Source organism: Myxine glutinosa, chromosome 2 (genome assembly GCF_964187855.1).
Source record: "Myxine glutinosa chromosome 2, kmMyxGlut1.1, whole genome shotgun sequence".
NCBI classification, from domain to species: Eukaryota; Metazoa; Chordata; class Myxini; order Myxiniformes; family Myxinidae; genus Myxine; species Myxine glutinosa.
The window spans coordinates 79,321,980-79,394,068 of NC_136262.1; the positions used below are offsets into that span (position 1 = coordinate 79,321,980).

Genomic DNA, 72,089 nt, shown 5'->3' on the forward strand with positions numbered 1-72,089 from the left:
TTCAAGTATATCGGTCAGTCGACTTTGTTATGCTGAAAACTGAAAATTTCCATCATTTGTTATGACGTCAGTCTGTCTTGTCGGTCTGTGTCGTTTGTTATTGGTTCACGAGTTATCAAACAGAGTGACCACTTTATTCGTCATGGGTGTGTGTCTGTGTGTCTGTGTGTCTGTCCGCAGCATAACTACCCGATGATGTCATCCGATCTTGATGAAACTTGGGTGGGAGGTTGATATCATGATCTAGTTGTGTCCTGCCTAGAGTGGGCGTATTGCGACCATTGTGGGCGGAGCCACGCCCAAAAAAGATGTCTTTTTAGGGGTTAATCGAGTTAAAGCTACATCTTCTCCTAGGGGTTTGGTGGAATCTGACAGGGGTTTCGGTATTTGGTTAGGCCAATGTCATGTGTCTAGCCACATGGAGCTCGATTTTTCATTTTCGCCCCAAGGTCAAGGTCACAAGGTCACAAAATTTAGAAAAGTCGATTTTTGATGGTTTTATTACATTGTTCGCTCCCTGATAGGGTGAAATGTCGTACATGATCTGATATTATCACATACATCATGAAATACAAGTTTTCCAACAAATTTGAGAATCTTCGACCTTTGACCTTTGAAAGTCACAAAGGTCAAATTTTCAAAGTTGTCGGAATTGAACCGAATTTTCGGTATTGTGTAGCTAAATAACCTCAAAACTGATTATACATTATTTTCTATCTCATTTCAAGGTCAGTAACCTTCGTTTTGACATTTCCAGGCCAGCACCACACACAATTACGTACAGCTGGCTCTTAAAGGCATGTGCACGCAGCGCATTGGAGCCCTTTGTAAATAGGCATGTACACCGCATGTCGGGGGCTGACACCTGCCACGTGGGCCCCTGACCCCCCAGTCCGGGCCTGTTTCGGTTATAGTCCGTCCTTTGTCATGGAATATCGCTCGCTCGTGAACCATCGTCGTCTCTTGACTTGTGACGTTTTCTTTTGTGAAATTTTCAACTTATGTTTCTTATGAAATTTTCAATTTTCGTCATGTCGGTCTGTCTCGTTTGTTTGTCTGTGAGTGCGATAACTCGTGAACCCTTTCAACTATCTTTGTCAGACTTTACCAGAGGATTCCAAAATAAACAATTCAGGCTGGCAATGCTATTTTACTATTATAGGTCAAAGGTCAAGGTGACAGTGATGTTTTTTTGTCCTACCTATCAGGCAGTAGCCTGATGCCTTCTTGGTATTCTGTCTGCTTGTCAATCACCTCCTACAGGTCACAATTCTAAACCGATCGTCATGAAACTTTACTAAGTTGTAGAGGAAGTCACAACTGAGAAACCTATTGATTTTGAGGTCAAAGGTAATCTTGAGGTCAAATTTCTAAAATCATCATTTTCCATCCGACTTGAAAGTTGAACAGGATTTGCATATTGAGTCACTGAATTGGGAAACCAACTATATTTGCGGTCAAAAGGTCAAAGGTCAACTCAAGGTCAAACAAACTTCTAAAATCAACTTACATCTGAAAAATTGTCACATTTCATCCGATTAACTTGAAAATTAAACAGCAATTGCATATTTCATAGTGCATAACTAAATTGGGAAACCAACTATTTTTGAGGTCAAAAGGTCAAAGGTCAACTCAAAGCCAAACATCTAAAATAATCAATTTTCATCTGAAAAATAATCAATTTTCATCCAATACAGCTGAGCTTTGATTAATATTGTCAATTTAAATCTTAATGAAATGGACAATTTGATGTATCCATGGCACCTTTTTAGGGGATGGGGTGGATTTTGCAAGTATCGTGCTCTATATGATGTCTTTCTTGTTTGTTTGCCTGTCTGTGAGCAGGATATCTCAAAAAGTTGTGAATGGATTCAGACGAAATTTGGTGCTGATGCTGGGTATGTGATGTGGATGAAGTGATTCGATTTTGGTGAAGATCTCGATTCGGATCTTGATGCAATAATTTTTAAGTGATTCTTTACCATTGAGAGATAGGGCAAAAAACGGTACATAGAACGATACCTCAAAAAGTTTGGGACGGAGTCGGCCAAAACTTGGTGGACAGGTTGGGTGTGTGACTAGGAAAATTGATTCAATTTTAGTGTAGATTTGAATCCGGATCAGATAATTTTTTGAAGTGATTCATCACCACTGAGTGATAGGGGCAAAACCGATATACAGTATATCTCAAAAAGTTATGGACGAGTTCGGCCAAAATTTGGTGGACAAGTTGGGTGTGTGACAAAGGCAAACAAGTTCAATTTTGGTGAAGATCTGAATCCAGATCCGGATGTGAGAGTTTTAAATTGTTTTAAGTGCTTCTTCACCATTAAGTGCAAGGGCCAAAATCGACATATAACACGATATTTCAAAAAGTTGTGGACGACTGCTGACAAATTTGGTGGACGAGTTGGGTAAGTGCCGAGAACATTTTTTAGATTTTGGTTCAGGTCCGGATCCAGATCTGGCCTATCAGTGGGATACAAAACGTAAACTGTTCAGCCTGGCAGAGGTATAGCCTCTACTGAGTGTCATTATAGTTTACTCTGTTTGCCTGCCTGGCAGTCAAACAAAATTGAAAACTGTTCCAAACATAAATCTTAGTGTCTTTAAGGATGTCATTAAGTATACATACAATGTGCACGAATAACTCATGTAACGTGTTCGAGTGGTGTAATCGATACTGCGATAAAACTGTGGTAAATTCCAGAATTAATTTATTTATATGACTTTTACAATCCTTATTTTATTCAAATTAAATTTTTTACTTGAACAATGTAGAACACAAATCGCCTTTTTATCACTTCCAAGAACCTCCAGGTGTGCAGTACTTGGACATGTTAAGTAAGGTGGTGCATAAGGTTGGTGTATGCGACTGCTTCAATTGTACTAAACTTAAAAATACTTAAAAATTTACTTTAAAAATATATACTTAAAAATTGCAAGAGAAAACATGTTCTATGAACTCTCTAGTTATTATTATTCAGTCTTGAGCTATTCAATAATTCAAGCTTGAGTTATGAGGTGTTGACTCCATCCTTCACTGCTAGTTAGAGGTTATTAGAGACCCGCAGCCATTTAAGAAAGTTAAAGTCATAAAATGTCGATCGCTATTGTAGTCGCTATTGTAACAAAAAAAAGAATGTCGATTAGGGATGAAGAGAAGGCAACATTGTGTCGTTTTGAGGAATCTCTATGTCAGAAAAAATGAATACACAGGAAGACATTAAAGGGATTTTTAGTACTTTAAAATTTTAGGATTTTGTTTTGTTTTTTGTAATTTTAATTTTTAATTTTGGTACTTAATCGGACAAAACATTACAAGACGATCGCTGTCTTCTAAAACCAACCTGGCATTGTAGGACTACAACTGTGTTCTGACGAACGTTGCGATTACAAGTACCTATAAAGGTGTTGTCTTATTATTAAGGTTGTGTGTCATTATCATGGTTGAGTTATCAAAGATATTTTTGTTTGAAAGTGTCCTGGACAAGGATATTTGGTTCTGTAAGACAAGTGACATTAACAACTGATAACTTTCCTGAAACAGATTTTCACCACAAGGTGATGCAACAACACGGTACTGTGGTTAACACATATATCACAGTTAGCAGTTAATACAGAGATCACAGTTAGCGGTTAACACAGAGATCACAGATACAATTAACACAGAGATCACAGTTAGTGAGTCTGCGAGTGGAAACAAATAAAGTTTAAGACAACTTGATTTCAGAGGTTCCTCCAAAATTTCCCTCTATTGTAACACACACAGATTCCATTTATTGTTGTAACACACACATATTTCCCCTATTGTTACGCAGAAAGATTCCCTCCATTGAAACACACAAAGATTCTCTCCATTGCAACACACACAGATTCCCTCTATTATAACACACAAAGATTCCCTCTGTTATAACACACAAAGATTCCCTCCATTGTAATACACAAATATTCCCTCTCGTGTAACACATATAGATTCCCTCTATTGTCACACAAAGATTCCCTCTATTGGAACACCCAAATATTCCCTCCATTGTATCACACAAAGATTCCCTCTATTGTAACACACAAAGATTCCCTCTATTATAACACACAAAGATTCCCTCTGTTATAACACACAGAGATTCCCTCCATTGTAATACACAAAGAATCCCTCTGTTATAACACGCAAATATTCCCTCTATTGTCACACAAAGATTCCCTCTCGTGTAACACACAAAGATTCCCTCTATTGTAACACACAAAGATTCCCTCTATTATAACACACAAAGATTCCCTCTGTTATAACACACAGAGATTCCCTCCATTGTAATACACAAAGAATCCCTCTGTTATAACACGCAAATATTCCCTCTATTGTCACACAAAGATTCCCTCTCGTGTAACACACAAAGATTCCCTCTATTGTCACACGAAGATTCCCTCTATTGTCACACAAAGATTCCCTCTATTGGAACACCCAAAGATTCCCTCCATTGTAACACACAAAGATTCCCTCTATTATAACACACAAAGATTCCCTCTGTTATAACACACAGAGATTCCCTCCATTGTAATACACAAAGAATCCCTCTGTTATAACACACAAAGATTCCCTCTATTGGAACACCCAAATATTCCCTCTATTGTCACACAAAGATTCCCTCTATTGGAACACCCAAATATTCCCTCTATTGTCACACAAAGATTCCCTCTTGTGTAACACACAAAGATTCCCTCTATTGTCACACAAATATTCCCTCTCGTGTAACACACATAGATTCCCTCTATTTTAACACACATAGATTCCCTCTATTTTAACACACAAAGATTCCCTCTATTATAACACACAAAGATTCCCTCTATTGGAACACCCAAAGATTCCCTCCATTGTAACACACAAAGATTCCCTCCATTGTAACACACAAAGAATCCCTCTGTTATAACACACAAAGATTCCCTCTATTGGAACACCCAAATATTCCCTCTATTGTCACACAAAGATTCCCTCCATTGTCACACAAATATTCCCTCTCGTGTAACACACAAAGATTCCCTCTATTGTCACACAAAGATTCCCTCTCGTGTAACACACAAATATTCCCTCTATTGTCACACAAATATTCCCTCTCGTGTAACATGCATAGATTCCCTCTATTTTAACACACATAGATTCCCTCTATTTTAACACACAAAGATTCCCTCTATTATAACACACAAAGATTCCCTCTATTGGAACACACAAAGATTCCCTCCATTGTAACACACAAAGATTCCCTCCATTGTAACACACAAAGATTCCCTCTATTGTAACACACAACGATTCCCTCTATTATAACACACAAAGATTCCTCCCTATTGTAACACACAAAGATTTCCTCTATTGTAACACACAAAGATTCCCTATATTTTAACACACAAAAATTCCCTCCATTGTGGCATGCAAAGATCGCCCCCTATTGTAACACACAAAGATTCCCCCCTATTGTAACACACAAAGATTCCCCCCTATTGTAACACATAAAGATTCCTCTCTATTGTAACACACAAAGATTTCCTCTATTGTAACACACAAAGATTCCCTCTATTTTAACACACAAAGATTCCCTCCATTGTAACACACAAAGATTCCCCCCTATTGTAACACACAAAGATTCCCCCCTATTGTAACACACAAAGATTTCCTCTATTGTAACACACAAAGATTCCCCCCTATTGTAACACACAAAGATTCCCCCCTATTGTAACACACAAAGATTCCCCCCTATTGTAACACACAAAGATTCCCCCCTATTGTAACACACAAAGATTCCCCCCTATTGTGACACACGAAGATTCCCCCCTATTGTAACACACAAAGATTCCCTTTATTGTAACACACAAAGATTCCCTCTATTTTAACACACAAAAATTCCCTCCATTGTGGCATGCAAAGATTCCCCCCTATTGTAACACACAAAGATTCCCCCCTATTGTAACACACAAAGATTCCCCCCCTATTGTAACACACAAAGATTTCCTCTATTGTAACACACAAAGATTCCCTCTATTTTAACACACAAAGATTCCCTCCATTGTAACACACAAAGATTCCCCCCTATTGTAACACACAAAGATTCCCCCCTATTGTAACACACAAAGATTTCCTCTATTGTAACACAATTCAGGAATCCTCAATTGCTACAAGGTTTCCTGTCGCTTTACAATACCAGCCATCGTGTATCGTCATGATCGCCATTTTGTCGCCACTCCTGATTCATGCCGCAACGGCCCACAGCCAAAGAGTGTTTGTAGATCGATAATCTCAGGATTAACTCGACAGGATTTTAGTGGCATTTCGTTTCCCACCTGCAGAACTAGCCCAACCTTGGCTGTTTATGCACCCAAAGCCTTATAGACCAGGAGTCCAGAAGGTTTATTCAAGTGAAATGCGCCGAAGCAACTGACCACGTGGGTTGGGTTGAAAGGATTCTACCTCCACATCACAAAAATGCATTGCTTCCGGGTCAGGGCCGGTGCCTTCCCGCCCAAATCGCCCAAAATAGGGACGCCATTACCGAAAATCCTATTTTCATCAATATCTGCAAAACTATACATGGCAGTATCACAAATCTGGTGTCTACACCCATGTTTTCATGGTCAATCATCATGAAAATGTATTTCTCCTCAGCCAGGGTTGTGTCTTTCCTGCCCAAAAGCACCCAAAGTGCCCAAAGTAAGGAAACCATTGCTGAAAATCCTATTTTCCTCAATATCTGGAAAACTATACATGGGAGTATCACAAATCTGGTGTCTACACCCATGTTTTCATGGTCAATCAATATAAAAATGCATTTCTCCTTAGCCAGGGTTGTGTCTTTCCCACCCAAAAGCACCCAAAGTGCCCAAAGTAAGGAAACCATTGCTGAAAATCCTATTTTCATCAATATCTGCAAAACTATACATGGCAGTATCACAAATCTGGTGTCTACACCCATGTTTTCATGGTCAATCATTATAAAAATGCATTTCTCCTTAGCCAGGGTTGTGTCTTTCCCGCCCAAAAGCACCAAAAGTGCCCAAAGTAAGGAAACCATTGCTGAAAATCCTATTTTCCTCAATATCTGGAAAACTATACATGGCAGTATCACAAATCTGGTGTCTACACCCATGTTTTCATGGTCAATCATCATGAAAATGCATTTCTCCTCAGCCAGGGTTGTGTCTTTCCTGCCCAAAAGCACCCAAAGTGCCCAAAGTAAGGAAACCATTGCTGAAAATCCTATTTTCCTCAATATCTGGAAAACTATACATGGGAGTATTACAATTATATCACAAATCTGGTGTCTACACCCATGTTTTCATGGTCAATCAATATAAAAATGCATTTCTCCTTAGCCAGGGTTGTGTCTTTCCCACCCAAAAGCACCCAAAGTGCCCAAAGTAAGGAAACCATTGCTGAAAATCGTATTTCCCTCAATATCTGGACAACTATACATGGGAGTATTACAAATCTGCTGTCTACACCCATGTTTTCATGGTCAATCATTACAAAAATGCATTTCTCCTTAGCCAGGGTTGTGTCTTTCCTGCCCAAAAGCACCCAAAGTGCCCAAAGTAAGGAAACCATTGCTGAAAATCGTATTTTCCTCAATATCTGGACAACTATACATGGGAGTATCACAAATGATGTGTCTACACCCATGTTTTCATGGTCAATCATTACAAAAATGCATTTCTCCTTAGCCAGGGTTGTGTCTTTCCCGCCCAAAAGCACCCAAAGTAAGGAAACAATTGCTGAAATCCTACTTTCCTCAATATCTGGAAAACTATACATGAGAATATCACAAATGATGTGTCTACACCCATGTTTTCATGGTCAATTATTACATTGCCAACAATTGCAGTGCTTTAATAATGACTAAATTCCCCATGTATTATCTAAACAATGGTGTATTATATTGTACCGTACATGGTGTTATGTAACATGTCTTGATTTTATTGCAAAATTTGCTATACTAGTTCATTTGCTATACTTTACTATACTATTGCATCATTCTGCTTGGGCTCTCTGGAAGGTCGGAAGGGATCAGCATCATCATGGACTATGGATCTGGCAACAACCGAAGGTACATCGGCGTCTCTAAAGTAGCTGCCATTCTTGAGAAGAAACAGCCTGGTATAACTGAAGCAATCATCGGCCTTCATGCCCTGACTGGTTGTGATTTCACATCATGTTTCTTCAGAAAGGGCAAAGTTAAGCCCCTCCAGTGGCTGGAATCAGATCCAGCTCATATGATGGCATTGCGATCTCTGAGTTCTGAGGAAGTAGATGTTCCAGGTGTTACCGCCTTTGTCTGCTCGCTGTATGAGTTCAAAACCTCCGACATTAATGAAGCCAGATACAAGGCATTCATGCGCATGAGTGGTGGTAATGAGAAGGAGCCCCTTGCCAGAATCAAGAAGATAAACTGTGCTTCTCTTCCCCCGTGCAGCAAGACACTTGGTAATCATATCAAAAGAGCCCGATATGTGGCAAGAATCTGGAAGAGGGCTGACCAGACTGATCCAACAGGTGGGGCAAGTCCCACAGACTGTGGATGGAAGTTGACTCAAAACTGCTTTGAACCAGATTAGTACCCAGGAAGTGCACTACCAGAGTCCCTCACAGGCCTACCTACGGATGACGGAGACAGAGTTGGAACAGCTTCCATAGATGACGAGGAATCAGACATCGATAGTACTTGGAGTGAGGACAGCAATACTAGTGATGCGAGTGACGGAGGAGACACGTAAAAATGCAGAGATGTCAGAACAACTAGTGTCATTGAACAGTACTATTTTCCTTCTGAAGGACAATGACTCTGCAAGTTGTGAGTTAAGGACACAAGTTGGATGGAAACACCATAATACACCATTGTTGAGGTAATGCATGGTGAACTAGATATTTTAAACACTGTAAATGTTGTCAATGTAATGACTGACCATGAAAACATGGGTGTAGACACGTCATTTGTGACTTTAAACACTTTTCTTGCACAACGTTTCTAAAAATGTTGAAAACCTAAACACAAATGTCAAATTCATAAACACCGTCTGTTTAATAAACACAAGCCATCAACTTCCTAAACATGTTTAGCATAAATTTAAACATGTTTAGAAACGTGGTGCAAGATAGTGTTTAGAAAATTGTTTAAAGTCTAAGCACTGTTTTTGCATATGGTATTATCATGTATAGTTTTCCAGATAATTAGGAAAGAATTTTTAGCCGCGTCGCAGACGCTGCTCGTAGAGTGCCCGCTGCTGTTGTTGTTGTTCTTCTTCTTGTTCTTCTTCTTCTTCTTGTTGTTTAGCAGAGAAGACAAAACCTCAAAGCTCCACCCATTCTGGGAACCATAGCTCCACCCATTGTGGGAGAGGCTTCATATAAACAAATATCCACCATTTTATTAACTCGCATAGCTTTGAGGCCTGTTTTGTAGGCCCGTGGTGTCTTGCTCTCTCACACAGTTTTCTTTCAAATCAAATTCGATATATCATTTCATTTTTCACAGTCGCTAACATAGTTTTAGACTCGGTTGAAAAAAAAACGTGAAGAAAATCCGATGAAAGTTGCCCTTTATAGAACGAAATGAATTCTCAAAGGCCTGTAAATTCAAGTCCATTGAGATAGTTTTTTTTTAAATCGCGGCATGGTCAGTCATACACCGCCCGAAATAACAGACGGGAAAATGCCGAGATATATATATTTTGTTTAAATCGCGGCATGGTCAGTCATACACCGCCCGAAATAACAGACGGGAAAATGCCGAGATATATTAAAAATTCGTCCATTTGATGACAATCGTCACGATGAAATATTTAATTTATACGTCGTCACAATAATGTGGAGAGAGGAGCATAGCTTCGTTTACGTGTCGCCACACACGGGAAATTGCCGAGATTTTTTTTTTTAAATCGCAGCATGGTCAGTCATACACTGCCTGAAATAACAGATGGGAAAATGCCGAGATATATTAAAAATTCATCGCCACACACGGGAAATTGCCGAGATATATTTTCACTTTGCACAAAAATAACATCAAGTAATCGAATCAATAGGAATGTCCTGTGCCTATAACATCGACGTTATAGGCACAGCTGCATCTAGGCATTGTGTAACATCGACGCGGTTTTTGTTTTAATTAAAACTTTTTGTACTGTTTTTTTAACAATGGTATCCTTATTTTGGGCGCTTTTGGGCTTGACCAAGGAGAAATGCATTTTTGTAATGATTGACCATGAAAACATGGGTGTAGACCGCAGATTTGTGATACTCCCATATATAGTTGTCCAGATATTGAGGGAAATAGGATTTTCAGCAATGGTTTCCTTACCATGGTTTGGTCATGTGTCTGTGAATGTGCACTCCTTCGAGAAAGCTTGGCTTACCAAGCTGAAAGTGAACGGTCAAGGTCTTTAGTTTCAAGCTTGATACTGATGCAGAGGCCAATGTGCTGCCTCGGAGTATTTATCACCAACTTCCGGTGCAGAAGAACCTACAAAAAAACAAATGTGGTAGTGTCGTTCTATGGCAATCACAAGGTGTCACCGGAAGGCAAGGTCTTACTTTGCTCAAACAATGACGTCACACACAGTGGAGTTTTACTTTGCAACTATATCATCTTCACCCATTCTTGGATTAAAGGCATGCACACAGCTGGATATTGTTCGGAGAATGCACACAGCAATGGAAACTTGTCTGGACAAGGAGAAATGTGTTCAGGAATTCGATGATGTGTTTGACGGACGTGGAGAAATGTCAGGTGAGTACCATATTGAATTGAAAGCTGGTGCTATTCCGGTAATTCACCCACCAATAAGAGTACCACTCAGCCTACATGATAAACTCAAACAAACCTTGAATCATTTAAGAGAATGGATCATTTATCATTTATCATTTAGGCTTTCATCCGCAGCTCAATGGAATACTGTTCCCCCCTCTGGGCTGGTGCTCCTGCCTCACACCTAGCTCGTCTTCACGCTGTTGAAACCAAAGCTTTCAGAATCATTGGAATCTCCCTTGATGAAGCTATCTTGGAGGGCCTTTCACTCACTCACCGCAGGCAGGTTGGTGGTCTTTCTGTCTTCTACCGACTCCTCTCCGGCCTTGCTCCCCCAGCTCTATCTGTGCTTTGTCCCCAAATATTCCTACAGGTCGCACAAGATCTGCCAGCAACCCTCTTATGGTTAAACTGCCAAAATCTAGGCTCTCTGCTCACCTTCACTCTTTCATTCCCCTTTTCTCCCTCCTCTGGAACAAACTCCCCCACTCCCTTCAATCCCACGCCTCCCTCCAGGTCTTTAAAACAGCTGTTCACCACCATCTCTTATCTTCCCCCATCCAAAACCTTGATCTTTTCTACCCCCGCTAATTCACCCCAGATACACTTTTTCGAAATTCCAACTTCTTTCCTGGAAGTCCTTGCAGTGTTCATATTGTAACGGATTTGAGAAGTGTAACGGATTTGAGAAGTGTAACGAATTTGAGAAGTGTAACAATTTTGAGAAAGTGTAACGAATGTGAAAAGTATGGTTTTGTTGTGTGTAACTGACCCTCGTAATGTAAAGAATAGTCGCAGCTCGTCCTCTTAGTTAATTCCATAAACCTACACACAGGACACGATATATCCTTTTAAATAGTTAGTCCCTTATTCTCTGTAGGCTAAGGATGTGTTTCCCACTAGTTTGACTCTTCATTGCACCGAATTAAATAAGAGTAGGCCCTCCGACGCCCCATGGCAGTTTCCAAGTGCCAGGTTTGCCACTTTGTTGCAATTGACACTTTAGGCACTTTGCTGCATTTTCATCTGCCGTCCACTTTGCAGCATTTGACTCCATTACGCACGAGGTAACGCCGAAGAAGAAAGGCGGGTCTCCACCTCGTCATAGAGGGGAGGAGTAAGTCGGCCCCGCTCATCCAACCCAGAACAAGGGGTTTGGCCTGAGAGGGCGGAGAGAGAATGCTTGGGGGAGGTTCGCAAAGGGTGAAGGGCGGGGCCTATATAACCCGCCGCGGGACGCTCCCCAAGCAGATGGGTCCAGGAGATGCGCTGGAGACGAGCAGGTTTGACCGAGCCGCCATGAGACGTGCCAAGGTGAGACGTGCCGCGCTGCAGGAAAAGCGGACCGGGGCAACGCAAGGAGCGCACGAGGCAGCAGTACAGAGAAAGGAACTTCGCCCGCGCAGTTTGGGACCAGAGCTCGGCTTCTTGACGGCGGTGCCTTCTGGCCCGACCGTGTCCAGTACCCGCTGAACCTTCCTTGCCTCTAAAAGCCACCCATCTCCAAGCCATTCCTTCCGGCCTGCATTTCCCCGTGTAAGTGTGATCGTCCGTCTGTCTTTCACGTTGTCCTGGGGTTTATTAATTAAGCTTGTATAGGTAAGCTAATGATTTCACTGTGTCTGCTCCTTCCATTTTCTGTATATAACCAACTGCTCTCTTTGCCTTGGCTTGTGTAAATAATTAATAAAACCTGTTATTCCTCCGTACGTCTTCTTCTTCTTCCTCTTTACATTCGGTCGCTCTAGAGGTTTCCAAATTGAATATCTGTGGCGCGATTTCGGCCAACGTCCAGGAATCGGGTTAGTCGGGGTAACTGTACGACCGCGGGGCCACCGCTCGGCAAACACAACATCTTATCCGCGGGCCGTAACAATATGTTTTATACCTCTCCCACCTCCCCCCAAGCCCTCCCCCTCCCACATTCCTCTCGATGTCCCTGCTCTCAAATGTTGTGTTGGTGTCCTTCCCCCTCTCTCCCCATCTTGTCAACCGCTCCCCTTATTTTGTGTTTTATGTGTCGTTTTGTGTCGGTTTGACTTTTTGTGTGATTAATGTTAGCTCTTTCACGAGCCTCTATCTTGTATACAAAAAAAAAGAAAAAAAAAAGAGAATGATAGAGTTGTATCCAAGGTGGATAAACCCACCGATTGGGTGAATAGACTGGTAATGGTTGAAAAGAAGAATGGTTCCCTGCGCCTGTTTAGGGGCAAAACCTACCTGTGCGTTGTGGATTACTATTCCAAATTTCCCGAAATATGTCTGCTAAAAGATAATACAGGTAGTACTGTTGTTACTCAATTGAAATCTCTGTTTGCATTCAATGGTATTCCTAATGAATTAATTGCAAATAACATTCCGTTTGCTGGTTGAGAGCTACAACAGTTTGCCAAGGCGTGGGGATTTAGAATTGTGACCTCTATAGTCCCAGATACCTACAGTCTAACGGTATGAGTGAAAGGGCATTAGGACCATCAAGCAGCTCCTGAGAAAAGCAGACGATCCTTATATTGCATTGTTGGAGTAACGGAATACTCCAATCACTGGACTGAAATGCTCTCCTGCTCAGATTATGAACAGTACAAGGCTAAAGTCAAGATTACCATCAGCTGCACATCTGTTGCAACCCAAAGTGGTGATGGACGTCAGAACAGAGCTACTAAAATTGCATGAAAAACAAAAGTACGACTCCGATCGGATCGCAGTGCCAATCCTCTGGACGAACTCGAAGCAAATGACTGTATTCGCTTATGGGGTGTGGAATCAAGCCTGGTTGACTGTGTCATGCAAGCCCCAGGTCATACATAGTCCAATCAGAAACGGGGAGTAGGTCAGGTCTTATGTAGAAACAGACATCATCTGCAAAAAATTGCAGAGCCTGCTCCTGCAGTAGTACCTGGCTTTGAGTCATCACCAGTGTGTATATGCCTGAGGCCTGTGTCTCCCTCCACCAGAGGAATGGAATTGGCTTCCACCACCCCACCAGCAATTCCTATAGTAGCTGAGGCTTCATCCCATGTCTTTCACACCATGAGATCTGGGTGATGTGTGAACCCCCAACCCCCTACCCCTCCCCCTCATAGACTGGATCTGTGAAATGTGGTCACGAGTCAACCCTAGTGGACAATGTTGATTTGGGCTGTTTAATGTGAATATCTTTAAATGAACTTAGTGAATATGCTAATGATGGCTAGCTTGGTTTGTGGCTCCCTGTGAGACATTAACCATGGTGTAACAGTAATTTAGAGTAAATTCGTAGTATTTCTTATTTCATGTTATTCTCTTTCATTAATAGCCTGTAACTCAGTTGTGTTCTACTTCGGTTATGTTCAATTTTATTAGAAATTTAAATTTAGTTTAATTTTTAGAGATTAAAATGGGAGGTGTCACATACCTTATAATCATACTGTATGTATGCTGTTTATATAATTGTCCCCCGTCGCACAGCGTAGCGAAAGGGGGACTATGGCTTTCCCCTCCGTCCGTGTGTCCGTGCGTGCGTGCGTGTGTGTGTGCGTGCGTGCGTACGTGCGTAAGCGAAAGACCGCATTCGAATTTGGTGTGTGGGTGCAACCCACGTCAAAATCCAAGATAGCCGCCGCCATGTATGTCTGATGCCATGTATGTCTTAACCTTGTGAGATGAATATATAAGCGAAGTACCAACTTCTAATCTGGTGTGTGGGTGTATCTCGGCATAAGGAAGAACGCTATTGAAAATTGGGTCGCCACGTCAAAATCCAAGATGGCCGCCGCCATGTATGTCTTTTTTTTTTTTTTTTTTTTTTTTTTTTTGTATACAAGATCGAGGCTCGTGAAAGAGCGAACTGAACCTTGTGAGATGAATATCTTGAAAAATAAGCGAAGTACCAACTTCTAATTTGGTGTGTAGGTGTATCTCGGCATAAGGAAGAACGCTATTGAAAATTGGGTCGCCACGTCAAAATCCAAGATGGCCGCCACCATATATATGTCTGAAACTTGTGAGCGAAATATCTCGAAAAATAAGCGACGTACCAACTGCTAATCTGGTGTGTGGGTGTATCTAGGCACAAGGAAGAACGCCGTTTAAAATTGGGTCGCCACGTCAAAATCCAAGATGGCCGCCGCCATGTATGTCTGAACCTTGTGAGATGAATATCTTGAAAACTAAGCGAAGTACCAACTTCTAATTTAGTGTGTGGGTGTATCTCGGCATAAGGAAGAACGCTATTGTAAATTGGGTCGCCACGTCAAAATCCAAGATGGCCGCCACCATATATATGTCTGCAACTTGTGAGCGTAATATCTTGAAAAATAAGCAAAGTACCAACTTCTAATCTGGTGTTTGGGTGTATCTAGGCACAAGGAAGAACGCTATTGTAAATTGGGTCGCCACGTCAAAATCCAAGATGGCCGCCGCCATGTATGTCTGAACCTTGTGAGCGGAATATCTTGAAAAATACGCGAGGTACCAACTTCTAATCTGGTGTGTGGGTGTATCTAGGCATACGGAAGAACGCTATTGAAAATTGGGTGGCCACGTCAAAATCCAAGATGGCCGCCTCCATGTATGTCTGAACCTTGTGAGCGAAATATCATATCATAGCATGTTTTCTGCGTTTGCCACTTTGTCAACTCACATCACTTCCCCGACGGGGGACCTAGGCGTAACGCTTGTTGATACAGCCAATGGCAAGTGCTACACTTAGCATGGGCGGTGCGTGTGCTCACCTGGCACCTTGTTGGGGACTGAATAAAGCGAGTTGAATAAACTGGAATCTCCGATTATCTATTGTTGCGAATGTTATGAGGATAGAGAGTTGGGAGAGGGGAGGAACAGAGTCGGGAGTAGAAGGTTGAGGCTTTGGGGTTGTGGGGCTAAGGACTTGTAGTGGGGAGGAAGTTTGAAGACTTGCAGTGGAGAGGGGGTTAAAGCCCTGGGGTTCGGAGTTGAGGATGGGATGCGGGGAGGGTTGATTTAATCAAGAAACATATTTAGGGAGCACAGAGACAATATTACATTCCCATTTATCTATATATAATGGAGCAAGTGTATGCATGTATGTATGTATGTATGTATGTATGTATGTATGTATGTATGTATGTATGTATTGTTATGGACATCGCCTCTGGATAACTCTGCCACTATGGCATGTCTCAGGAGACCATGGACGCCATCTACAACCCTTAACCTGGTCCAGATCTTCACGCCCAGAGTCGGTTTACCCTACTGGTAAGTTAAGCGTGACAGATGGGGAACTGTGCCAGAAACTACACAGCAGTTAATTGACCGAGCGAACCAACGCCATGTGCCACATAATATGGGCTACCATCACAATTGTAAACTCAGACCAATTGCCTCTGAGAACCCTATTTGGACTAACCCCAGGCAAGATCAATTAGGACACATTCAATAGTTGTATAAATTTACTTACACAGCAAGAAATTGAAACAGCGAGGAATGATTAAAGGAATGATGAGGAGAAATGCAAAGAAGAGAAAATGGCAGGGGAGAGATCGTTACCTCAGATGAAACACATGTAGTGTTCATCCTCCCATCCCTTACCCTGCCTCCTCCCATCCAACCCCCTACTTCCAGACTCATACCCAACCAACCCCTTGTCCTCCTCTCTCCAGATTTTCACCCGACCCCTTCCCCTCCTCCCTCAGGAATCCCACCCCACCGCTTCCCCCTCCTACCCTCCCCCCTCACACCTACGCCCTTCCCCTCCCTCCTCCCACAAAGGAATTTTCACAGGAAATTCATCTAAACAAGTCATGGTATAGATGTAATTAATCCGGGGTGTGTTCAGTTACCAAGTTTATTGTAGAGCACTCACCAAGTGGCTTAAGCACTCAAGCAAGCACTCCATTTGAAATCGTTCATAAGGAACGGCTGGCTTGGCAAGTGCTAGCTAGCTGCTTGGTAACTGAACACGCCAATGAACATATTGACAGCCTACAGTACCTAAATATGCCGACAAAAGGACAGTTTTTTAAATTAACCCATAAAGTGCTGCATTTACTGGTTAGTAGGCCACACATGCTTTCTTGTCATCTGCTTTTCTCCACCAATTATAAGCAAGCTTTCATAAATTACCACATACTAGCAACGGTACCTGCCCTATGGGCGGGGCTTCAATTGGGAGGCCCAAATGAAAAGGTAAAATATCAGAAATTGAAGGCTTTTTTTATTTTAAACGATTCATATAAACATCCGTTAAATCATATCACAGGCAAATCATCAAAATCTAAACAGTATCTTACTATAATTCACCAAATGTCCCACAGTGATCAATACACTATGACCGTGATGATCGTGATCGTGAATCGTGATCGATAATCGTGTTCACAATCGCTATGTCGTATGTACTCCCGATACGTGTTTCCTTCAGTTGAAATGGGTTAGAATTCTCTCAAGCAGGGATTCAACCCGTGTCCTTATAAAAGGTCTTTGTCCGAGGTCACCAAGTCCGATCGGTGCAGCTGTGCAGCGATCGGTGCAGCCATTTGTGCGGCACCTGGGAAAACAACATCGTCACAATGAAAACATCGTCACAATGAACATTATGCGAACGCGAATGTTATGCGGGAGTCCAAACCTGAGAATGCTGGAGACTAAAGCTGAAATTGGGAAAACTAAATAGCCTATTTTACTCCTGGAGATCCCAGGATTATCCACCCAAAATATCGTTGCGATCAGTTCAGCAGTTTTTACGGTACCTTCGAACGGACGGACAGACAGACAGACGGACGGACATTTGGTGAATTATAGTAAGATTATACATTGTAAGAAAGGTCATGATTCGTTCTTAGGGTTGACGACAGTTTAAACTCATTTTCATACACATGTCGGCCACAATCATGGCCCAATGCGCTTTATGGGTTAAAGACTTTAAATATTAATCATGACTATTTTCATTGTAATGAAAACGTACCTTGTTCAGTTTTCAATGGTTGTTTTATTTTTCATACATTTATATTTGTAATACATTTACTTTATCACCTTAACTTTGTCTTGCATATCAATTTGTAATTCTATTTTCAAAAACAAAACGTCAATTACACATCTGTCGACTGTATCGACATGTTTGTTGTTTTTAATTTAATAAGCCCATTAATTATCTTCAAAAGGGGTGTTTAACTTTATCCAAATAACCAGTTTTCAATCCTGCACTCCCCTTGGAGTTCCCTTAGTATGTATGCAAAGTTTGGTGTTGCTAGGTTTGATGGTTTTGGAGTTATAGAGGAGACACACACACTGACCGACACTGTGACATTTATTATTATAGATGCATATAAGCAGTACGCATGTTAATTTTATTTTTGAGAGCAATCGAGGCAGCAACCTGATGCCTATACACCGCCAAAATTAACGGATGTGTCAGAAGGATGTGTTGCACACTTGGAACAAGATCGCCCATAGAGTGGGGTACTCTACTATGGTATTAATAATCATAAATATAATAGCATGACTCTTGGCGGCTCCTGTAGGGTGGTGAGGGGGTGTGTCGAGTATATTTATCTCTTCATTGCATAATATTGTTGAAGTTACATTTTACATTATGTGGAATATCCGCAGGTAATGAACGTAGAGCAGCAACTGTTGTAAAAATCAAGGTCTACAACATTGTCCCAATAGTAGGTTTAATTCAGTTTCGATCTCTGGCAACACCTGTAAGAAATCATCAAGCTTTGTATCAGTATTCCATAATCATGGAAGTAACAATGAAGTAGCAATTAGTGCAAGCAAGCCTGGAACATCTAGGAATACACACCATTCGAGTATACACTATCACACAGAATAAATGTCACAGGAATGTGTCGGAGCGATGTTCGTCCGAGTTCTTATAGGAGCCTCTCAGTGGTCGGAGACAGCATAACACCTGGGTTCAACTTAGACACAATTTCATTACATTCTCCCCGCCGTTAAATCTACACTTCTGCTAAGGCAGAAATCAAGCTAGCAGCACATAGCAGCAGAGTAATATCAGTGAGCAGCAATTGCCAGTCCATGTCAGTCAGTCCCAACAATAGCGGTCGGGGCGGCGAATCTCTCTCCCGGCGCGGGTCCGGTAACTACCGGGTACTACATCCCCAAGACCGGAGTCCCCCGCGTCAAAGTAGCCGCCTAAGTCGGGTGATGGCGGTGGCCCCACAGGACCAGCCGGATCGGGTGCATGTAGTGGTGAGGAAGCCGGCAGATGCTCCATAGGCGGATCAACAGGATCGTAAGCTGGTTCGTCAACTTCCCCGCATGGGGCTAGGTGGCGTACTGAGACCGTCGACTCCCATCCATTGGGCAACAACACACGGGCGTGCTCGGGTTTAGCTTGGAGAACCTGCACCTTGTCTACCAGCGGGTCATATTTACTCATGCGAACTGCACGTTTGAGAAAAGCCGGTCCCGGCTCAGCAAGCCAACCCGGTAAAGGGCGGGTACTGCCCGAACGCCTCGGGTAACGAAACATCCGGTCGTGGGGAGTTTGATTTGTAGCAGTACACAATAAAGTCCTGATCGAGATTAATGCCCCAGGTAGTGACCAAGCCCACTTGTCTAGTCCTAGGGCACGGGACTTAAGACTCAGAGTAACGGCCCTCCATATTATGCCATTAAAGCGTTCTACCTGTCCATTCGCCTGCGGCCTATACGGAGTAGTATAGCTAGAAGCGACATCATGCTGGAGCAAGAAGTTCCTCACATCCTGAGACAAAAACACCGCGCCTCGATCGGTGTGCACATAGGCCGGATTCCCAAATATAGAAAACAAGTTCTGCAGACACCGGATAACCGTAGCAGCAGACATATCTCCACATGGGAAAGCAAAAGGGAATCTAGAGAACTCATCAACGATCGTGAGTAGATAACGAGAATTACTCGAAGCCGGTGACGCCGGCAGTGGTCCTTTGAAATCCATCGCCAATCTCTCCCACGGCCTAGTGGCTTGGACCAGCGTGCCCAGAGGAGGGTTGTAGAAGCGAGGTTTGAGTTCAGCGCATACAGAACAAGTGCGACAGAGCTGACGAATATCCTCAACGGAATAGGGCAAGTTACGACTGCACAAATAATGAGTGAAACGCATCACGCTGGGATGGCATAAGGTGTCATGAAGAACGCGCAGATCCTCAAAAGAGGTGAGGCTCGCACACATCGCCGGCCGCGATAAAGCATCGGCAACAAGGTTATCCCGCCCTGGGCGATATTTGATTGTGTAGCAGAAATCGGCGAGCTCGATCCACCAGCGAGTGATTTTCTCATTCTTAATGCGTTGAGCATGCTGCGTGTCATACATAAATGCAACGCTCTGTTGATCTGTGATAATTTGGAAACATCGTCCTAGCAAATAGGGATGCCAACGCCTGATCGACTCGACGATGGCATAAGCCTCCTTTTCGACAGACGAATGTCTCCGTTCCGCGGAGGAGAGAGTCCTTGAAAAGAAGGCCACAGGGCGCCCCCCCGCCCCCCCCCCCCCGAGAGAGTGTCACAGCTATCGCATGATCCGACGCATTGCTTTCTAAAACAAAGGATTTATTTTCGTCAATCGTCAACACAGCGTCACCAGTGATGTCGGACTTCAGGCCATGAAAAGCGGCCTTGGCAGCGAGATTCATGGGGAACGCATCGCAATCCACAAGTGGGCGGAGCTTCGCGGAAAAATTTTGAACCCACTTGGAATAATGAGCAAACAGCCCGAGAACACGCTACAATGAAGCACGATCGCAGGGCGGGGCCATGTCGAGCAAGGGTCACAGACGCTCCTTATCCAGAGCGACAGAGCCATGGGTCACGGTGTACCCCAGGAGATCTATCGTGCGAGCAGAATAGCGCCATTTAGCCTCATTCGTAGTCAAGCGATACCTGTGGGCGACCTCGAGGAAGCGCTTCAGATTAGCATCATGATGTTCTTTGTCGTACCCGCAAACCGTGAGATTATTCAGATAGACAAAGACATCGGTTAAATTCTCCTTAGTGATGAGGTCGTCCATAGCCCTTTGAAAGCATGAACCCCATTCGTGACCCCGAAAGGTAGCCGGGTGAACTGGGACAACTTCTGGCCTGATTCAAACGCAGTGTAGATGCGATCTGCCGTGGAGATGGGAATCTGATGATACGCACTACGTAGATCGACAGTGCTATAGAATGAGTACTGTGCCACCTGTCGAACCAGGGAGTCCATTCCCAGGAGTGGGTAGGCGTCCAATTGGGTAAACCGATTAATCGTCTGTGAATTGTCGATTACCATGCGTTTGCGATGTGTTTCGGTTCGTACCACCAGAACTTGGGCCCACCAAGGCAACCGACTAGGTTCTATGATACCTTCCTTTAGTAGCTGCGCAGTCTCTTCCGCAATGAATTGCGTGTCAGCGTGTGAATAGCGTCGCGATTTAACAGCAACAGGTGTACAGTCTGTGGTCATATTGGGAAACAGCGACAGTGGCTCAATTTCCATCCCTGCAAGAGCACACACAGCAAGAGTATCAGTACCACCAAATTCCATTTCCAAGCGCCCATGTCGCTGGAGAAAATAATGTCCTAGCAAAATTTCTGCACATAATGCTGGTAAGACCATTAAATGCACATCTGGAAACATTCGACCCTTAATTACAAGCTTCAGTCGACATTCCCCCTTTGTGCTAAGCCATAGCCCTTGAGAAGCCATGAAGTTTCTGCGTTTTGTCCCAAGAATCGGCCATCCATGCTTCTGAATAAGTCGAAAATCAACATAACTATCAGTGGATCCCATGTCAATTAAAGCATTTGCAAAAGTTCCTTCAATCATGAGTGGGATAATAGCGTGGGACAGGCCAGGTGGCCCTGTAGATGTCGATCATCGAGAGGATGCGCTCGTGCCACGCGTGGAATTTCGAAGCCAGCGTTCGCCGATTGGGTGGCCGATCCCGGAAGTTGGCTGGGCGTCGATAGAATTCCTGTCAAGGACGGTCGTGCTGCATACTGAAGTGATTGCGCCACTTGTTTAGTCGGCGTGGCGAGTCTCATCAAGGTCGAGCGCTCAGCTCGGGGCCCACGGAGAGGGGCGATTCCAATCAAGGTCGGGCGAGGCGCGCTGGGCGCCGTTCGTACCGCGGGCGTGGATACAAGCACATTCAGCGTCGAGCTCGCTCGCCGGCCCCGTGATGCTCGACAGACTTTTGCAAAGTGACCCGTCTTTGTACACAAATGACACTTCACTTCCTTAGCCGGACAAACTGACCTGAGATGGGTCCGGTTCCCGCAGAAATAGCACTTAGCGTTACTTCCTGGCTTGGGTCCAGCAGCAGCAGCCGCCGTCAAACTCGGGTCGGGGTCCTCAAGAGTATCCGTTGTCCCCGATTCCGGCAGAGGGGCAGCATCCTCTAGCTCGGCGGTAGCTCTCTCTGGTCGTGTCTGTCGGGATATCCCCGCAGTGACGTATGGGTGTTCATACGCGTCGGAATGTTCCCGCGCATCGGTGTACACGTGAGATAACCGAAGGGATGATTGTAGGGTCAAGTCAGGTTCTTCAAGTAGTCTTTGTCTGATGACCGGCGATCTTATACCTGAGACAAAAGCATCACGGGCAAGGTCATCACAGACTTGTTCATGGGTGCGTACCTCAGGGGTACAGTCCTTCAGTAGTCGTCTGAGGTCTTGAGCGAATTGGTCTATGGTCTCCGTGGGCTGTTGTCGACGAGACGCAAGCAAATGTCTGGAGTAGACCGCGCTTCGTGTTTTAATGTAGATACGTTTCAGCTCGGCCACAGCAGTATCGTACGTCGTGCACTGTGTAATGGACATGTACACAGTATGGTTCACCTTGGATTGCAGCACTGCAAGCTTCGTGTCCGCAGTGATGCCCTCCTGCGAATTGAGACGATTAGTCAAGAGCTTCAGCCAATGTATCAGTTGCGCGGCCGTGTCCATCGCCTGGGGGTCTGTGCTGAAAACTGGAACTTGGATCAGCTTATGAGCCATGTCGTTCTCGTTTGGGACAAAGAGAGGAAACTGAATTAATTGTTGTAAAAATCAAGGTCTACAACATTGTCCCAATAGTAGGTTTAATTCAGTTTCGATCTCTGGCAACACCTGTAAGAAATCATCAAGCTTTGTATCAGTATTCCGTAATCATGGAAGTAACAATGAAGTAGCAATTAGTGCAAGCAAGCCTGGAACATCTAGGAATACGCACCATTCGAGTATACACTATCACACAGAATAAATGTCACAGGGATGTGTCGGAGCACTATAATTTTACAATTAAATAAGGTGTATGTGAACCATGAGGGGAATACAAGGTGTGTGAATGAGGACGGAGTATGATGGATTTTGCTGTTCGTCCGAGTTCTTATAGGAGCCTCTCAGTGGTCGGAGACAGCATAACACCTGGGTTCAACTTAGACACAATTTCATTACAGCAACGAAGGCTGGAAAGGGTGGAAATGCGAATGATTCCGTGGATGTGTGGAGTATCGTTGAGAGAGAGGAAGACAAATAATGAATTGCGAAAGATGATGGGAATAGAGCCTGTGATTGATGCTGTGAAGAGAAACAGGTTGAGCTGGTTTGGTCATGTGTTGAGGAAGGATGAAAGTGACTGGTTGAGAAGAGTGATGGAAGTGAATGTAGAAGGAAGTAGTGAATGTAGAAGACGGGGAAGACCGAGAAAGACTTGGCTAAAGATGGTGGAAGAAAAAATGCGGGCAAGGGGGTTAACAAGGGGGGAGATGCAGAAAATAGGGCAATATAGGGAAGATTGTCATGGGGCCCGCAAGCCTAACCCCCGCTCTAGCATGGAAAATGGCCTTCAAATGCATGTTGTTGTTTGTTGTTGTTGGAATATCCGCAGGTACCTGCTCGTAATAAATCAATGAGTTCCCTAACAGGAGGAAGCCGTTAGGCCAATGTGATTGCCAACCTAATAATGGTTGTTTGTCCATACTCTATTCATTTTTCAGTGCTGAGCATCAAGCAAGGAAGCAGCACTTGCTATTTTTTAAGTCTTTGTTATGACTCGCCCGGGGATCAAGACACCAACCTCCCAGACTCAGAGTGGACGCTCTCACGATTACACCACCTAGTCTGGTCAATCTGGATAAACCGTGTCGTCCAGAAAATCCTCTAATTTGTTTATCACATTAACTGCCCTTGGAGACAGCTTGCCACTTTGACATTTAGAGGGACTTCCATTTTCCTTTGAAAGATGGTTCCAAACTTGAATTTACATTTGTTGGAAAATTTAGTTTGGGCACAGCATTTAATGGTCATACCTGTCTCAGCCAAAATGATACCCCTAATTCTGAGCATCCCTATTATATGTAATAGGTACTTGAACTAGCCTTAAAAGGGATTTAATGCTCTGGCATCTCATATGTTATGGGCTTATACGAGTATAAAGCTTATGTGGTGGGATCCAGGTCTCTGCTTGCCAAGAGTACAGTGAACTGCACCATAATGGAGCCCAACTGCAACAGTGCTGTTTAGTTAAGCCTCCACGGTTAATGGCCTGGACCTGTTGAGAAAGGTCACAAAGGATTAGGATTCGTACACATGACGTCAGCCTGTGGGCCTCACTTGAAGCTTTCTGTAAAATGCCAATATATAAGCAAATGCTGCCATTTGAGCCCTCCTGCCCCCTGCCTTACCTGTATTTATCAGTGCTGTTTCTGAGAACAATCCATGTGTTTTTGCACAGATGGACTAGAAGACCAGGAGAAACATGAACTTCCCTGCAAGGAAGAAGCGACTCGCTCACAGAGACCATTAAAAGGTTTGGGATGCAATTAACAATGAGCATGTGATGTAGACATTATCCAGATAATCTCCTTTTAATACAGACAATAATTACATTTGGCTTTTTAAATGTCACATGATGTTTACCATGGCGACGACATAGCTGAGTGGGCAATTTGAGCAGTAAAGTTGCTGAGGACTTAAATTGCCGTTCTGGTGCTTTGTCAGCAGGAATCACTGAGTCGAGGAACAAAATAGAATCCTTCAAAGGAGAATTTAAACTTGAAAGCAATGATTCAGCCTTCAGTCGTAGTGTTAAGGATCCCATATCATATATGATTGGCAAGAGTAGGCCTTCAGGCCTGTACTCTGATCAAATTGCAAATTCCCTGTATTGGCCCAGGGTTTGCCTCATTGTGACCTACCCAGTTTTACATCCGCCACGGTGGCCCCTTGAGGATTAATGGATGATTAGTTTCGAACGGGCAGACGTGTGCAGATCATCATAACTTTCATCGTGTGCGTATTCATGAGATTTCTAGCAAAGAAGGAGCACTTCACCAGCTCAAGCTGTTAGGGTTAGACAACAATGGAGAATTCATTAATTCCCTTGGAAATTGGGGTCGTCACCAGTTCATACATATGAATTGACATACCATGTGATTCTTCTGGTACTCGCTACAAGGATCGGGCCACCAAAGGAATTGCAACGTCTTCAGCACGTTTCACAACGCATGATGGTGTATGTAGCAAATGGCTTCTTATTATTATTTGATATAGAGCACTTGTTCAGAGTGCCTGCGATAATTTGCCCACTCTTTGTGAAGGACACCATGGCATCTTTAACGTCCACGACTAATACTGGCAGACGCGACGCCCAGTTATAACATCCATATCTGAGGGACAGCACACACGTCACTAATACTCTCCTCCAGTCTGTTGGTTTGTTTGTCCGTTCATGGGTGTGGCTTCCCCTTTTGTGGGAGGGGCTACACCCGTTCTGGGAGTGGCTTCAAAAACAAATCTCCACCATTTTGGTTGCTCCGCATACTTCTGAGGCTCCAAAGGCCTCTGTTTGTCCATTTTAAGACTGAATCAACAAGTCTTCTACTAGTACCCTACTGCAAAGCCGCAATGAGCCGGCGAAGCCAAAGCCTCTTGCCACTATTTCCGTCTCAACTTCTGATATTTCCGGCCGTGAAAAACTATGCCCTACGGCCGCGAGATTTCTAAAAAATAATTCTTCGTCAATTTTAGAACATTTGACGCCGTTTTCAGCCTCCAAAACGCGGTAATAAGCTTTTTTGAAATATTTTTTCTAATGATCGAATCGCATTGTTTTTTTGTTTTTTGGGGGGGGTTTTTTGTATACAGAATCGAGGCTCGTGAAAGAGCTAACATTTATCACACAAACAAATCAAACAGACAAACAAAATATATAAAAAGAGGGAGCGGTAGACAAGATGGGGAGAGAAGGGGAAGCACACAAACACAACATTTGAGAGCAGGGATATCGGGAGATGTGTGGGAGGGAGAGGGCTTGGGGGGAGGAGGTGTGGGAAGGGGGTTGGGGGGGGGGTGGGAGAAGTATAAAACACAAGGACACCAAGGATTTCTGGGAAAGAAGTTGGTATTTCAAAAAAGTGGATTTGGGGTGAAATTAGCGGGGGTAGAAAAGATCAAGGTGTTGGATGGGGGAAGATAAGAGTTGGTGGTGAACAGCTGTTTTAAAGACCTGGAGGGTGGAGTGGGATTGAAGAGAGTGAGGGAGTTTGTTCCAGAGGCGGGAGAAAAGAGGAATGAAGGAGTGATGGTGAGCAGAGAGTCTTGATTTTGGCAGTTTAACCATAAGAGGGTTGCAGGCAGATCTTGTGCGACCTGTAGGAATATTTGGGGGACAGAGCCCAGAGAGAGCTGGGGGGGGGGGGCAAGGCCGGAGAGGAGTCGGTAGAAGACGGAAAGACCACCAACCTGCCTGAATTGGGTGAGTGAAAGGCCCTCGGAGTTAGCTTCATCGCGGGAGATTCCAATGATTCTGAATGCTTTGGTTTCAACAGCGTGAAGACGAGCTAGGTGTGAGGCAGGAGCACCAGCCCAGAGGGGAGAGCAGTATTCCATTGAGCTGCGGATGAAAGCCTTGTATGTGGTGAGGAGCTCAGGTGTGCCAAGGAAGGACTTCGCACGATGGAGGATGACTAGTCGGCGACTGGCTTTGGAGGCCAGATTTGAAATGTGGTTTTCCCAGGAAAGATCATGGCAGATAGTGAGACCCAAAAGCTTGAGTGACAGAACTTCTTGGAGAGGATTCAGAAAGTGGATGGGAGGGTTGTTCATTCGGTCTTTTCGGAGAGACATCGTAAGAGTGTGAGATTTGTCAGGATTGAAAGACATGTTCCACTTGTTCCGGTGTTCCGGTTCTGGTGTTTGGTGAAGATTTTCGTTGAGCCTGAGGATAACCAGGGCCCGTGCGGGCCCGTGGAACGAGGTTGGTCTTAAAGTATTTTAAATACAAATTAGAGGTGCATCAGATTGTGAATCAAACAAAGACGGGTGAAACAAACTCCTATTAAACTTTTTCGCAAATTTTTATGCATACTTCCGCATCCGCAAGATGGCGGCCTCCATGGAGCGATTTGGTGCATCAAAGCTTCGAAATTCTCAAAGGATCCAGCAAAATCTGGCTTTTCAACATAATACGTACGCGTTCATTCACAACACCGGCTTCACCGGCTACTAGTACCCCACTGCAAAGCCGGAATGAGCCGGCGAAGCCAAAGCCTCTTGCCACGATTTCTGTCTCAACTTCGGATATTTCTGGCCATGAAAAACTATCCCCGACGGCCACGAGATTTCTAAAAAATAATTCTTCGTCAATTTTAAAATATTTGACGCCGTTTTCAGCCTCCGAAACGCGGTAATAAGCTTCTTTTTAAAATATTTTTTCAAATGCTCGAATCTCATTGGTTCCGGTGTTTGGTGATTATTTTCATTGAAGAGAACCAGGGCCCGTGTGGGCCCGGGGAACGAGGTTGGTCTTAAAGTATTTTAATTACAAATTAGAGGTGCATAAGATTGTTAATCAAAAAAAGACGGGTGAAACGAACTCCTATTGAACTTTTTCGCCATTTTTTATGCATACTTCCGCATCCGCAAGATGGCGGCCTCCATGGAGCGATTTGGTGCATCAAAGCTTCGAAATTCTCAAAGGATTCAGCAAAATCTGGCTTTTCAACATAATATGTACACGTTCATTCACAACACCGGCTTCGCCTGCTGTCATAACAAGTTACCTTTTGAAGAAACAAAGGTACATTTTGATTAAAACTCATGCAAAGAAAACAAGGTAATGCATGTTTCAGTCGGAGCGATCGTGGCAGCGGTCTATTATACACTGCCCAAAGAAGATGCATTTTCATAATGCAGAGGAAAGAAATAAACACAGAGGTGAAATTGCTGAGATATTTTTCGTTCTTATTTTAGAAGTTATGTGCACGTACACTTTCAATAAATTTATTTGAAATGTTTAATTTTAAAATGTCCTTTTGTATGCTGTAATTTTTTTTGTAATGTAATAACAGTAATTTTGGTTTTCGCTGGACAGAAGGGTGTATTGTAATGCCCATATACACCGCCACAGGATTTTTTTTCCAGGAACAAGATACACAGTCTATCCCTGTGAGTTTCCTAAAGATGCCCCACTTGTTTATAAATATCAGGATGACAGTAAAACACCAAGATGACAGTTTATAGCTGGGTCGGGATTCCAACCCGACCAAGATGACAGACAACTTAGAGGCAAATGTGCATACCTCTAGGTCTAGGTCCTATGAGCTATCCTGCCAGCCTACTAGTCCCACATGTGGGATGTCAGAGTTGCCAATTCGCCAATTTCTCATGTTTAATTGACCTGGAGAGGAGTTAGTAAATCAGCGAGATGAAAAAGTTGCAAAAGTAATTTTTTTTCATTTTTTTTCATTTCAGATATGGAGGATTCCATCCCTGCCTTTCCCTACAAGATGCTTTTCAAGCATTTCTGAAGAGTTCCAGCCGAAGACCTTTACCTAAGTGTCATGCATGACACCTGGCGTTATTTGTACTGTATTTTATGTAAAAATGTTCGAGGTTCTGGAGATGTATTGATATGCCTCTGTATTATACACATTTAATTCATCGTTAGTCATTATATAAAATGTTATTTATTATACTTCACGTGTATACCATTTTAGTAAATGTTCCCTATATGATAAATATCTAACGTCTGAATGCTATAATAATAATAATAATAATACAAGGCCTATTTCATGGGGTTTTGCTATGACTATTATCTGATCAATGCACATTGTTAGTCCGTCACTGTTTAGAACACTACTCGGGGGGAAGAAGAAGATTTTGAAAAAGGAAGAAAAAGAAGAAGAAGAGGGAAAACACTACTTTGGGAGCGGGTTGGGGTGGGAAGAAGAAGCATTTGTTTTTGAATCTCATTTTTACTTTACTTGGACAAAGCTCAATTTTTTTTTTTTTTTTTCTAAATCTAACCACGCAGTGTGGGAGATATGTAGAGACCACAACCTTTCGCATCAAGGCACCTTCACAATCATTGTCATTTGATGTGCATCGCTTGCCGCCGGCTGTGATTTAGAGGAGGAATTTGAAATTTATTTTACAGTTCCGACAAACGTCAAGGCATCAGTGACCTCCTTGAAATCCATCGCAGGACGAGTCCACAGCAAGATGTTTCGAATACGTGAGATGATGATATGTCCAACAGAAATATTCGATTACACTCTTGACCTGTTTTCCCTGCAAATTTGAGGCTGGCAGAGTGTGATGGGAGATTTCCTCCAATCAAAAGTGAGGAATTTAGAATAAGAAGCTAAAAGAACCTTGTTTCTGATTGGAAGACAGCTCCCAATATGCCTATAGTCATTCTGTACTTGTGCGATTTCTGATGAGTTGCAAATACGGGCTGTGACGGTATTTGCAATGTGACACAATGCCACTATTTGCACACACCTCTCATTTACCTTCCACCATGTGATGCTCTCATCAAACATCCGGTTATTACCTCCACCACCGAAGGTAGACTAAGATTATGTTTTCACCTCTGTCTGTCTGTCTGTCTGTCTGTGAACAGGATATCTCAAAAGGTTATGGACGGATTCGGATGAAACTTGGTGGACAGGTGGGTGTGCGATGAAGACACATCGAATCCATTTCAGTGAAAATTCGAATCTGGATCCGGATCAGATAATTTTTTTAATGATTCTTCACCGTTGAGTGATAGGGCTAAATCCAATATATAGCATGATATCTCAAAAAGTTAGGGATGGATTCGGACGAAACTTGGTGGACAGGTTAGGTATGTGACAGATTGGGCCGAAACTTGGTGGACAGGTTTGGCGTGCGACAGGTTCGGACGAAACTTGGTGGACAGATGGGGTGTGCGACAGATTCGGACGAAACTTGGTGGACATGTTGGGTGTGTGACAGATTCGAACGTACCTTGGTGGACAGGTTGGGTATGTGACAGATTGGGCCGAAACTTGGGGGACAGGTTTGGCGTGCGACAGGTTCGGACGAAACTTGGTGGACAGATGGGGTGTGCGACAGATTCGGACGAAACTTGGTGGACAGGTTGGGTGTGCGACAGGTTCGGACGAAACTTGGTGGACATGTTGGGTGTGTGACAGATTCGGACGAAACTTGGTGGACATGTTGGGTGTGTGACAGATTCGAACGAAACTTGGTGGACAGGTTGGGTATGTGACAGATTGGGCCGAAACTTGGTGGACAGGTTTGGCGTGCGACAGGTTCGGACGAAACTTGGTGGACAGATGGGGTGTGCGACAGATTCGGACGAAACTTGGTGGACAGGTTGGGTGTGCGACAGGTTCGGACGAAACTTGGTGGACATGTTGGGTGTGTGACAGATTCGGACGAAACTTGGTGGACATGTTGGGTGTGTGACAGATTCGAACGAACCTTGGTGGACATGTTGGGTGTGTGACAGATTCGAACGAACCTTGGTGGACATGTTGGGTGTGTGACAAGGGTGAATCGATTCGATTTTGGTGAAAATTCGAATTTGAATCCAGATCTATGAGAATTCTTAAAGTGATTCTTCACCATTGAGTGATAGGGCTAAAACCAATATAGAGAACGATATCTCAAAAAAATTTGGACGGATTCGGACTTGGGTTGGTTAGGTGACAACATCAAGACGATTCGATTTTGGTTCAGGTCCAAATCCAGATCCGACCTATCAGTGGTATACAAAACATAAACTGGTCAACATGGTGGAGGTATGCTCTCTACCGAATGCCCTTTTAGTCTTAACATTTACCAATAAGTGAAACGTTTGAAGAACAAGATTGTAATCTTCATGGGATCAGAATTCGTGTTCAGCTTAACTTAGGATACCGCTTTAATGTGTTTTGAATGTATTTCAAGTGCAACATTTATAAATCCGATCTTATATACATACGTACCTGTTTGCTTGTAAGGAATTCTTCACCTGTTTGTGGTGTCTTGCTTTGCTCAACCATGGCGGAAAACACCTCTCTTTTCCTTTAATTATGACGTGCGTTTGCACCGTGAAATAAACAACCTCTTCGTATACGTTCGGTTGACCGTTCGCTGGTCGCTCGCTGCACGTGCTCAACGTGGAGCGTCGAGGTCGTGACAATTTGGGGCTCGTCTATATATTACGTACAGCACGTGGCGTGCGTGGATGGTTGGCCCAGCGTGATGAAGACTCTCGTCGGAGGAGGAATGGGGAGATTGTCTAAAATTGTAAGCCTCCAGTTTTTGGAGATCCCCTATAATCCTATATATTAAAGATAACTATTATATTAACAAATCAACACAATATATGGGATTTAAACTTGGACTCAGATCTCCCCACCTACTCCATCACCCCACCCCTTTCGTAATTCTCTCCCCTTTTATATCCTACAAACTTTATTTTTTTTCTCTCACAACTCTTCCAATCCTCATATCATCCTATCTTCTCTTCTGATTCTCAGTATTTAAATATTCTCGATTTCATCCCCAATCCCATCATCCACCCAGACCCAGCGCGTATGTAATAAACAGATGTTTCCAAAACATTCACCAACAGATGGCAAGAAACAGAATGTAGCGCCTTCTACTGTCACCTCTACAGAACAGCAGTTTCAATCTGCATGCCACTGTCCGGTTCTGAACCAAGGTTGGGATAGCTCAGAAGCCAGGGTTGGGATAGCTCAGAAGCCAGGGTTTGGATAGCTCAGAAGCCAGGGTTGGGATAGCTCAGAAGCCAGGGTTTGGATAGCTCAGAAGCCAGGGTTGGGATATCTCAGAAGCCAGGGTTGGGATAGCTTAGAAGCCAGGGTTGGGATAACTCAGAAGCCAGGGTTGGGATATCTCAGAAGCCAGGGTTGGGATATCTCAGAATCCAGGGTTGGGATAGCTCAGAAGCCAGGGTTTGGATAGCTCAGAAGCCAGGGTTGGGATAGCTCAGAAGCCAGGGTTTGGATAGCTCAGAAGCCAGGGTTGGGATAGCTCAGAAGCCAGGGTTGGGATATCTCAGAAGCCAGGGTTGGGATATCTCAGAATCCAGGATTGGGATAGCTCAGAAGCCAGGGTTGGGATAGCTCAGAAGCCAGGGTTGGGATAGCGCAGAAGCCAGGGCTGGGATAGCTCAGAAGCCAGGGTTGGGATATCTCAGAAGCCAGGGTTGGGATATCTCAGAATCCAGGATTGGGATAGCTCAGAAGCCAGGGTTGGGATAGCTCAGAAGCCAGGGTTGGGATAGCGCAGAAGCCAGGGTTGGGATAGCTCAGAAGCCAGGGTTGGGATAACTCAGAAGCCAGGGTTTGGATAGCTCAGAAGCCAGGGTTGGGATAGCTCAGAAGCCAGGGTTGGGATAGCTCAGAAGCCAGGGTTGGGATAACTCAGAAGCCAGGGTTGGGATATCTCAGAAGCCAGGATTGGGATAGCTCAGAAGCCAGGGTTGGGATAGTTCAGAAGCCAGGATTGGGATAGCTCAGAAGCCAGGATTGGGATAGCTCAGAAGCCAGGGTTTGGATAGCTCAGAAGCCAGGGTTGGGATATCTCAGAAGCCAGGATTGGGATAGCTCAGAAGCCAGGGTTTGGATAGCTCAGAAGCCAGGGATGGGATATCTCAGAAGCCAGGATTGGGATAGCTCAGAAGCCAGGGTTGGGATAGCTCAGAAGCCAGGGTTGGGATAACTCAGAAGCCAGGGTTGGGATATCTCAGAAGCCAGGATTGGGATAGCTCAGAAGCCAGGGTTGGGATAGCTCAGAAGCCAAGGTTGGGATAAGTCAGAAGCCAGGGTTGGGATATCTCAGAAGCCAGGATTGGGATAGCTCAGAAGCCAGGGTTTGGATAGCTCAGAAGCCAGGGTTTGGATAGCTCAGAAGCCAGGGTTGGGATAGCTCAGAAGCCAGGGTTGGGATAGCTCAGAAGCCAGGGTTGGGATATCTCAGAAGCCAGGATTGAGATAGCTCAGGAGCCAGGGTTGGGATATCTCAGAAGCCAGGATTGGGATAACTCAGAAGCCAGGGTTGGGATATCTCAGAAGCCAGGGTTGGGATAACTCAGAAGCCAGGGTTGGGATATCTCAGGAGCCAGGATTGGGATAGCTCAGAAACCAGGGTTTGGATAGGTCAGATATCAGGGTTTGGCTAGTTCAGATATCAGGGTTTGGATAGGTCAGATATCAGGGTTTGGATAGGTCAGATATCAGGGTTTGGATAGGTCAGATATCAGGGGTTGGATAGGTCAGATATCAGGGGTTGGATATGTCAGATATCAGGGTTTGGATAGGTCAGATATCAGGGTTTTACTCGGTCAGATATCAGGGTTTGGATAGGTCAGATATCAGGGTTTTACTAGGTCAGATATCAGGGTTTGGATAGGTCAGATATCAGGTTTGACTAGGTCAGATATCAGGGTTTGGATAGGTCAGATATCAGGGTTTGGATAGGTCAGATATCAGGGTTTTGATAGGACAGATATCAGGGTTTGGATAGGTCAGATATCAGGGTTTGGATAGGTCAGATATCAGGGTTTGGATAGGTCAGATATCAGGGTTTGGCTCGGTCAGATATCAGGGTTTTGATAGGACAGATATCAGGGTTTGGATAGGTCAGATATCAGGGTTTGGATAGGACAGATATCAGGGTTTGTAGAGGTCAGATATCAGGGTTTGGCTAGGTCAGATATCAGGGTTTGGATAGGACAGATATCAGGGTTTGGATAGGTCAGATATCAGGGTTTGGATAGGACAGATATCAGGGTTTGGAGAGGTCAGATATCAGGGTTTGGATAGGTCAGATATCAGGGTTTGACTAGGTCAGATATCAGGGTTTGGATAGTTCAGATATCAGGGTTTGGATAGGTCAGATATCAGGGTTTGGATAGTTCAGATATCAGGGTTTGGATAGTTCAGATATCAGGGTTTGGATAGGACAGATATCAGGGTTTGGATAGGACAGATATCAGGGTTTGGAGAGGTCAGATATCAGGGTTTGGAGAGGTCAGATATCAGGGTTTGGATAGGTCAGATATCAGGGTTTGGATAGTTCAGATATCAGGGTTTGGAGAGGTCAGATATCAGGGTTTGGATAGTTCCGATATCAGGGTTTGACTAGGTCAGATATCAGGGTTTGGATAGTTCAGATATCAGGGTTTGGATAGTTCAGATATCAGGGTTTGGATAGTTCCGATATCAGGGTTTGACTAGGTCAGATATCAGGGTTTGGATAGGACAGATATCAGGGTTTGGATAGGTCAGATATCAGGGTTTGGAGAGGTCAGATATCAGGGTTTGGAGAGGTCAGATATCAGGGTTTGGAGAGGTCAGATATCAGGGTTTGACTAGGTCAGATATCAGGGTTTGGATAGGACAGATATCAGGGTTTGGATAGGACAGATATCAGGGTTTGGAGAGGTCAGATATCAGGGTTTGGAGAGGTCAGATATCAGGGTTTGGATAGGACAGATATCAGGGTTTGGAGAGGTCAGATATCAGGGTTTGGAGAGGTCAGATATCAGGGTTTGGATAGGTCAGATATCAGGGTTTGGATAGGACAGATATCAGGGTTTGGATAGGTCAGATATCAGGGTTTGACTAGGTCAGATATCAGGGTTTGGATAGTTCGGATATCAGGGTTTGGATAGTTCGGATATCAGGGTTTGACTAGGTCAGATATCAGGGTTTGGATAGTTCGGATATCAGGGTTTGGATAACTCAGTGGGCAAGGTTTGGATTGCTAAAATGTCAGGGTTTGTATAACTCGGAGGCTGAGGTTTGGATCGCCCCTGTTTGTGGCGTCTGTTTGTTACTTGGAAAAATAATTTTTACCTCTGTCACCAAAGGTGGATTGAGGTTATGTTTTCACACCTGTCTGTTTATTTGTTTGTCTGTATGTGTGTGAAGAAGATATCTCAAAAAGTTGTGGACGGATTCGAACGAAATTTGGCAGAGATGTAGTGTATGTGATAAGGACGAAATGATTAGATTTTGGTGAAGATCCGGATTCGGATCCGGCTAGTAGATTTTTAAAAGTGATTCCTCACCATTGGGAGATCGGGCCAAAAACGATATATAGCAGGATATGTCAAAATGTTGTGGACGTATTTGGACGAAACCTGGTGGGCAGGTTGGGTGTTTGACAAGGAAGAATCGATTAGATTTTGGTGAAGATCTGAATATCGATTCGGATACGGGTTTTTAAAATTATTTAACTGGGTTATTAAATTTTTAAAGTGATTCTTCACCATTGAGATATCGGGCGAAAAGCGATATATAACATGATATTTAAAAAAGTTATGGACGAGTTATGACAAACATGGTGGATGAGTTTGTTCGGTGACAAGAACAAGCGATTAGATTTTGGTTCAGGTACGAATCCAGATCATTGGGACACAAAACATGAACTGTTCAGCCTGACGGAGGTGTCCGCCCTCCCGAGTGCTGTTCTAGTATGATGTATGTTTGTCTGTAGCATTGTTTGTCTGTCTGTGTGTTTGTTTGTCTGTTTGGCTGTTTGTTTGTAATGATTTCTGTGCAGAGTTTGAGAAGCTTTTTCAAGTTTTGATTTTTTTTTTAATGTGAATAGGTTTTTTTTAGGCCAAGGAACCTAATGTACAATTTTGCTAAAGATTCGAATCTGGATCTGGGTCAGAGAAATTTTAAAGTGATTCTTCACAATAGGGCAAAGATAGAGCGATAGGGCAAAAAACAATATGATGATGATGATGACCACTCCTTTTGCACCGTGACGACGACTAGGGCTGCCGAAGCAGTTTCCTGGGCTATTGGGCACAATCCTGGATGGGTCACCACTTCAACGCAGGATACCCAAATGGCTCATCCCAGCAAGCTGGTACTCAATTTGCTGACCTTGGAAGGATGACAGGCTGAGTCAACCCCTCTGGCGTTAATTCAACGATCGACCAGGATTCAAACCCAGGATCCCAGGCCAGCACCCTAACCGCTAAGCCAACACCAGGCTGAAAAACAACATATAGAATGATATTTCAAAATTTATGGATAGATTATGAGTTTACGACAAAACTTGGTGGATAAGTTGGTTAGACAAGAACAAGGACATTACATTTTGGTTCAGGTGCGAATTCTGATCCGACCTATCGGTGGGATACAAAATGTAAATTTGTGGAAATTATGTGTGTGACTATTGGTGAAGTATTGATCTCGATAGTTCTCGAAGTATTGAAGTAGAGTTCTACTTACTCGTACATGGTCATACGGTGGTTACATGCTTCCTGTGAATCCTATGCCTTCATTTCGTTCGACAAACATGGCGAAACCGGAGTAAAGGTGGATATTCCACCTAGATGCAGCCAATGCTCCCCAGAAGCTGGTTGAAGGTCTCGGCGGATAAACCCGTGGTGAAATGTTGATTTTCAGGAGAGGAAAATATCAATAATTTGGGGTGACCAGAGCGGGGTGGTTAAACAAAATGAACATTCCAGCGGCAAAAAACGATTAAAAAATGGCAGAAGAAGAAAAATAACCCCAGGAAGGAGGAAAGTTTGTCAGGTTGGTGTGAACAGCGAGTGGGTGGTGAAGTAGAACTCTGCTGATAGTCCCAAAAGAAACCAAAGAACAGTGAAGTACCATATTTACTCGCTACACTTTATCACGCCATTTAGCTCCAAGCCCTTCGAGATGCGAGAGTCCGCATAAAACAAACCCTCTTCTTCTTCTTCTTCTTCTTCTTTTTGTGCTTCGACCTCTCGTACCGAGAGACTTGATTGGTTGTTCCTGGTTTTAAACCATGCCCCACTAACCGAACGTTTGCTCGCAGGGCTTCAGTATGTGAGGAACAAGCTTAGTGAATTGATTCTGCCTGCAACGTCTGTTCATGTAGAAAATGATACATGTAAAGCTAGAAGTCACTACAAACTGTTCATCCTGGTGGAGGTATGTGCTCTACCGATATCATTCTATTTCTTTTCACCCAAGTCACAGGAACACATGACCATCGCCAGTATAAAGGATCCAACAGCAAGATGTATGGGTTTATAGTTTCATTATTTAGTACAAAATAGAAAAGCAGGTAGGCCTATACCGTGTTTAGAGGGTACGTACACGGTATGAGGAACAATTAAAGTGATGATCAATATCTGGAGGTTTAATATAACAGAAGGGATTTAATGGCACCTTCTAACTTGAATCCACCCAGGATAATTGCGCATCACTCCTTTCCGATTTCATCTTCAGGCGCTGTATGACATCATCACGGGCGCGCTGAATGGGGACTGGCGATGATGTGCGCTGAAAAAGAGTACTCAGTTTTCATTCCGTTTGTTTTCTTTCTTGTTGTACACCGCTCCTTTCCTATGCCATCTCCAGGTGCTGCATGACGTAATTGCCGGTCACCGAAGAGGGCCCTGGCAATGACGCGCGCTGAAAGGGAGTACTCAGTTTTCACCCCAGTTTCTTGTTTGTTTGTCCGGGCGATATCTCAGCCATCCTTTGAGCTATGAAGCTAAAATAATGGGCACAATAGTGAGCACATGCTTTGGCAAAAACAGTATTCTTTATTTTTTGATTGATCAATTAATTGATTAGTTATTTAATTATTATCGATTAATGAAGTACTTATTTATTTCCTTTCTCATCTGGCCAATATCTCAGGCACCTTTTCAGTTAGGAAGCTGATATTTTGACATGACAATAACCAAGTTATTTGGCTGTAAAGGCTATTTTTGATTTATTGATTAAGCAATTAATCGATTAATTATTTAATTATTCGATTAATGACTTAATTCATTCAATTTTCTAAGTTACAGATTCGGATGAAATTGTGGTGGTTTAGGTATTCTATTAGCCAATTGTTATTTATTTAATTTTTTTGATCATTATTTATTTATTTTCATTATTAATCATTTATTTATTTTCTTTCTCATCTGGGCAATATCTCAGGCACCTTTTGAGCTAGGAAGCTGTTTGCTTGTAATGATTTCTGGGCACAGTTTTTAAGCTTTTTGAAGTTTTGAATTTTTTTTTAAAATGTGAATACGTTTTTTTTAGGCCAAGGAAACTAATGTACAATTTTGCTGGTATTGTGGGTATATCTGGGCTGGTATATCTGGGCAATATCTCAGGCACCTTTTGAGCTAGGAAGCTGATATTTGGACATGATAGTGACCAAGTCATGTGGCTATAAAGGATATTTTTTATTTATTGATTAATTAATTAATTAATCGATTAATTATTATTGATCAATTTTTTTTCTTTAATGACAATTAATTACTTTTTTAAAGTAACAGATTGGGATGAAATGGTGATGGTTTAGGTATTCTATTAGCTAATTGATTAATAATTTAATTATTTTATGATTACAATTTTTTTTTTCATTATTAATCACTTATTTATTTTCTTTCTCTTCTGGGCAATATCTCAGGCACCTTTCAGCTAGGAAGCATGACAGTGACCAAGTGATGTGGCTACAAAAGATATATTTTTGATTTATTGATTAATCAACTAATTAAATTAATTAAAATAATTAAATTAATTAAATTAATTGATTAAATGAATTAATCAATTGAATCTAGATTAATCAATGAATCAATTAACTATTCATTGATTAATCAAGTAATGAATTAATTCTTAAATATTTTCGATTAATTAATTCTTTAATTTTCAAAAAGTTACAGCTTCGGGTGAAACATTGGTGGTTTAGGTACGGTATGCTATTAATCAATCAATTATTGCACACACCTCCCTCCCAATACCGTCTCCAGCTGCTGCACTGCGCATTGCCGGGCGCCGAAGGCTCCCCCCGAAATGACGCGCGCTTGAGGATATTTATTTATTTGACATGGGGCGGTGGTTGAATGTAGCTCTGCTTAGTTTTTATATCGTCAAAAATTATATTGGAGGAATTTGTATATAATGAGCAAAGGGAAAGGTTATTAATATCAACCTTAATTTTACATCATTTACAATGCAAGGACATTTTTTATCGTTATTATATTCTATTTTTTCACATACTTAAGTAAAATAATAAAGTTCTGCGAAGGTCTAAAATTATTCATAAAGGTCGACGGAATAAAGTTGCAGCTTATAATGGTAAAAGGCATGAACTGGGGGATGGTGTCATCGTATTACTATTAGCTTCCAAATTGTTCATTTTTTCAGCAATTCCCAAATAGTGCATGTGCTCTTTAGCAGTTTACATAGGCTGTGGTGGTGTAGTTAGCGGCAGCACTTCAGCCTTGATTTCGCGCTATTGATTAGGTTATATATTTCCCTCCCATAAAGTACGAGTAATACTACTAAACGTTTGTAATGTGTTGATGTTTGACTGTTGGATCATTTGGCTTTTAAAAACCTTTTCGTGTTGTGGTTGTGAAAGGAAGGAAGGAGAATTCAGTGCCACCTGCCACTGCCACGATTGCTGCCAAGGCAATGGCCTTAACGTTATACGCGCTTGTGCAGGCAGTGCTGCTGTGCGTCAACGCTGTGGCCGTGCTGCATGAGGAGCGATTCCTCGCCAAGAGTACGTAGCCGTGGGTAGTTGTGGCAATTCACCGCTGATAGTCTTGGTAGTTGTGCTGTGTACCGGTAGTCTATTAATTCGAATTGTTATTGTGCTGTCCAACGATAGTCTAAGGACTCTAGGTAGTTGTGCTGTTCAACGGTAGTCTTGGTAGTTGTTCTGTTCAACGGTAGTCTTGGTAGTTGTGCTATCCAACGGTAGTCTTGCTAGTTGTACTGTCCACCGGTAGCCTTGGTAGTTGTACTGTCCACCGGTAGCCTTGGTAGTTGTACTGTCCACTGGCAGCCTTGGTAGCTGTACTGTCCACCAGTAATTTTGGTAGGTGTGCTGTTCAACGATACTCGATAGTCTAGGACCCTAGGTAGTTGTGCTGTCCACTGGCACTGGTCGTCTTGGTAGTTGTGCCTTCCAACCATAGTCTTGGGAGTTGTGCTGTCGAACGGCAGTCTTGCTAGTTGTTCTGTCCACCGGCAGCCTTGGTAGCTGTACTGTCCACCAGTAATTTTGGTAGCTCAGATGTGCTGTTCAACGATAGTCTAGGACTCTAGGTAGTTGTGCTGTCCACTGGTCGTCTTGGTAGTTGTGCTGTCCGCTGGTCGTCTTAGTAGCTGTGCCTTCCAACCATAGTCTTGGTAGTTGTGCCTTCCAACCATAGTCTTGGTAGTTGTGCTGTCCAATGGTAGTCTTGCTAGTTGTGCTGTCCAATGGTAGTCTTGCTAGTTGTGCTGTCCAATGGTAGTCTTGCTAGTTGTGCTGTCCAATGGTAGTCTTGCTAGTTGTACTGTCCACCGTAGCCTTGGTAGTTGTACTGCCCACCGTATCCTTGGTAGTTGTACTGCCCACCGGCAGCCTTGGTAGCTGTACTGTCCACCAGTAATTTTGGTAGATGTGCTGTTCAACGGTAGTCTTGTTAGTTGTACTGCCCACCGTAGCCTTGGTAGTTGTACTGCCCACCGTAGCCTTGGTAGTTGTACTGTCCACCGGCAGCCTTGGTAGCTGTACTGTCCACCAGTAATTTTGGTAGATGAGCTGTTCAACGGTAGTCTTGGTAGCTGGGCTGTTCAACGGTAGTCTTGGAAGCTGGGCTGTTCAACGGTAGCCTTGGTAGTTGTGTTCCCTTGGATTTACTTGGATGTAGAGACCTGAAGCATTGCTTATTTGTCTCTCGTTGCATCAGCCCTTTGTTGGTATTGTGTATACTTCAGGGGTGGTTCTTTCAGTGTCTTTCCAGGGCTGATTTGAACTGGTTGACTGTGCTGGCATGAACAGCTTCTCTGGGTAGTCTGTTCCAGCTGTTAATGGTTCTTGTTGAGAAAGCCTTGTCTTGTAATGGTTCTTCTCTGCTGTTTCCTCATTTTCTGAACATGCCCTCTAGTTTGTGAGCCTTCATCCCTCTGGAAAAATATCTGGGCCACAGTGTGATCAATTCCTTTTATGATCTTGAATATCTGAAGGAGTTCAGGCCTCTGCCTCTGTAAGCAAGTGTGGGGAGTTTCAGGAATTTCAGTCTCAGGATATTCCCGATGATGGAGATAGGGTAGTAACCTTGTGGCTCTTTGCTGGACTTTTTCAAGTACATCTTCGTCCCCCCTTGAACATAGGATACCATACAGGATTTCAGTATTCCAGGATTGGGTGAACAATTGTCTTGTATAGTTTGAGCAGACCGTTTTCATTCAGTGCTGAGACGGATCCCTTTATGTTGCCAAGTTTTGCTTCATTAGCTACATGGGCATTGCTACCCTAGCGGCTAGGGTGCCAGCTTAGGATCCTGGGTTCGAATCCCGGTCGATCGCTGAATTAACGCCAGGGGGGTTGACTCAGCCTGTCATCCTTCTGAGGTCGGCTAATTGAGTACCAGTTCACTGGTAATTCCCTGCTTGTCGTAAAAGGCGACAAAAAGGGTTGGCGGCAGGAAGGGCATCCGGCCGTAAAACATTGCTTCAAAAAGGGGACCAAAAAACAACAACAACCACGGTCCCCGAAAAAGGCCAACCCCCGCTTTGCGGGGAAAAATGGCCTCTAAAGGTGGTTTTTTACATGGGCATTGAAGGACATAGTGGTATCAAAGTACTCCCAAATCCTTTTTACTATTTCAACTATGATTACGTTTAGCCAATCTTCCTGGTGGCTGCGCCGTCCCTGGTGGCGATTCTGTGTCGTATTCTGTTGGTTGTACTGTATCCTTGTAGCTGTGCTATGCTTGAATGGCCATGCACATGTTGCGCTTTTACCTATTTTTTGTAAAAGTTGTATGTGAAAGTATATATTTTATACTGCTTTTTTTTTTCTTTTTTTTTTTACAACACTTTTATTATCACACGCTTTTATTTCACTTCATCTGAGCTTTGTTTGTTTGTCCCGTTTCAAATCTTTAAGCCGTTCGTTTTCTAGGTTCCATACATCCTAGAGAGCTGAAATTTGGCCCACGGTACTCTTTTCCGGTACATTTTAATCTATCAAAATTTAATTTTAAAAATAATAAATTTTAAAAAAGGTTTAACACTTTAAAAGAAAACAAGACTAAATGTCTCACAGCGGCGTAGCCGGACTTGTAAAATATTATAAACCACAAGCACATATGATTAGCTTTTCAAACAGTCACTAATGCTGTTTATAACATTAAACAAAGAAATTTGGAGGAATCCCGACATCCGTGAGGTAAGCTTTACTTACACAACCGAGCGAAGAATCTACTGTAATCTATATACCCCACAAGGGCTGGAGGTGTGCTCATTTACCAAGCTGCTAGCCAGCGCTTGCCAAGCCAGCCTTTCCTTAAGGGTTTTGAATGGAATGCTTCCTCGAATGCTTAAACCACTTGGCGATCTCTCCGCAAGAAACCTTGGAAAATGAACACACACCCAATGTTCTTGAGACCCGACCATAGATCGACTGTAATCTATATACCCCAAAGAGGAATGGCCCTTTCTGCAGCTCCCCTAGTGAGCGGGTGTAGGCCTACTAGTAAATTAAAATGTCGGTCGGTGGATTCAGCCGTCGTAATGACATCACAGACATAATGACGTAACTGACACAAAACTGCTGCTACTTTAGTGTGTAGAAGATGATATATTTTGACTTCCAGTACGTTTGCAGTCACTACGAAGGGATTAGTGTTATGATTAGATTTGCTATAATATTAACGTTATATTTCGAAAATGATATTGCCATTAAAAGACCGAGGCGAATTCCTTACTTCTGCGATTATTAATATTATTTCCAAACACCGCTTATCACTGATTCATGAACCATACACCGCTTCAATCCATCAACTTTGTATTCATGACATTGGGATTAAAGTGTTATGGTTATATTTACTATATTATTATTATTACGAGTATAAAGCCCGTCAAAATTGATGGGTTGAAACAGTTTTTGACGGTACAGCGGCATGAGCATACCAAAGTCTGGGCCTAGTGTCAGGGGTGCTTCTATCATATTTATTTATTAGACATCCTACAGACGTAAATGAACACTCGTTTTACTCTGCGCACTTTGCACGTTCAGCGAATGTCCCCTCCCTGTGCCTTGTATTTATTGTGATTAAAAAAAAAACAAAAACGCTTCCATCCACCGACCTTGAGGCTCGGTTTACAAGCCACCATCTACAATTCCAATGTAAGAGACATATTTATTCTTCTTTTGGGTCTTCGGATTCCTCTAGGTCTTTTGGGTCCTCTGGTTCATTTGGGACTTTTGGGTGTTCAAGCTCTTTTGCATCCTTGGGATATTTTGGGTCTTTTGTGTCCTCTGGGTAATTTGGGTCTTTTGGGTCCTTGGGTCTTTTTGGTCATCTGGGTCTTTGAGGTCTTTGGGGTCCACTGCACCCTCAGGGTCTTTAAGGGTTTTTTTGGTGTTTTAGATTGACATCCTACAGACATAAATGAACACTCCGTTTACTCTGCATACTTTGCACGTCACATTCAGCGAATTTCACCTCCCTACGCCGTGTATTTATTGTAATTAAAAAAATACGCTTCCGTACACCGACCTTGAGGCTCCGTTTGCAATCCACCATCTACAATTCCAATGTAAGAGACATAATTACTCTTCTTTTGGGTCTTCAGAGTCCTAAGGGTCTTTTGGGTATTTGGGGTTTTCAGGGACGTTTTGGTCTTCTGGGTATTTTCGATTTTTTGGGGGTCTTTGGGATATTTTGGGTCTCTGGGATATTTTGGGTTTTTGGGTCTTTTCGGTCTTTGGGGTCATTAAGGGTCTTTGAGATATTTTGGATCCTTGAGGTATTTAAGGGTCTTCTGGATCTTCACTGTATTTTTAGGTTTCATGGTCTTTTGGGTCTTCTGGGTATTTAAGGGTCTTTGGATCTTCAGGATCTTTTGGGTCTTTGGGGTATTTTGGGTATTTGGAGTCTTGGTGGTCTTTTGGGTATTTAAGGGTCTTGGGGTCCTTTCAGTGTTTTGGGTATTTGGGGTATTTATGGGTTTTTAAGGGTCTTGGGGTCTTTTCAGTGTTTTGGGTCTTTGCTGTCTTTATGGGTCTTTGGGGAATTTGGGGTCTTCAGGGCCTTTTGGGTTTTTGTTGCCTTTTGGGTCTTTAAGGATCTTGCGGTCTTTGGGGTATTTTGGGTCTTCTGGATATTTAACGGTCTTTGGGGTCTTTTGGATATTTGGGGTATTTTGGGTCTTCTGGATATTTAAGGGTCTTTGAGGTTTTTTGGGGCTTCAGGGTCTTTTGTGGTCTTTTGGGTCTTAAGGGTCTTGGGGTTTTTTCAGTATTTTGGATCTTCGGGGTATTTATGGCTCTTTGGGGAATTTGGGGTCTTCAGTGTGTTTTGAATTTTTGTGGTATTTTGGGTATTTAAGAGTCTTCGGGGTATTTTGGGTCTTCGGGGTATTTTGGGTGTTTGGGGTCAATTGGGTTTTCAATGACTTTTCTGTCTTTTGAGCCTTTGGGGACTTCTGGGTCTGCATGGTGTTTTGGGTGTTTAGGGTCTATTTGGTCTTTGGGGTCTTCTGGGTGCTTGAGGTTTTTGGGTCTTACCAAAATTTTGGGTATTTGGGGCCCATTGGGTCTTTTCAGTCTTTACAGTCTTTCGGGTCTTTTGGGTCTTCAGCGTATTTTGGGTGTTTGGGGCCCATTGGGTCGTTTTGGTCTTTTCGGTATTTTGGATTTTCTGAGTCCTTGGGGGTCTTCTGAGTCATTGGGGTCTTTTGGGTCCTCTTTGTCATTTGGGTCCTTGGGGTTATTTTGGGTCTTCCCAGTCCTTGGGGTCCTTGGGGTCTTCTAGCTTCATTATATTTTGTGTCTTTAACAGTCTACAGGGTATTTTGGGTCTTCAGGTATTTTGGGTGTTTGGGGTCTATTGGGTTTCCGGGGTTTTCTGTGTCCTTGAGGTCTTTTGGATATTCAGAGTACTTGGGGTTCTTCTGAGTCCTTGGGGTCTTTTGGGTGCTTTTTGTCATTTGGGTCTTTTGGATCCTCAGGGTCTTTGGGGTATTTTGGGTCTTCAGAGTCCTTGGGGTCTTCTGAGTCATTGGGGTCTTTTGTCCTCTCTGTCATTTGGGTCCTTTGGGTTATTTTGGGTCTTCCCAGTCCTTGGGGTCCTTGGGGTCTTCTAGCTTCATTATATTTTGTGTCTTTAACAGTCTACAGGGTATTTTGGGTCTTCAGGTATTTTGGGTGTTTGGGGTCTATTGGGTTTCCGGGGTTTTCTGTGTCCTTGAGGTCTTTTGGATATTCAGAGTACTTGGGGTTCTTCTGAGTCCTTGGGGTCTTTTGGGTGCTTTTTGTCATTTGGGTCTTTTGGATCCTCATGGTCTTTGGGGTCCATTGGGTCTTCATGGTCTTTTCAGTCTTTTGGGTCTTTGGGGGTATTTTGGGTCTTTGGGGTATTTTGGGTCTTTGGGGTATTTTGGGTCTTTGGGGGTATTTTGGGTCTTTGGGGGTATTTTGGGTCTTTGGGGGTATTTTGGGTCTTTGGGGGTATTTTGGGTCTTTGGGGGTATTTTGGGTCTTTGGGGGTATTTTGTGTCTTTGGGGTATTTTGGGTATTTTGGGTCTTCAGAGTCCTTGGGGTCTTCTAGGTCTTCATTATATTTTGTGTCTTTAACAGTCTACAGGGTATTTTGGGTCTTTGGGTATTTCGAGTGTTTGGGGTCCATTGGGTATTTGGGGTCTTCTGGGTCCTTGGGGTCTTTTGGGTCCTCAAAATCTTTTAGGTCTTTTAACCGGTGGACACACAGTCGTGTTCAAAGATTTCCCCTTAAACCCCCCCACTCAAATCCCTCCTAAAGCATGACTCAAAGCCTTTAAAACCTAGCCTTATGAATGGACACACACACACACACACACACACACACACACACACGCGCACACGCACACACAATTAATTGTACAGTATCGGTTGTTCCTAAACTTAAATAATTTAAAGGATTGTTGTAAATGATGTTAATTTTACAACATCCCACATTCAACTTTATTTAAATTGTAAACCTCAAACATAGTTTCTCCACCTAAAGCACACACACACACACACACACACACACACACACACACACACACACACACACACACACACACACACACACACACACACACACACACACACACACACACACACACACACACACACACACACACACACACACACACACACACACACACACACACACACACACTGTTTTATTTGGTAGATTACGAAATTAATTTTTATTTTTTAAATTAAATTTTCATTAAATTAAGAAATTAATATTAAATTAAGGAACCTGGGCTTAATTTGTCTGAAGCAGTCCGAAGGTGAGGCATGACGCCGAAGGCCGAGAAGTACCGTATTGTTGGAAGAGCCGTAACGCCGATGCTTTTCATATTTGATGGTCATTTTAACAATCGGTTTGTTTGTGTTTCACACTGAATGAAAAACGTGAGGGTAGAGCATGGCGATTGTGATATATGACAGGTTCGATGATATGTTTGGCATGAATGGCATATAAATCAAAATGGCGGCGTGTGGAGAGTCAGCCGCTGCACCGCCGTAATGACATCAGACGTAATCACATCACCCTGTCATGTGACCAGATCCTCAGCTCTGATTGGTATACGTTTTAGGGGGCATAGATACATACTACTGTGTTCAAAAAGTATCCGACCTTTATTTTTCTTGCGTAAAAAAGAAGAAGCTAGGGAGGCGTTGATTGGTGCACGTATGTAGGCGATCCTAATGTGCACGCGTGAATTTTTTCCCACCTGCAGAAGCTGTCATTCGACGGCAGACCGCCGATGAGTGAGGACATGTAAGTGAGCGCTGTTGGATTTTCGTTTTTGACAAAATGACGGAAAAACTTGAACAACGCTACTGCATCAAATTTTGTGTAAAGCTTGGCGATTCCCAAGTGGAAACGATCCGCAAGATTCAACACCGTTCATTCCATTATGAAGGAGGATTTGGGCTTCAGGAGAATCTCAGCGAAGTTCGTACCAAAGCTGCTAACGATTGAGCAGAAGCAACTCCGTTTGGAGATCGCACAGGACATGTTGGAGACTGTGAACAGCGATCCCAGCTTCCTCAACACAGTGATCACTGGCGATGAGTCCTGGGTTTATGGGTACGACCCAGAAACCAAGTTGCAGTTTTGATGCAAGTTTGATGAAACACAAAATTTGATGCAGTAGCGTTGTTCAAGTTTTTCCGTCATTTTGTCAAAAACGAAAATCCGATGGCGCTCACTTACATTTCCTCACTCATCGGCGGTCTGCCGTCGCATGACAGCTTCTGCAGGTGGGAAAAAATTCACGCGTGCGCATTAGGATCGCCTACATACGTGCACCGATCAACGCCTCCCTAGCTTCTTTTTTTTTACGCACGAAAAATAAAGGTCGGATACTTTTTGAACACACTACGTACATACATGCATGCAGACGGACAAACACTGTTCGAGACGGCTTTGCCCGATGGGCTACGCCGTTAAAAAAAAAAGAAAAAAGTGTGTATCCCTAAAACATGTTTTTTCATTTACTTATTTTCTTTTTTTTTTTTCTACAAACTTTAAAACTTTTATTTCAGTTGAATTATGTACTTGAACACTAGAAGACAAATGATCTTGTTTTTGCTTCCAAAAACTTCCAGTTTAGCAGTACTTGGCCAAAATAGTATGTCATCTCGACCAATCAAATTTACCGCTCACACTCACATTGGGGAATGTCAACATTCAGACAAAATAGTGGCTCAGTAGTGTATGTCCATCTATATTCCCCCCTCCCCACTCCTGCGATACCCTATACCCTCTAGTACTTTGTGAACTGAGTACCCTTTGTCATTCAGCTCTTCCATGAGATTGCTGGTTGTCTCATCTGAGAATATAGGTTGTGTTATTGGGATCCCAGATTCAAATTCCTTGTGTAAAAGCAATTTAAAATCCTCATAAACTGTGTGGAGGATGCATGATAGGCATTCCCTATATGCAAATATATGCAAATGAGTTTTTCTAATTCCCACTAAAATTACACTGCAAACCAGGAGTTAGTGACTCTCCTTGACCATGTTGTAACCTATTTTTGACTGGGATTGCTTTTTGAGCTCCAGACGCTAGAGGGTGCCTGCACCCTTCCACGACTTGCCCTTGGAAGCAAGAGCACTCGAGGAACAGCTGATCCACCAGAGTAGATGTAACCAAGATACTTGTGATGTGAATGGAAATGTAACCCATGTTTACCTAAATAATCACGAATTCGGTGAAAGATGGCTGAATTTGTGATCGAATTGGTTCCTTTGTTTCGGTGCTGAAACACCACGATTGCATCAATTGCAATATCGCATGACTTTATAACCTCCTCATTGTCTTTGCAATAAAAATGATGAACCTGCTTGAAGCCAAACTTTGTGCTCTGCACAGTTGGATGGGCAACGGAGCAGAGTGTCGGAGGCTTTGGAGAAGACCCGGGCATGAAATCCCAAATTGTCAGCCTCATCAAATCGGTGCGCACACTTTTAAGGAGTAAGTCTGCCGGTTGTCTCATCTGAGAACGTGACTTTTGGATCCCAGCTTCAAATCTTTGTAACCTAATGTTTGAATGAGTAATGTAAAATTACCACTGATGTGTTGTACTGATTTATATGGACAAGCTCCTCCATTACCCATAGAGCAATGGAGGTGTGTATGTGTGAGTCAGTTTGAAATGCAAATATCTATTTTTAGTTTAGAACTTCTGCGAATATTTCAACTTCAAATTATTTGATTATGCCTCCGCTGGCAAAGTCGCTGCAGGCATTATGTTTTCGCGTTGTTCGTCCGGCTGTCAGTTCTTCCCGGCTGTCAGTTCCTCCGTCTGTGCATCCATGATAGGTTTTTGTTACCACGATAACTTAACAACGGCTGAAGGGATCTAGGTCAAATTTTATCCAAGTGTGTATAATGATGGAAAGATAAACGGATTGCATTATGGGGTTAAGAGGTCAAAGGTCAGAGCCTATGGAGTATGGCTCCCCACTTTGAGTAGGTGCTAGGGAGGTGGGAAGGTTAGGTAAAAATTCTGTTACTGGGCTAACTTTTGAAGCAGTGATGGGATTTTGACCAGACTTCACTTGGTACAAGTATATATTATGATGCAAATATGAACTGACTAAATTTTGGCATCAAGAGGTCATAGGTCAGACAGAGGTCATGTGAGGTAAAAATGTGATAATTGAGAACAAATGAAGGAATTTAAATCAAACATTGTACAAGTATTATAATGATGTAATAATGTGGGTGGAGGCATATCGGTCGACATCGCGACCGAACTCTATTGAAAATTAGGTCGCCACGTCAAAATCCAAGATGGCTGTCACCATATCTAAACCTTGTGAGCGCGATATCTTGAAAAGTAAATGTCTGAACCCTGTGAGTGGAATATCTTGAAAAATAAATGAACTACTAATGTCTAATCCGGTGTGTGGGTGTATCGAGGCATAAGGAAGAACGCTATTGAAAATTGGGTCGCCACGTCAAAATCCAAGATGGCCACCACTCTACATATGTCTGAACCTTGTGAGCGAAATATCTTGAAAAATAAACGAACTACTAACTTCTAATCTGGTGTGTGGGTGTATCTACGCATAAGGACGAACGCTATTGAAAATTGGGTCGCCACGTCAATATCCAAGATGGCCGCCGCCATGTATGTCTGAACCTTGTGAGCGGAATATCCTGAAAAATAAGCGAAGTACCAACTTGTGGGTGTATCTACGCATAAGGAAGAACGCTATTGAAAATTGGGTCACCACGTCAAACGCCAAGATGGCCTCCACCATATATATGTCTGAACTTTGTGAGCGAAATATCTTGAAAAATAAGCGAAGTACCAACTTCTAATCTGGTGTGTGGTTGTATCTACGCATAAGGAAGAACGCTATTGAAAATTGGGTCGCCACGTCAAAATCCAAGATGGCCGCCTTGTGTCTTCCACTTTGTCAACTCGCATCACTTCACCGATGGGGGACCGAGGCGTAACGCTTGTGATGCAAATATGAACTGACTAAATTTTGGCATCAAGAGGTCATAGGTCAGACAGAGGTCATGTCAGGTAAAAATGTGATAATTGAGAACAAATGAAGGAATTTAAATCAAACATTGTACAAGTATTATAATGATGTAATAATGTGGGTGGAGGCATATCGGTCGACATCGCGACGTCAAATTGTCTCATTAAAAAAAAAAAAAAATTAACTGTATCTTTGATTTAAATTTGCTAAGGCAGAAATGAGCAACTGTGGCCTCGGGAAATGTTGCTTGCATTTAGTGACTGACGAGATGCAGCGGATGCAGAGCTCGTGAAAAGCGGGATTTCTGAGCCCCGTCTGAGGGTATGGCCGAGATAACAATTCTGAGACTGTGGAGGTGGTTTTGTCTTTGTGGTAATTTTTTGAAAGCAACATAGCAAAATAAAGAAAAACAAGTTTCGTCCAAATCCATCCATAACTTTTTGAGATATCCCGCTATGTATCGTTTTTGGCCCCATCTCCCAATGGTGAATAATCACATAAACATTAAATAATTCTCCTATCCGAATCAATATTCAGATCTTCACCAAAATCGAATCGAATCGTCCTTGTCAGACACCCAACCGGTCCACCAAGTTTCGTCCAAATCCGTCCACAACTTTTTGAGATATCTTGCTATGTATCGTTTTTGGCCCTATCTCCCAATGGTGAAGAATAACTTTAAAAATTCTAGTAGCCGGATCCGAATCCAGATCTTCACCAAAATCCAATCATTTCGTCCTTGACACATACACGACATCTGCCAAGTTTCGTCCGAATCCGTCCACAACTTTTTGAGATATTTTGTTCACAAACAAACGGACAGACAGACAGGTGAAAATATAACCTCCAGAGGTCAAAATAAATAATAATGTAATTCAACTTATCAAGTGAAGGATTCCAACAAATGTGGCTTTATATTTTAAAATAAATGATTTATGTCCAACTTGTTCTTTAAATGAAAAAATATATATTTTAAAGAATTTCATCGGATATCAAATCTACTACTGCTACAGTGCCTTTGGAAAATATTCACACCCCTTGACCTTTTTCACATTTTGTAGTGTTACAGCCTAAAATGGATTTAAGTGAGATTTTGCTGCACGTTTTGCTGTCATGTGCCATCGGTCATGTGCCTTTTTCTGGAGTTTTTTTTTTTTTCGATTTGACCATTGATTCTGGAGTTTGCAAAAAGGCATGTGAATGTCTCTGAGAACACGAGGCAAACGATTGCAGTGGTCTGATGATACGGAAATTGAACTCATTGGTCTCAGCTCTTTCACGAGCCTCGATTCAGTATACAAAAAAAAAAAAAAAAAAAAAATGCAATTCACTTACTCTGGTGGAAACCGAGCACAGTTCATCACCCATCTAACACCATGCCCACTGTGAAGCATGGTGGTGGCAGCATCATGCTATGGGGATGCTTTTCAGCAGCAGGGACTGGGAGACTTGTACGGATAGAGGGAACTATGAATGGAGCTAAATACAGGCAAATCCTTGAGGAGAACCTGCTTCGGAGTACAAAAGATCTAAGACTGCAGCAAAGATTTATGTAACAACAGGACAATGACCCCAAGCATACAGATAAAGCAACACTGGCATGGCTTCAGAACAAGAAACTGAAAGTCCTTGAGTGGCCCAGCCAAAGCCCAGACTGGAATCCCATTGAGAATCTGTGGAAAGACTTGAAGATTGCTGTTCACCGACATTCCCCATCGACCGTGACAGAGCTTGAGAAAATCTGCAAGGAAGAATGGGAAAAACTTCCCAAATCCAGATGTGCAAAGCTGATATAGACATACCCAAGAAAACTCGAACCTGTAATCGCTGCCAATGACGCTTCTGTGAAGTATTGACTTAGGGGGTTGAATACTTATGTAAATTAGATATTTCTGTATTTCATTAATTATTTTGTAAAAAAATTCTCAAAACAAAAAGTTCCACTTTGACATTATGGGGTGTTGTGTGTAGATCAGTGAAAAAATCTCAATTTAATCCATTTTAAATTCAGGCTGTATCACAACAAAATGTGAAAAAGACAAGGGTTTGAATACTTTAGGAAGGTGCTGTATAAAGGCTCCAATTATTCCCACCTTGTGGGGTTGGCTGTTGAATGTTTTGGCCTAGTCTTTCACAAACTGGCTGGCCAGGCCTGAAGTTTTACTGGAGCTGGCAGAAGTTTGTGATTTGTTCAGGGTGCCAGCGATGACTCACCCACTATTTGCGAAAGACACCGTGAGATCTTTAATATTTACCAAACACGAGATATGGCAGACGGGTTCTCCGAACACTTGTTCTGTTGCACGGTATGAATCACCTTGCCTGTGAAACACCAGTGTGACAGTTTATAGCTGGGTCTGGATTGAAACCCAGGCTAGACAGCTAAGAGGTGATTCTGCATACCTCTAAGGCTCAAAGCCATCCTACTAGTCTTCACCAGATGTATTATTTGTCCAATATGCATTTATGTGAACCGAGATCTGATAATGTATTTTATAATACTAGGGCATTGCCCGTACGTGGGTGCCCGTTCCTTGCCAAAAAAAAAAAAAACGCTACCCGTACGCTCTACCCCGCCCGTACGCCCGTAAACAAAAAAAACAACGCTCTTCGCTTCCGCCCTTCGCTCTGACTGAATTGGGAGAAATAATGCGCATATGAAATCGAGAAATTATTATTTTCTCCGGAAGAAATCGAATTACGAACCGTACCGTAATGGCGGTCAGCTCGTAACGCGCTCACCTCCGCTCGTTCTCACATCGGCCACGCCTACGCAACAAAGCGTTCTGTGATTGGCTGCCGGAAGTGAAGTCTTCACTGTCCGGAAGTTCGCAAATCGTCGCAGTTACGATGAATCGTTTTAATTTAATCGCAGTTTGAATTCGTTTTAAAACATAGTTTAACGGCAACATAGTTTTCCAACGTGAAATAAATGAATGCGCTGTCAAATGTGCCGTCCGAGGTAGAGTCTGATCGCCACGTTCGGCACACGTGATAGCTCGCTGCTCTCTGATTGGTTGAAGCGTTTTTTGGACATAGCTCGGTAAGTACTTGTCCGATTAATTTAAAACCTTGAAAAGGCACATCCTCGGGTCCCCAGCAATATACCTGGCAAGTTTAAAGTATATCGGACCCGTGGTTGTCGAGAAACAGCGGTCACAGACAAACAAACACACAGACACACAGAGATTGCTGGAATTATAGATAGATTAGGCTTTTTGGGCTTGTCTCACCAAAATGGGGTAACATAATAAATTAAATTAATGTGATATAAAAAGATGTAAATGATGTAAATTGATCATGTGACGCCTCTAATATGTGTGTGTGTGTGTGTGTGTGTGTGTGTGTGTGTGTGTGTGTGTGTGTGTGTGTGTGTGTGTGTGTGTGTGTGTGTGTGTGTGTGTGTGTGTGTGTGTGTGTGTGTGTGTGTGTGTGTGTGTGTGTGTGTGTGTGTGTGTGTGTGTAGTACCGCTGATCTTCTTGAACTCCATCACAATCGTTTTGCTTCTCTTATTTGGATGAACATGATCAGTGCACCTGCTGATGGAATGGTAACGCAGGAGTTTCGACTGTTTACAACTTTTTATATGTCATTTTGAATCTTGAAAGTAAATAGCCTTTTTCATCCAGACATCCATCGATTCCACATAAATTTAGTCGTTTTTGTGTAAAGTGACAGTAAGACTGTTTTGTTTTCAATTGCTGGAGGTTTTAGGCATTTAATTGTATCCAAGAAGTTGTGCAAATTTACAATTTCATTGATTTCTGTGAATGGCTGAAGTATTATTGAATAAAACAGATAACTTTATGGGCCTTAAATCTGCCTCTATCTATCCTTTCCCCCAACCTCTGTATTTCCTATAAACCCCTCCCCCATTTCCCCTTTTACTTATATGCCTTCCCAACCTTCTTTCCCTTCTCTCCCTTCTCTCCCCATTGCATGACCCTTTCTCCATCTTCCTTTCTTCTCTCCCCAATATAAATTCTCATTGTAACTCCCTCCCTATGCAAATGTAATATGTAGGTTATTTTTCGGGTGGGTGGGGCTGTGGGGGGAAGGGAATGGAATTCTGTTCTCACTTTTCTTTTCGTAAAAGACAAGGCTTGACATGTACAAGACTGTTTATGTAAAAACCAATAAATACAGTTCCCAAATCCTATTGCTGTTTCAGTACGATGAACTGGGGAGGCAATGACAAATCACCGTTCATGAGTGCATTTCCATTGCAAATGCTGTTTCAGGAATCCCCAGTACCCTGGAAATGGGTATGGGACTTAATCCCCCATCCATTATGCTGGCAATGAGGAAGTTAGGAGTGGAGGAATGGTTGATCAGAGTAGTGATGGCAATGTACAAAAGAGCGCGCACAGCTGTAAGGACGAAGGACGGGAACAGTGGTGAGTTTGAGGTGAAGGTGGGAGTGCATCAGGGGTCAGTACTAAGTCCACTACTATTTGTAGCTGTGATGGAGGTGCTGGCTCAGAACGTAAAGGAGGGTTTAACGTGGGAGTTGTTGTATGCAGATGATCTGGTGTTGATTGCGGAAAGTATGGATGGACTGAAGGAAAAGATGAACAAGTGGAAGGAATGTATGGAGACAAAAGGTCTGAAGGTGAATATCGGAAAGACGAAGGTGATGGCAAGTGGTAAAGCATGTGGTGAGGTGGAAAGAACTGGGAAGTGGCCCTGTGCTGTGTGCAGGAAGGGTGTCGGAGTGAACTCCATTCAATGTACAATGTGCGCTGAGTGGGTTCATCAAAAATGTAGTGGTCTGAGAGGGTCATTAACCAGTGTGGCAGCTACATTCAAATGTAAGGTGTGCACAGAGGGAACTGCAGATGGAGGAAATGTTGAGTTGGATCTTGGAGACGGCGTGAAGCTGTAAGGTGTGAAAACATTTTGCTACCTCGGAGACATGCTGAATGGAGAAGGTGGATCAGACTCAGCAACGGTTGCTAGAGTGAGATGTGCATGGAAGAAGTTTCAGGAACTGAGTGGCGTGCTGATGAGGAGGGGAGTGTCGTTGAAGCTGAAGGGAAAGGTGTATGCTGCATGTGTGAGAAGTGTTATGATTTATGGGAGCGAGACATGGGTAATGAACGTAGAGCAGCAACGAAGGTTGGAAGGGGTGGAAATGCGAATGGTTCGATGGATGTGCGGAGTATCGTTGAGAGAGAGGAAGACAAATGATGAATTGCGAAAAATGATGGGAATAGAGCCTGTGATTGATGCTGTGAAGAGGAACAGGTTGAGATGGTTTGGTCATGTGTTGAGGAAGGATGAAAGTGACTGGTTGAGAAGAGTGATGGAAATGAATGTAGAAGGAAGTAGAGGACGGGGAAGACCGAGAAAGACTTGGCTAAAGATGGTGGAAGAAGAAATGCGGGCAAGGGGGTTAACAAGGAGAGATGCAGAAAATAGGGCAAGATGGAGAAGATTGTCATGGGGACCGCAAGGCTAACCCCCGCTCTAGCAGGGAAAATGGCCTTAAAATGCATGTTGTTGTTGTTGTTTGTGACTGGGAATTAAATAATGGACAGCAAGTCTGTGTTTGTGTGGGCCATCTTCACCTGTATAATGTAATTCATTATAATTGTTGTCCGTGTTTTTGCAAATTGGTGTTAGACACTGCCTTATTAACAATAATTTATTCTTACGTCCATATTAATAATATTGTTTGTGGTCCTTCAGATAGTTTCTGGCACCAGGATACCATGTATACTCTCTGAGCATGTTTCCCAGTTTCACATCCTTCTGCTTCTACTGGCTTGATCCATTGAATTATTTTTGCAGCAAAAACGTTTGGCCTATTTAAAAAGTTAATAGGGTTAGATCGATTTTTAAAAGATTATTGAAATACTTTAATGCCTCCATGTCATTATCTCCACTGCTCACATCCACTTATTTGTTCCCCTTTTCTCTCACCTGTGAAACCAACTTCCCCAGTCTGTTCAATCCCATTCTTTCCTCCAGGGCTTCACGACAGCTGTTCACCACTCCCTTATGTCATCCCCCATCCATACTCATCATGATCTCTGCTACCCCCAACTGCTACAAGTCTGCATTCCCAAGCACTCCCTTTTTCCTGGTTATTGTGATTTTCCCCCGCTTTCCCTCACCTCGTTTTGTTTGTTAGTTGTCGGTTATGGGTTTGTGATTTCCTCTATCACAAACATTTGAAGAATGGTCCTTTTTTGTTTCGTCCACACTTTCCCCTTCCTCTTCTTGCTGTGTTGCATTCGGCCTGTGTGCAGCTTGTTCACCCCCATGTGCCCCGCTCCCCTTCCCCTTGATATCACTCTCACTTCTACTTTCCTGTTGACGTTTCCCCCTTTCTATTTCGTCCCATCCATTCTGGTCTAGCTCTTCCACAAACCTCAATCATGTATAGAAAAAAAACTTTCATTCTTGACTTTTTGAAGAATGCTTTTGGAAATGATGTCAGAGAATGTTAAGATTTTAAAAATTGAATATGACAGTCTCTCCCAACGATTTTTTTTCAGCTGTCCCTGATTCGAAAGATTTTGAAATATGGTTGATCATGATTGGGCTTCCAAAACCAATGTTTTTGTTTTGTGGCGTACCAATCTATTGGGGGTGGCAAGGCACACAAAATAACCCATACCAAAATTCATGTGAAAAAGAGAAATGTAAACTAGACAAACTTGGGGAAAGATGTATAACATTCAGGTATGAATTCCAACATGAGCCATGTATATCCCAACAAGCTTGTCAAACTCTGTGATCATTACATATCAACTCGTTATCCTATAAAACAATTCAAGTCTATAGCCGGATGTTGGCTTAATGGTGAAGACTACCTTAGGATATTAGGGTCTTGAGTTTGAACCCCCTGTCGTGCTGTTAAATAACTCCAGGTGGGTTAACGCAGCCCGTCATCCTTCCAAGGTCGGCTAAATGAGTACCAGCTCACTGGAAACGAGAAGCACTGCATCAGCGGCACGGCCACGCTCCAAGCAATGATGCAACGTACAGCTACTGGCTGCATATGAAGTAATGATTCAAGAGTTATAAAAAGCATTCCCTGATACTGTGCTGGGTGAGAGCAAAGAGGATATAACATATTGTCCAGAGACATTTATTCATGTATGAGGATTAATCACTGAGTCTATCTCTTAGCAGTAAAGCAAAATAAAAAAATAATAAGGATGATAAATTCAATCCAATGTAGTATAATAAACAATTTGAATAACATTTCACTTTGTCTTTCTTCCAGTAACATGTGAGGTACACTGCATGATTTCCAGAAATTCTGAAACCATCCTTGATCTCAGGAAACGGCGAGGAAAAAGAATATAAATATATCATGGGAAATGGCACCTTTATCATAATAGTGTGAACCGCACCAAAATATAATATTGTGTTGATAGCTTACACTGTGACTCATGATAGAACAAAATAAAATGACACATGAGTATAAAGCAAAAATAGTCAAACTATGCCAGGTAGTAGTGTGGGTCTTCTATTTGCTGCCAGAACTGACATATCCAAAGCTTAATTGTTTATAATGACTTCAACCAATCAATAAATATACAAAAAATGTCATCCTACCGATCAAAAAGGCCACAAAACATCATTGTCCAACCAACCAAAAAACCCACCAAAAAAAGGCATCGTCCCACCAAAAAAGACACAAAAACGATATTATCCAACCAATCAAAAAAGACACAATAAATGACATCATCCCACCAATCAAAAAAGCCACCAAAACATTGTTCAACCAATCAAAAAAGACAATAAATGACATCATCCCACCAATCAAAAAAGCCACCAAAACATTGTTCAACCAATCAAAAAATCCACAAAAACGTCACTGTCCAACCAATCAAAAAAGCTACCAAAAAATTTCATCGTCCAACCAATCAAAAAGCCACAAAAACGTCATCATCCAACCAAATAAAAAAGCCACCAAAAAACGTCATCGTCTCACCAAAAAAAGACACAAAAAACGACATCGTCCAACCAATCAAAAATTTGATCGACCAACCAATCAAAAAGCCACAAAAACGTCACCATCCAACCAATCAAAAAAGCCACCAAAAAACGTCATCGTCCCACCAAAAAAAGACAAAAAACGATATTGTCCAACCAATCAAAAACGTTATCGTCCCACCAATCAAAAAGCCAAAAAACGTCACCATCCAACCAATCAAAAAAGCCACCAAAAACGTCATTGTCCCACCAAAAAAAGACACAAAAACCGATATTGTCCAACCAATCAAAAACGTTATCGTCCCACCAATCAAAAAGCCAAAAAACGTCATTGTCCCACCAAAAAAAGACAAAAAACGATATTGTCCAACCAATCAAAAACGTTATTGTCCCACCAATCAAAAACGTTATTGTCCCACCAATCAAAAAGCCAAAAAACGTCATCGTCCCACCAAAAAAAGACAAAAAACGATATTGTCCAACCAATCAAAAACGTTATCGTCCCACCAATCAAAAAGCCAAAAAACGTCACCATCCAACCAATCAAAAAAGCCACCAAAAACGTCATTGTCCCACCAAAAAAAGACACAAAAACCGATATTGTCCAACCAATCAAAAACGTTATCGTCCCACCAATCAAAAAGCCAAAAAACGTCATTGTCCCACCAAAAAAAGACAAAAAACGATATTGTCCAACCAATCAAAAACGTTATTGTCCCACCAATCAAAAACGTTATTGTCCCACCAATCAAAAAGCCAAAAAACGTCATTGTCCCACCAAAAAAAGACACAAAAAACGATATTGTCCAACCAATCAAAAACGTTATTGTCCCACCAATCAAAAAGCCAAAAAACGTCATTGTCCCACCAAAAAAAGCCACAAAAACGATATTGTCCAACCAATCAAAAACGTTATCGTCCCACCAATCAAAAAGCCAAAAAACGTCATTGTCCCACCAAAAAAAGACAAAAACGATATTGTCCAACCAATCAAAAACGTTATTGTCCCACCAATCAAAAACGTTATTGTCCCACCAATCAAAAAGCCAAAAAACGTCATTGTCCCACCAAAAAAAGACACAAAAAACGATATTGTCCAACCAATCAAAAACGTTATTGTCCCACCAATCAAAAAGCCAAAAAACGTCATTGTCCCACCAAAAAAAGACAAAAAACGATATTGTCCAACCAATCAAAAACGTTATCGTCCCACCAATCAAAAAAGCCAAAAAACGTCATTGTCCAACCAATCAAAAAAGGCACAAAAAACGTCATTGTCCAACCAATCAAAAAAGGCACAAAAAACCTTATCGTCCAACCAATCCAAAATGATATAACGGTACAAAACAAAATCGTAATTCAAGCAAGCATACCATGGACAGATGTATTTCCAGTGGGTTGGGGCTGCTGAAGTAGATTCCTTGGCAAGGAATTACATTGGGTGGTTTGGCAGAGCTTGGATTTTGAATTTGGTTAGGGGGCTGGCTCACCTACTCTAAACCAAGGTGTTCATAATATAAAGCGAAAAAGCAATACGTGATCGAGTTTCTCCTTCCATGACCACTGACTTAGGTCCAGATCCGGAATGTGGCTCCTGCTTATTTCCTTCCAAAACCACCTTCTCGTCATGTGCCAGTGCAAGGAGTAAAATGAGGCATTATACCATAAGCGCACCATCATCGTATTATATAGTCTGCACAATCCAGCTTTGCAATCTACCTGATTTACTGTAATAGGGATGTGCATGATCAGTCAAATATACAGTGCATTCAGAAAGTATTCAGACGCCTTCACCCTTTTTGTCCCCCGTCGCTCAGCGGAGCGAAAGGGGGACTATGGCTTTCCCCTCCGTACGTGTGTCCGTCCGTCCGTGCGTGAGTGCGGGCGGGCGTGCGTGTGTGCGTGCGTAAGTGAAGGACCGCATTCGAATTTGGTGTGTGGGTGCAACCCACGTCAAAATCCAAGATGGCCGCCGCCATGTATGTCTGAACCTTGTAACCTGCATATCTTGAAAAATAAGCGAAGTACCAACTTCTAATTTAGTGTGTGGGTGTATCAAGGCATAAGGAAGAACGCTATTGAAAATTGGGTCGCCACGTCAAAATCCAAGATGGCCGCCGCCATGTATGTCTGAACCTTGTGAGATGAATATCTTGAAAAATACGCGAAGTACCATCTTCTAATTTGGTGTGTGGGTGTATCTCGGCATAAGGACGAACGCTATTGAAAATTGGGTCGCCACGTCAAAATCCAAGATGGCCGCCACCATATATATGTCTGAAACTTGTGAGCGAAATATCTCGAAAAATAAGCGAAGTACCAACTTCTAATCTGGTGTGTGGGTGTATCTAGGCACAAGCAAGAACGCTGTTTAAAATTGGGTCGCCACGTCAAAATCCAAGATGGCCGCCGCCATGTATGTCTGATGCCATGTATGTCTGAACCTTGTAACCTGCATATCTTGAAAAATAAGCGAAGTACCAACTTCTAATCTGGTGTGTGGGTGTATCTAGGCATAAGGAAGAAGGCTATTGAAAATTGGGTCGCCAGGTCAAAATCCAAGATGGCCGCCGCCATGTATGTCTGAACCTTGTGAGATGAATATCTTGAAAAATAAGCAAAGTACCAACTTCTAATTTGGTGTGTGGGTGTATCTCGGCATAAGGAAGAACGCTATTGAAAATTGGGTCGCCACGTCAAAATCCAAGATGGCCGCCACCATATATATGTCTGAACCTTGTGAGCGAAATATCTCGAACAATAAGCGAAGTACCAACGTCTAATCTGGTGTGTGGGTGTATCTATTGGGTCGCCACGTCAAAATCCAAGATGGCCGCCGCCATGTATGTCCGAACCTTGCGAGATGAATATCTTGAAAAATAAGTGAAGTACCAACTTCTAATTTGGTGTGTGGGTGTATCTCGCCATAAGGAAGAACGCTATTGAAAATTGGGTCGCCACGTCAAAATCCAAGATGGCCGCCACCATATATAATATGTCTGAACCTTGTGAGCGAAATATCTTGAAAAATAAGCCAAGTACCAACTTCTAATCTGGTGTGTGGGTGTATCTAGGCATAAGCAAGAACTCTATTGAAAATTGGGTCGCCATGTCAAAATCCAAGATGGCCGCCGCCATGTATGTCCGAACTTTGTGAGATGAATATCTTGAAAAATAAGCGAAGTACCAACTTCTAATTTGGTGTGTGGGTGTATCTCGCCATAAGGAAGAACGCTATTGAAAATTGGGTCGCCACGTCAAAATCAAAGATGGCCGCCACCATATATATGTCTGAACCTTGTGAGCGAAATATCTCGAAAAATAAGTGAAGTACCAACTTCTAATCTGGTGTGTGGGTGTATGTAGGCACACGGAAGAACGCTGTTTAAAATTGGGTCGCCACGTCAAAATCCAAGATAGCCGCCGCCATGTATGTCTGAATCTTGTGAGATGAATATCTTGAAAGATAAGCGAAGTACCAACTTCTAATTTGGTCGGTGGGTGTATCTCGGCATAAGGAAGACCGCTATTGTAAAGTGGGTCACCACGTCAAAATCCAGGACGGCCGCCACCACATATATGTCTGAACCTTGTGAGCGAAATATCTTGAAAAATAAGCGAAGTACTTTCTGGTGTGTGGGTGTATCTCGGCATAAGGAAGAACGCTATTGAAAATTGGGTCGCCACGTCAAAATCCAAGATGGCCGCCTCAATGTATGTCTGACCCTTGTGAGCGAAATATCATATCATAGCATGTTTTCTGCGTGTTCCACTTTGTCAACTCGCATCACTTCCCCGACGGGGGACCTAGGCGTAACGCTTGTCACATTTTGTTATGTTGCAGCCTTATGCTGAAATCGTTTAAATTCATTTTTTCCCTCATCAATCTACACTCAATACCCAATAATGACAAAGAGAAAACAGGATTTTAGAAAGTTTTGCAAATTTATTAAAAAGAAAAAACTGAAATATCACATTTCCACAAGTATTCATACCCTTTGCTGTGACACTTGAAATTTAGCTCAGGTGCCTCCCATTTCTCTTGATAATCTTTGAGATGTTTCTACACCTTGATTGCAGTCCACCTGTGGTAAATTCAATTGATTGGACATGATTTGTAAAGGCACACACCTGTCTATATAAGGTCTCACAGCTGACAATGCATATCGGAGCAAAAACCAAGCCATGAGGTTGAAGGAACTGCCTGCAGAACTCAGAGACAGGATTGTGTCGAGGCACAGATCTGGGGAAGCCTACGAAAAAATTTCTGCTGCATTGAAGGTTCCCAAGAGCACAGTGGCCTTCATAATTCTTAAATGGAAGAAGTTTGGAACAACCAGGACTCTTCCGAGAGCTGGCCGCCCGGCCAAACTGAGCAATCGCTGGAGAAGGTCCTTGGTAATAGAGGTCACCAAGAACCGGATGGTCACTCTGGGTGAGCTCCGGAGATCCTGTGTGGAGATGGGAGAAACTTCCAGAAGGACAACCATCACTGCAACACTCCACCGATCTGGGCTTTATGGCAGAGTGGCCAGACGGAAGCCTCGCCTCAGTGAAAGACACATGAAAGCCAACAGAATCTTGTTTCTCCCCGTCTGAGAGTCCTTTAGGTGCTTTTTTGCCAACGACAAGCGGGCTTTCATGTGTCTTTCACTGAGGAGAGGCTTCCGTCTGGCCACTCTGCCATAAAGCCCAGATCTGTGCCTTGACGCAATCCTGTCTCTGAGCTCTGCAGGCAGTTCATTTGACCTAATGGCTTTGTTTTTGCTCTGATATGCATTGTCAGCTGTGAGACCTTATATAGACAGGTGTGTGCCTTTCCATATCATGTCCAATCAATTGAATTTACCACAGGTGGACTCCAATCAAGGTGTAGAAACATCTCAAAGATGATCAAGAGAAATGGGAGGCACCTGAGCTAAATTTCAAGTGTCACAGCAAAGGGTCTGAATACTTATGTAAATGTGATATTTCAGTTTTTTCTTTTTAATAAATTTGCAAAACTTTCTAAAATCCTGTTTTCTCTTTGTCATTGTGGGGTATTGAGTGTAGATTGATGAGGGGAAAAATGAATTTAAACGATTTCAGCATAAGGCTGCAACATAACAAAATGTGAAAAAAGTGAAGGGGTCTGAATACTTTCTGAATGCACTGTAAATAACTGCACTCGGAGCAAAGAAGTTGGCAAACTTCCACAACCACCCCCTCTGCCACCTATCTAGAATTACAAGCAAACATATACAGCGTGTTCCAAAAAGACCTGGACAACTTTTGCTGTTTATATATTTAGTACCACAAATAACACAATATGATACCCTTTTTTGTATGATGCAGAAACTCAAAGTTTTCCTTATTTTCAGGTATGGTGGTTTAATGTAAAATAAAATGGCGACTCCACAGGAGAAAGCTCAGTGTGTTATCTTGTTCATCGAGAAGAGATCCAACACGCAAGTTCAGCATAATTTCCGTACAACATATGGAAGGGATCCGCCAGCAGACTAGTATCGGAGAGTGGTACAAGGGGTTTAAGGAGACTGGAAGTTGTCAGAAACAGAAAAGTACTGGTCGACTGAGCACAAGTGCAGCAGATGTTGAACGAGTGTGTGAATCATTTCAAAAAAGTACCAGAAAATCAATCCGACGCACATCAAGAGAACTGGGACTACCAACCACCACTGTACAAAGATTTTGCATAAAAGACTGAAGCTTTATGCCTGTAAGGTGCAGATTCTGAACTCAACTAAATGATGGATCCAAACGCAATACGTTTACCTTGGAAATGCTCAGTTGCATAGAGGATGATGAAGATTACCTGAAAAAGGTCATGTTCACAGACAAAGCTTGCTTTCATGTATCGGGGAAGGTCAACCGGCGCAATGTGAGGATCTGGGGATCTGAAACCCCCCACGTGGTTATTGAACCCATACAGCCTTCTCCATGGCTGCTTGATATGTCCGTTTTTCTTTGCAGAGGATACAGTGACCTCAATCATTTACATGAACATGTTGGAAGGATCTGCATTCCCATAGATTGAAGACCTGTATCCCAATATCATTTTTCAACACGACAGCGCTCCCCCTCGTTAGGCCTTATTGTTCGAGCTGTCCTGAATGAAAATTTTCCAGGTCTCTGGATTGGCCAAGTCGTACCAACCGCCTGGCCCCCACCATTACCAGACATACCTCGACCCCCCTTGATATTTTTTCTGTGGGGGTTCATCAAAGATGTTGTCTACAACACCAAGGTGGCAAACCTGCAGGATATTCGTTCTTGGATCACAGCTGCCTGCGCACTGGTGGACGCAAACATGCTGAGCCGAACATGACAAGAACTCGTGAACCGCCTTGATGTCCTGCATGCGACAAACGGAGCTCACATTGAAGTCTATTGATGGCGTGCACAAAACTTGGAGTTTCTGTATCATATAGACCAAAAGGGTATCGTTGTTTCATTTGTGGTTCTCAATGTATTGACAACCAAAAATTGTCTGGGGTTTTTTGGAACACCCTGTATCATGTAATATTTAGAAGCTATCTTTGACATTAGGTTAGGGAAGTTGGGACTAATCATTGAATTTAAAATTCAGCCTCAACTGGTTTCCCTCCCCTCCACCCATCCCCCCAAAAAGCTCAAAATAACATAGTTTGATTTCAGCTAAAGAACGGCACACATACAATGAGTTGATTATAATATTTGTGTTAAAATTTTAAAGAAATAGGAGCAATTTCAAACGAAAATGGAAGAATAGTTCATTGTAATGTGACAACTTTGAGGTGGTCCTGGGTTAGTTCTCCATTGGAGCCATTGAATAAAAACTGCCATCCTTTGGCATTGCTGCCGGCAGAGGGAGAGCCATCATTGGGATGAGGATGCAAAGTCATCTGCCCTTTCTACATTTCGGTTGTGAGCACTAAAGATGCCACAGTATTTATTGTAAGGAGTAGCCCATCATTCGCTGGTACCATGGATGTAATTATTGCCTCAAGATGAAGTGGGATGTTTATTGTCCCCCGTCGCACCGCGGAGCGAAAGAGGGACTTTGGTTTTCCCCTCCGTCTGTGTGTGCGTGCGGACGTGCGTGCGTGCGTGCGTGCGTAAGCGAAGGACCGAATTCTAATTTGGTGTGTGGCTGCAACCCATGTCAAAATCCAAGATGGCCGCGGCCATGTATGTCTGAAACCTGTGAGTTGAATATCTTGAAAAATAAACAAACTACTAAATTCTAATCTGGTGTGTGGGTGTATCTACGCATAAGGAAGAACGCTATTGAAAATTGGGTCGCCACGTCAAAATCCAAGATGGCCGCCGCCATGTATGTCTGAACCTTGTGAGCGGAATATCTTGAAAAATAAGCGAAATACCAACTTCTAATCTGGTGTGTGGGTGTATCTAGGCATAAGGAAGAAGGCTATTGAAAATTGGGTCGCCACGTCAATTTCAAGATGGCCGTCACCATATATATGTCTGAACCTTGTGAGCGAAATATCTTGAAAAATAAGCGAAATACCAACTTCTAATCTGGTGTGTGGGTGTATCTACGCATAAGGAAGAACGCTATTGAAAATTGGGTCGCCACGTCAAAATCCAAGATGGCCGCCTTGCGTCCCTCCACTTTATCAACTCGCATCACTTCACCGACGGGGGACCTAGGCGTAACGCTTGTTTTAACTATCAAGAAAGGTGGATGTTCGTGAAATGAAGTTAATGGTGGGAATGGTGTTAGTACATTCAAGATAAGTCAACTGATACTTGAGGTCAATAGTTTATGAATATGAATAACGCACAAGCATGTCTACATTTTTGATACTTTTGTAAAAATGCATATAAAAATCATGGTTTTCAGAAGCTTCTCAAAAGGGTCACACTCATTTTATGACTGTACATGAACTAAACTCTAAACAGGAAGGAACCAAAAGACTGAAATCTAAGACGATTCAACTTGAGTGATGATGTGAAGGATATAAGGTGTATCGGTGAAAAGAGACAAATGCTAAAAGCGAGAATGAAGCAATGCTATAATCCAATTACATCCAATAAAAATATGCAGGTTTCATGGTCAAACCACACTTTTTTGAGTATACACCAATTTCAGAAACGGAATATATCAAGCTCACTAGTTCCACATATATAAATTGGAAATTTAATAAGAATACCATACATGTGTCTATGTTTAAAAAGACATTGTAATATTTGTCATTTGTGTGCAGTTATAAGACATGAAACTCCAAACCAGAAATAATTTCTGACACTTTAAGAAGAATATAGTGTTGAATAATATACATTTTGATGTTGTGGCATGAAGGCAAAAACACCCTTCTCGTTGGCTGTTTATAAATAGTGGAAAGCGTGAAATGACAGTTAAAGACTGTGGGAGGGAAGAGATTGGCAGCTATTGACACAGGGACTTCTGGGTTCAATGCGCTTGCTGCTGTAGTGCTCCACCACCTGCTTGGGTACCTCAGCAAGAACAGACTTAGCTAAGGCTGCCGGAGAGGCCTGCAAAACAATTGACAACATAGTTAAGGAAAGTTAAAGAAAAGTAGATACGTACAGCATACAAGTGTGTGTGTGTGTGTGTGTGTGTGTGTGTGTGTGTGTGTGTGTGTGTGTGTGTGTGTGTGTGTGTGTGTGTGTGTGTGGTGTTTGTGTGTATATATGTACATGTTTATATGTATATACACACGATATATATATATATATATATATATATATATATATATATATATATATATATATATATATACATACAGTCACGTGAAAAAGTAAGTACACCCCATGTAAAGTTTTGGCTTTTTCAACATACAGCTATTTGATCTTCATTTCAACAATATTGATAGATAAAGGTGATATAATATAACAAATATCATGAAACATTTACATTTTGTAGTCCATTGTATAATTTAAATAGACATAAATGCAAATTTCACATGTGGAAAAAGTAAGTACACCCCTACATTTATCACTACTTCAAATACCTAAAATTAGAATCAGGTGCACCGGCTCAGGTGCAAATGATTAGAACATCGTCAGAGAGGATCTTGGAGGAACCTGTCTTATTTAAATATCAGACATTTAGTTTGGTTTCCTCTTTGTTGTTGAAATGTGCGGCGTCACCATGCCGAAATCAAAAGAGCTCTCTGAGGCCTTCAGAAAGAACGTTATAGATGCCTACGAGTCTGGGAAGGGATTTAAAAAGATCTCCAAACAATTTGAAATCAATCATTCGACTGTCCAGAAGATCATCTACAAGTGGAGAAGATTCCAAACAACTGCCAACTTGTTCAGGCCAGGCCGCCCCAGCAAGTTCAGCCCGAGAGCAGACCACAAGATGCTGAAAGAAGCCTCTAAGAACCCCAGAATGTCATCACTGGACCTACAGGTAGCTCTTGCCACTGTTGATGTCAAAATGCACGAGTCTACCATTAGAAAGAGGCTGCACAAATTTGATCTACATGGGAGGTGTGCCAGGAGGAAACATTTGCTGTCCAGAAAGAACATCAGGGCAAGACTAAAGTTTGCCAATGAACACCAAGGCAAAGACTAGCACTTCTGAAACAATGTGCTCTGGACAGATGAGTCAAAGGTGGAGCTATTTGGCCACAGTACCAGAAGACATGTTTGGCGAAAACCAAAGACAGCATTTGACCACAAGAAACTGATACCAACTGTAAAGCATGGTGGTGGAAATATTATGGTTTGGGGCAGCTTTGCTGCATCAGGGCCTGGGCAGCTCGCCATCATAGAATCCACTATGAATTCTTCATTGTACCAGAGGGTGCTTGAGGATAATGTGAGGCCATCTGTCGGAAAGTTGAAGCTCAACCGAAGGTGGACCTTGCAACATGACAATGACCCTAAACATACCAGTAAATCCACCAAGGAATGGCTGAAAAGAAAGATGGAGGGTTCTGGAATGGCCAAGTCAAAGCCCGGATCTAAATCCCATCGAGATGTTGTGGGGAGATTTGAAACGAGCTGTGCATGCAAGAAACCCCTCAAACATCGCACAGCTGAAAGAATTCGGCATGGAGGAGTGGGCAAAAAATTCTCCCAGTCTATGTCAGAGACTGGTAGACAGTTATAAGAAACGCCTACTTGAGGTTGTTTCTGCCAAAGGGGCAATACCACCTATTAGAGCCAAGGGCGTACTTACTTTTTCCACATGTGAAATTTGCATTTATGTTTATTTAAATTATACAATTGTTACGTGGTCCCCTCGGTGACTACCTGGTCTCGGTGACCCCCGGACCGTGAGAGGACCTTCGCCAGAAAGTAGTATTATATAGATGCGCTTTCGCAACGCAATACCTATGAATTCCACCCCAAGAGACACTGATGTTCAAGAGTATATTTCCCAAGGGTAATGATACCCAACAATTTCAATGACACAACCACGGAGATTTTCCCCGAGCAATCAACAATACACAACCATCAACAATCTTTCAAGGACAATCAATTCCCTATGAATAAGATGGCCATCTTATATACGTGTGTCCCGGTGAGTACTCACGACACCCTTTTGGTCTCGGTCCCGCACAATGTCTCTGGGCCCCTCCTGACCAAGATGGTAGTCGGCGTCGCCGCACTCGGGCGGTTGAACGAACCCCGGGTGGACGTCTCCACCGGGCAGGTATCGTACCAGGCCCCGCGGCTGCAGCCTCTCGGGGCTACGCGAAGCGGGTGCGGTAAAGCAAGCCAAAAGCCCCACGCCACTTGCCAGGCATGCTAGGCCCCAACCTGCGACTCGGACGCGCCTTTTTAGACGGGGCTGCGAACGGTACCAGACGCGGGGTCGATGCACGGCTCCACGTCAACTTGACGTCTCCACCGGGTCGGTACACGTCCCGGTACCTCCTCTCGCCAGACGGGCTTCGGAACGCCGCTTTGTCACGCAGCGCAAGGTCGATGCCACCTTTGGTTCGAGCGGGGCGAGGAAGATCAAGAAGAATACTCGTCCTTTTTTCCTCGTGTCGTTTCCTCTTCCGTTTCCGGTCACTTCCGTTTCCGGCCACTGGTTCAGAAGGGCTCCTGACCCTCCAATCACAACAACCCTTAATATACTACACACGGATAAGCCAATATCTGAATACTAATTCACATAGATATGTAACACTCCCCCCCTTCAAGAAAGAAAGTTTGACCCCAGCGAAAACTTTCGTTGCCGGCCAACTTGGATAAATAAACCAGATAACTCAACCCCCAAATCCTCAGTTCCCCTGGGCAACAATTATCCCAACTCAAAAATAAAGCAACAAACTCTCACAAAACCCCCAGATTACTCCCTCTGGACTAAACACCAGCAACGACATTGTCCCTGCCAAATCAAACTCCCTCTCATGACCCTCTGACTTTGACCGTCCGCTTCTTGTGAATGAAGGTTAAGGGGTTGATCAAAGATCCAAAGTTACGCAACTCGATAGCACTTTTTCCGGGAGGCCAAGCCGAGTATTCACTACATGGATGCCTTTAGGAACGTGAAGTTCACGGTTAGTCCGTGCAGGAAAGTTCTCTACATGGGCGCCTTGAGGAACGTGGAGTTCACGGTTAGTCCGTGCATGAAAGTTCCCTATATGGACGCCTTTAGGAACGGCGTTCACGGTTAATCCGTGTAGGACCCTTGGCTCAGCGGCTCCGCCGCATTCAGTGCTTCAACTTCTCAGAACTTCCCTAATAATTATGGTGGGACCCCTTGTCCCTGTAGTCCCACGAATAGCGGTCTCCTTCTCGGCCACTACTTTGCCAATCCTTCCTTCGGGAGCTGCCGTAACTCAGGGAGCCTCCATAATAATATTGATTGCGGCCACCACCAAAACTACCGCCCAGTTGTCCTCTCCTGTAGACCTCTCGACGCCTACGAAATGCCTTCCCTACTGTTATGGTCCGACCCTCCAAATCCTTGCCATTCCAATTCTTCTCTGCCTCTCTGGCGTCTTTGGTGCTGGCAAACGTGACAAAGCCGAACCCTCTGGACTGTTGCGTTTCCCAGTCTCTTACCAACCGCACGTCCACCAGCGGCCCATATCTGTTGAAGACAGAGGTCAGAACTTCTTCCTCTGTTTTGAAGTTCAGTCCCCCTACAAATAACTTGGCACTTTCCCTGCTGGGCTCTTGACCAACCCTCAGGTTACCATAAACTTGACCCCCGGCCAAATCATTCCCGATAACCACAGATACACCCTCTACAGGAAGCGTGGCTTGTAAACCGACGGTGACCGGTCCTGACACCAAATCGGACTCCAAATGGATGACATGAAGGGGAGCACTAACACCGCCCCCAATCCCCTGTAAACGAACACTATCCCCCGTTGCCGTCTCCTCGGACCATGGCAAAATGCCTTCAAGCATTAAAGATTGATGTGCCCCTGTGTCCCTCAATATCCTAACCGGTTTCCGGTTAGTCGAGGCTCCATCCCGTGACACAAACCCCTCTGAAATAAATGGTTGGTAACCCTTTTGATGGCGATTTCTTACGCTAGCCATCGCATTCGGAGTGGTAATAGTCGGACTCCGCTCTGGGTTGTCCCTTTTCATGAGGTAACAACTTGACATCAAGTGTCCAGGTTTCTTGCAAAACGCGCAAGTAGGCCCGGAGGAAAAACTCGTGGTCTGCCTCGGGCCCCCTGAAAAATAAGTTGGTCTTGGGCCCACAGCCCTCTGACTTCGAACAGGTGGGGTATCCGCGTTGTCCCCCTCATCCTCTCGAGGCCGCCGCCATGTATTGTCGTTCTCCGCACCTGCTGTTCCCCACCTCCCCTGCGGAGATCTAGGCGAGGAGGTAGGTTCATGGACCCCTATTCGGTGGGTTAAGGCATAATCATCTGCCATGGTGGCTGCGTCCCACAACTTTGGTACTTTCTTTTCCTGCAGGTACACTTTGATGTCCTCGTGGACACACTGCTGGAATTCCTCCACCAGGATCAAGTCCCGCAATGTTTCGAAGTCTTTCCCGACTCCTTTTGACTCACACCACCGATCAAACATGTTTTCTTTCACTCTGGCAAACTCCACATGGGTCTCACTCTCCCTCTTCCTGGCATTCCTGAATTTTTGCCTGTAAGCTTCCGGAACCAACTCATAGGCCTTGAAGATGTGCTTCTTCAGTACCTCATAATCTGCACATTGGTCCATTGGTAGCGCCGAATAAATTTCCTGAGCTTTCCCCACCAGCACACTTTGCACGAGTATGGTCCAGGCCTCCTCCGGCCAATTTAATTGTCGAGCCACTTTCTCAAAGTGTGGAAAAAATTTCGCGACTTCCTTTTCACTGAACGGTGGAACCAGCCTCACATGCCTGCCCACATCCCAGGTTCTCTGGTTAGGTGTCGACCCCGTCAGCAAGGGTGGTGCCTCTCCCCGTTCTCTCATTAACTCCAGCTCCTTGAATTTGATTTCTTGCTGAAGCTCCATGTCACGTTCCTTTAATTCCCTTTCCGCTTTTCTCTCCTCTGCTTTTCTCCCTTCTAACCTTTCCTGGAGTTCTCGTTCCACTCTCCTTTCCTCTGCTTGTTTCTCTTCTCTCCTCTCTTCTGCTTTCCTTTCTTCTTCTGCTAACCTTTCCTGGAGTTCTCGTTCCACTCTCCTTTCCTCTGCTTGTTTCTCTTCTCTCCTCTCTTCTGCTTTCCTTTCTTCTTCTGCTCTTTCCTTTTCTGCTTTCCTTTCTTCTTCTTTTAACCTTTCCTGGAGTTCTCGTTCCATTCTCCTTTCCTCTGCTTTTTCCTTTTCTGCTTTCCTTTCTTCTTCTGCTCTTTCCTTTTCTGCTTTCCTTTCTTCTTCTGCTCTTTCCTTTTCTGCTTTCCTTTCTTCTTCTTTGATCCGTTCCTGGCTCCGTAATTGCAACTCCAGTTTCCGGAGCTCCACGTCTTCTGGTTCCTCAGGTAGCCACTCCCAGGCTAACTCGTCCCATGTTCCTAATCCCACCATAGACTGTATCACCGTGGTCTGCAACTCTGCCTTCCTCAAATTAGTTCGGACCTCCAAGTTAAAATGTTTGGCCAATTTCAAGAGGTCCGACTTTAGTAACGCTCGGAACTGTGCCTCACTCGGTGTTACCGCAAAGTTCTGTGCCACAAACGCCATGGTGACTATCGTTAACACCTGTTAACCTTCCCCCAAGACTTTACCCCAATTTCCCCCAAAATTACCA

At 43.2% G+C, this 72,089-nt stretch overlaps 2 protein-coding genes across 3 annotated transcripts in view; one reads left to right on the plus strand and one right to left on the minus strand.

The window, feature by feature from the left end:
• Window positions 1-39,332: 39,332 nt before the first annotated feature.
• On the plus strand, window positions 39,333-53,811 carry IER3IP1 (immediate early response 3 interacting protein 1). Its single transcript, XM_068107940.2, has 3 exons — window positions 39,333-39,512; window positions 48,365-48,466; window positions 53,459-53,811. Exons 1-3 carry the CDS (start codon window positions 39,422-39,424, stop codon window positions 53,512-53,514), a joined length of 249 nt encoding a protein of 82 aa, XP_067964041.1. The 5' UTR covers window positions 39,333-39,421; the 3' UTR covers window positions 53,515-53,811.
• An 11,897-nt stretch (window positions 53,812-65,708) lies between these two features.
• Window positions 65,709-72,089, minus strand: part of LOC137421667 (copine-4) — a 238,575-nt gene continuing 232,194 nt past the window's right edge. For both annotated transcript variants that reach the window (XM_068107941.2, XM_078773438.1), the window contains one exon: window positions 65,709-66,442. In XM_068107941.2, coding sequence (XP_067964042.2) covers window positions 66,305-66,442 — 138 coding nt within the window. In that variant the 3' untranslated portion in view covers window positions 65,709-66,304. The remainder of the gene's footprint in view (window positions 66,443-72,089) is intronic.

Coding starts and splice junctions, on each gene's coding strand:
- IER3IP1 (XM_068107940.2), top strand. CDS start 39,422: ATGGCCTTAACGTTATACGCGCTTGTGCAGGCAGTGCTGCTGTGCGTC. Junction 39,513..48,364: donor GGAGCGATTCCTCGCCAAGA/GTACGTAGCCGT, acceptor TGCTCTGCACAG/TTGGATGGGCAACGGAGCAG. Junction 48,467..53,458: donor GGTGCGCACACTTTTAAGGA/GTAAGTCTGCCG, acceptor GTGTGTGTGTAG/TACCGCTGATCTTCTTGAAC.